The 72,089-nt window shown below is 44.3% G+C and overlaps 2 protein-coding genes across 5 annotated transcripts in view; both read right to left on the bottom strand.

Annotated features, from left to right (window-relative positions):
• Positions 1–1,537: 1,537 nt before the first annotated feature.
• LOC139534141 (cadherin-related family member 5-like) lies at positions 1,538–30,629 on the bottom strand. 2 transcript variants are annotated; one of them, XM_071332962.1, is made up of 15 exons: positions 30,270–30,629; positions 23,291–23,397; positions 22,804–23,015; positions 22,602–22,658; positions 22,367–22,459; positions 22,185–22,271; positions 17,961–18,071; positions 16,109–16,282; positions 15,788–15,878; positions 15,534–15,640; positions 15,161–15,361; positions 14,898–15,029; positions 10,649–10,727; positions 8,795–8,985; positions 1,538–3,456 (listed from the first exon to the last, which is right to left on the bottom strand). In XM_071332962.1, exons 2-15 carry the CDS (start codon positions 23,355–23,357, stop codon positions 2,572–2,574), a joined length of 2,487 nt encoding a protein of 828 aa, XP_071189063.1. In that variant the 5' UTR covers positions 23,358–23,397; positions 30,270–30,629; the 3' UTR covers positions 1,538–2,571. The 2 variants fall into 2 exon arrangements, with proteins under 2 accessions (XP_071189063.1, XP_071189062.1); XM_071332961.1 differs by having other exon boundaries at positions 30,237–30,629.
• A 20,872-nt stretch (positions 30,630–51,501) lies between these two features.
• The window catches only part of LOC139534142 (D(4) dopamine receptor-like), a 28,108-nt gene continuing 7,520 nt past the window's right edge, over positions 51,502–72,089 (bottom strand). Inside the window, exons 2-6 of one of the 3 annotated variants that reach the window (XM_071332963.1) lie at positions 71,341–71,529; positions 66,771–67,102; positions 66,267–66,379; positions 61,041–61,751; positions 51,502–52,608 (exon numbers count right to left, since the gene is read on the bottom strand). In XM_071332963.1, the coding sequence (XP_071189064.1) occupies positions 52,392–52,608; positions 61,041–61,751; positions 66,267–66,379; positions 66,771–67,055 (1,326 nt within the window). In that variant the 5' untranslated portion in view covers positions 67,056–67,102; positions 71,341–71,529 and the 3' untranslated portion in view covers positions 51,502–52,391. The remainder of the gene's footprint in view (positions 52,609–61,040; positions 61,752–66,266; positions 66,380–66,770; positions 67,103–71,340; positions 71,530–72,089) is intronic. The other 2 variants (XM_071332965.1, XM_071332964.1) reach the window with 2 other exon arrangements.

Genomic DNA, 72,089 nt, shown 5'->3' on the forward strand with positions numbered 1-72,089 from the left:
TTTTCTCTGACAGATCTCTCTCTGAAAAAGGACAAACTCCAGCATCTTCTCCTGAAACTGGACACTATGAAGGGCCCCCCGGGGCAAGACACTAGATGGCAATACAGCAGCGAGCGAGACGAACCAATGGGTGTACTTACAGTACTAATGTCTAATGTCTTGCAGTACTAATGTATGTTCCACCCCTTAACCTCTATAAAAGGGACACATCTCTAAAGGCAACAGTGCCTCTAAAGAGATAGTACTACAGTATATACAGTACATGTCATACAGACATAATAACTGAAAATGAATCACAATTAAAAGCAGTCCAGTCTGTGGATGTGTGATTGATGTCCAGAGTGGTGTGAGTGATGTGTGTTCTCCCTCTCTAAGGAGCCTGGAGAGGAGGACAGGGCTCATGCAAATCCTGGGGACAGACAGAGAGAGGCAGAAGGTGAGAGGACAGCCAACAACCACATGGCGGATAGGTAAGCAAGCACACAGCAACTCACAGCCCCTTGCAAAGGATGTAGACTCAGGCATTGTTTGGCTGTTCTGCGTTGTTTGGTTGTGCACATTGAGTATTCAATTTATTGATTGATTATTAATAAAGTATTTGAGATTTTTGTTTCCTTTTCACAGACCTGTGCATATGTCACCCCATCACAGAGAGAGCATGAGCCTAGAGGATGACGATGCCTGTGACCATTCCCTGCACAGGTAGTGGCAACCTTTCTTGCCACACTTTGTTCATTATCCATGTTTAAATTGACCATCTTGCTGAGGTTTATTTTGTCTCCGCAGGGGGAATAAGATGATCCACAGCTGTTGGCGCAGAATCTTCCAGTCCATCAGCTTCCCCTTCAGCCTGGCTACTGCCTTCATCATAGAGCTGCTCAGCTTCATCACACAGTATGTCATCAAGGTAAAGTTGCTCTCCGAGGGATAATGATGTGCATGGGTATATTCAGATTAATAACTAGAATTCACTTATTTCAAAGGATATTATATTAGGTTGCTTTTAGTTCACCTGTCTTTACCTGTGTGCACACAGGTGTTGGTGGTGGGACTAGTCGTAGTGCTAGGGGAACAGGTGATCACACCTCTGTTCGGGGCACTGTTTAGCCACACCCTCCAGCCCATGGCCAGGTGTTTCGTCAACGTCTCATGGGCTGTCAGGGCCATTCTCCACTCCCTATTGGCCATTGTTAGGGAAGTCTTTATGAACGTAGCGCTACTCGTTCAATCGTTCAGGCTCGTGGAAGTCAACATGGCTGCTGCTGAGCCTCGTGGCAGACAGGACGAGTGATTCAGGAAGCCCAAGGGCAATTAAAAGCCTATGAACCTAATATAACCTAACTTTTCTCAGTGATTGAAAGTGTGCCTTTATGTTTAGGACAAGTGTTGTAGTTCTTAGCTAGTTATTACTAGCTACAATTATACATTAACACAAATATCATAATTACATATGCACCCAATATCATTCTGTCATAGCTGCACATGGAATACATCCGTTCCTTCCAGTTATTCCTAAGAAAACACAATTTAGAAACAGTTACTGAAATCACAAAATGTGTTTATTTGCAATGTGCTGAACACATCATTCGAGCGGGGTTGAACCATTGTTTTTGAAACAACACTAATGTCTTCGTGTGTGGACATCTACAGTATGAAACATCGGTTTACACTCTATAGCAAACACTAGTGACGCCACATAATCACTGTACACTATAGTTACACAGTGTTCGGGAGTAGTGAACTACGTGTAGTACAACAAGTAATATAATTACATTTTGCAGTAGCAAAATTGTAATCTTGGTAGTGTTTTCAGTAGTTAATAACTTTTTTTTTGCCAGGTAGCAGTGTAGCTAACTACTGGAACTACACGCTACTTTGTTGCAACGAGAAAATAAAATATAGGTGAAGTAGGTGAGAATTTTCTTTCTTTTTTGGCATCAGACCTGCCTAATTCTCAGTTGAAACACATTTTGTGTGCCTAATTCTCACTACACACTCTGTTAACATCTGATTCCAGAGTGATTTGTTCTTGCAATATGTAGTCTATGGCATTTCAGATTTAGATATGATCATTTTTAACTAAGTATAGTAGTTTGGATGTAGTGAACTACTTTTTCAAAGTAACTTTACTTCACTTTATTTTTCTTAAGAGTAGCTTTAGTGTAGCTTAATTTCTTCCAGTGTGAAGTAATTGGTAGCTTGGTAAACTATATTTTCAGAGTAGCTTCCCTAGCACTGTAGTTACATTGCATTGCGCTTACATTATGACTTTAATTTCTGAAATACTAGTTCTTCAACACTGCAAATGAAAGTAATACAGAATGACTTCATTCACATTAAGTCTCGTTCCACACTGTTTTACAGAAAACACACGTTTCTGTTTTCAGATTTACATTCGTCCATTTACTCAATCAAGACCTGAAAAGTGGTTGAGCTCTTTTAGGCCCAAAATAATCATTTGGAATTGGAGAGAGAAAAAACACTAAGAAAACAAAACAATTAATAATTTTTTTTGTCTGTGTACAGTGTTCGTTTGGCTCCATAATGTCAGTTTTATTTTTGAATAAATGGTTAGAGTTCTTTTGCATCTTCCTCAATGTGAGTCTGAAGCCCAGAGTGTGAGTCTGAATGGTGCATCTGTGGGTTACTTGGTCGTCTGTTTGCTTGGTCGCTGGTTTGTTTCGTTGAGCCCTTGCGCTGCGATCCCCCCGCCGACGTCCTGATGCTGGAGCAACGGGACCTGGCGCCAGCTTCATCCTCCATGGCTATGTCATAATCGTCTGAAAGACAGATCACAGAGTGCATATTCTTATGTTGGTTTTCTGTCTCAGACTCCTCTTCAGAAGTGCTTTTGTGTCCGTCTTTGGGATCTCTGATTTGGTGTGTTTTCATCCTGTGGCTCTGAGGCTTTTCTGTGTTTGTTTGGTCCTCAGAGGCCTCGCTTACATCTGCGGTCTCACTAGAAGTACCACTAGAAGCACCCAAAACATCTCTCGACTTATCCGTCCTTTCCCCCTCGGAATATCTCTTCTCTTTTGTGTCAACGGCTTGTTCCCACTCCTTCTCCCATTCCCCCTCCTCCTCCTCCTCCTTCTTCTCCATATCCCTCTGCTTATTCCTCTCCTTCTCCTTCTCGTCTTTCGTCACAGCCCCCATGCTGATGGTGTTGTCAGCTTTCCTGCCATTGGAGATGAGGGTGGGAGTGAGGTCTTTAACCAAGGGCTCTGGCATCACCAGTATAGGCAGCATGTCGCCTGTTACGGTCCTGGAGCCGCAGTCTGGGTGGCTGCTGTGGGACCGTGGTTGTGGTGGGATCAGTGACTGTTTCCTGGTGTAGACCCCATGTCTCCCATGGAGGCTTTCAGAACCTCCCGAGGCCTCGTAGTCTATGCTGAACCCTTTGTTCTGGTAGCAGACCTCCTCGATCAGGGGGATCATGGGCCGGCCCGAGTTCACCTGTCGATCATGGAAAGAAGGGGCATTTAGAGGGTTGCTTTGAGTTGAAATGGTTGCTTTGTGACTTGTTATGTTCCAACTGATGCAGCGTTGTCCTGGTCCGCGCAAAAGTCTCATTGGTCTCGATCAGAATTTCAAAAGTACATTGGACAATTATGGACAAGCAATTTCAGCACGTTTGAAAAGCTGAGGCTGTACGACCAGATCAAACCGCCCCTCCACGCCCATACCCCGCCTCCCAGGATGCCTCTTCCACAGAGCTGAACAACCGTATCACATTCTGTTCATGTGTTACTTTAAGCAACACATTTTTTTAACAGCTGAAATAAAAACCCTGTAGCACTTTGAACGAGCGTTCCCCCCAAAATATCTATTTTGTAGGCTAATTTAAGACGACATGATTGACATGTAGCTACAACCTTCTCTGTCTGTTGTAACTAAGGATATTGCAGTAGCACAAACATAAGCAGTACGCAAACCTTTTTTGCAATATCCTTATCCTAAATGTGGTGTGAAACTAAATGCATTTAGGCTACATGACAACATAACATGTAGCCTAACACCAAACGATATGATAGACAGTACATCATTGAAATTTGCCAGAGTAGCCTGTTTCAGCTCTGGCCAGCCGAACTAGCACATACGCAGAAGTTACGGTTGTTTAGCTATCGGGAAGAAGCTTCCAGAGAATCTGGTCACGCAGCCACTCCGTTTTCGAAATATTAAAACACCACACATTAGCTTACTGAATCCATATAGATAGATACTAGATCTATTCTATGACTGAATCTATGATATTCCACTTACACATGGGATTGGGTACTGACCATAAATCGGCTACAGTCTACGATGCAAAACATAAGCAAGTCAGTATTTCACCTCATCACCAAACTCACAATAATTACATATGCAATACTATTACATACAGTGAGCTCCAAAAGTATTGGGACAGTGACACATTTTTTTTTATTGTTTTGGCTCTGTGCTACCATGCTACCATGATTACGGATAATCCTGAATGAATCATGAGTAAGGATGAGTGAGTGTCACGCTCTGATCTGTTTCACCTGTTCTTGTGATGTCTCCACCCCCCTCCAGGTGTCGCCCATCTTCCCCATTATCCCCTGGGTACTTATACCTGTGTTTTCTGTCTGTCTGTGCCAGTTCGTCTTGTTTGTTCAAGTCAACCAGCGTTTTCTCTCAGCTCCTGATTTTCCCCAGTCTCTCTTTTTCTCGCCCTCCTGGTTTTGAGCCTGCCTGCCGTCCTGTACCTTGGCCACACTACTCTGGATTATCGACCCCTGCCTGCCTTGACCTGTCGTTTGCCTGCCCCTGTTGCTGCAGTACACATTGTTACTTCAACACAGTCTGCACCTTACCTGAAACCTGATAGTATGAACTGGCCATGACTGACCCAGCAGACTTGGACCAGCTCCGCAACGCCATCTCCTCCCTAGGAGCCCTCATTGGTAGACATGAGGAGTTGCTTCGTGGTCTGATGGAAGCGTTCCAGGATGTGGCCGACTGTCACGTCCTAGCATTGGACACTTTGCGGGAGCAATTCCGTGGTTTGCCTACTAGGCAGCCTACCACAACGGTAACCTCCATGCCACTCAGTAACCCGGCTGGTAGCAGCCGCGTCACCCCGGATTCCCAGGAACCCAGGTTACCTCTCCCGGAGCACTACGATGGGGATTCCAGAACCTGCCGGGCCTTTCTCTCCCAGTGCTCCCTCATTTGTTAGCTGCCGCCTTCTTCGTTCCCCTCGGATCGCTCGAAGATAGAGTACATTATTATGCTGATGTCAGGGGGGCACTCGCCTGGGCCATGGTGGTGTGGGAGCAACAATCCGCCGTCTGCCTCAGTCTGGAGGTATTCGTGGCGGAGGTGAGAGATGTTTTCGAGGCTCCGGTGTCCAGGAGAGAGGCTCCCCGGAAGTTACTCCAGCTTCGGCAGGACTCCGTCCGTGTGGTAGACTATGCGGTGGATTTCCGCACGCTACCAGCGGAGGGTGCCTGGAACCCGGAAGCGCAGTTCGACAAGTTCCTGCACGGATTATCGGAGGAAGTAAAGGACGAGCTTGCAGCCTGGGAACTTCCGACGGATCTCGACTCACTCATCGCTTTAACCATTTAGATCGATGGTCGGCTACGTAGGAGGGAGAAGAGGTCTGATTGCGGTCCCAAATGCTCACTCAAGGATCCCACCTTGCATCTGATGAACTCTGGAAGTCCCCGGCATCTTCGTCTCCGAGAGGATCCGAGCTTACCTGAGTTCCTCCAAGAGCCTCCGAAGACTGCTGATTTGCCCCTTCCCAAGCCGATGCAGCTCGGCAGGGCAAGGCTGTCTCCAGCCGAATGCGTACACAGACTTAACACCCAGCGTTGTCTGTATTGCGATACTGCCAGTCATTATGTGTCTACCTGTCCCTTCAAGAGACCAAGCTCATTGGTAGGAATGAGTACTCTGATGGGTCTTAAGGATAATGTTGCTTCTCCCCCTACTCACCCCCCTCTCCATGCCACCCTGCTGTGGGGCGACCAGTCCAAGTTTCTCCAGATACTCATCGACTCGCGGGCCGATATGAGTCTTATGGATGTTACCCTGGCGTCCGAGCTGGGCATCCCCACTCAACCCCTCTCCATTTCCATGGGTGTTAGAGCGCTGGACAGGCACTCTATAGGCCGGGTCACCCACCAAACCACCCCTATCAATCTTTGAGTGTCGGGGAACCACAGCGAGATGATACAATTCCTGCTAATTGAGTCTCTGCAGGTTCCTGTGGTATTTGGATTCTCTTGGCTTCAGCGACACAATCCCTCAATTGACTGGCCTACTGGTGCCATCGTGGGCTGGAGCCCGTTCTGCCACACTCATTGCCTGAAGTCAGCTCTGCCTTCCCCGGGACATCTTCCTAGGGGCTTGGAAATTGCTCTGGACCTCTTCGCCAACCCTATGGAGTACCAGGACCTCCGGGAGGGGTTCAGTAAGGACCGGTCCACTTCGCTTCCGCAGCACCAACCGGTATCCAAGAAGGTCAAGCCGGATGTGCTGGCACGCCGCTATAGCCCCGCGGCTACACCCCCGGAAACTGAGACCTTTCCCCCCTGCTCCAAAATCATTAGCCCCTCTGCTGTTCGTCCTCTGTTGTCCCGTACCCTCCGTATACTTCCTACTTTTCATGTGTCTAGATGTAAAACCATGTATCACAGCCCTTTGTCTCCTGTCACCTGATAGTGAGAAAGGTACAGAGGCATAAGTATCATACCCACCAAAAATGCTAGCCTCCCCTGTTATTGTATTAGCATATCTTGGGGGTATGATATTTGTGCGTCTAACTTTCTCACTCATCATTATTCACGATTCACTCAGAATGATCCATAATCATGGTAGCATCCACATTAATGTAGAAATGTTTAGAAACATAAAAGTGACTCCAAAATGACACAATACATTATTTACCATTAATTTCTATTGGGTACAAAATCATCTGAACTACAACCAAAATAAACAGCAAATGCATCCAACAAATTTGTGGAGTCACAAGCTTTCTGTAATCATTGTGTGCTATGAATATGGGACCACTTAACTTTTTACTACTTTAATACACGTAAGGGAATTTGTCCCAATACTTTTGGTCCCCTAAAATGGTGCAAAATTAAAGCTGACAGTCTGCACTTTAACCTCCGTCGATGTATCATTTGAAATCCAAAGTGCTGGAGTACAGAGACAAAACCACAACAAAATTCACTGTCCCAATACTTTTGGAGCTGTACTGTACATGTAACAATTATGGTTCATGTGTTACTGTTACACATCACTGACATTTACAGAGTTCACCACAATACATTTTCTCAAGCTGCACTACATTTTCTTGTTCCTGCATCTTGGGAAAACAAAACACAATGCAGAACCACGACGTCACAGTACAACCACAGGTGCCATACTTTAATTTGCATAACTATGCAATGGAAGTGCATCACATGTAAACATTTAACACACATGACACCATCTCACTGTCACAACCACAACATCACTCTAGTGCATATGTCAAAGCAATGCATTCATGAAAACTCACCATCTGGAACCCCCTTAAGCTCTACATAAACAGCATTAGTGAAAAAAAGACATCAGGGGCATAGAGGGAGAGAGTGAGGACGGGAGGAAAGAAAGACTGTCTGACATGCTGAGTTTTAACTTGTACCGCCAACCACTGTTTTAGGAGTCAGAGCTCAAAGATTGTAGTTGATATGGCGTTACAGACATGTTTAAAAATATATATATTAGTCCCAATGTTTTTTTTGCCTTGGATTACGCTGTAGTTTAGATAAGTGGTCGATTAGTTTCGATTTGACAGTAGCTAGGTTTCCATCCAATTGGAGACAGATTGTCATACCAGTATTCTAAAACCTGCATATAGAAAATATGTGCATTTTCCCACCAGTGTGGTTTCCACCAAATGGACTTGTTGCGGATAAAAATCAGATGTAGTTTTTTTCACAAAAACTGTTGTGTTAAATAGCAAATGTGCCTACTATGGTATTGGCACGTGCGTTCTAGCCAACAGCTCTCAGATACAGTGCGGGTAGGCTAGTCTACGTGATGAGATTATTATAGATAAAAAGTGAGGATATTTTTATTTGTCAAATGGCAGTCAAGCATCGATCATCATGTCACCAGAATCAGCCCCTTTGATATTTATTGGAAAGGAGCATCAAGATCCCCGTGCACTTTCACCACCCTGTGAAGTTCATCGTCATTTATTTCATCAGTAGCCTAATAAACGGCATAGCTTCCCGAGTCGTAGTGGGAGGACCACACAGCATATCAACGCGTGACTCCCAAGTTTACTTCAACATGATGGTTATTGTATCAATATTTGCGCATAAAGGTGTTTCCTCCAGCATGTCTCGCAAAATTAATTTGACGACACAAAAAGATCCCACTTCATGTAGCGTATTTGGTTTTGCCGACATTTGGAAAGTCCACCAACAACGTTTTTTTTTTTTACTTGCATAAATAGGTTGGATGAAAACCTGGTTAATGACACATTTAGCTCAGATTAGGGTTGTATAAGCGAACTACTTAGTTGCTTCATTGTGTTTGACTGTAATACTCAGTGGGTTTAAATGTTGTTCCAAACTTATACTTTGTTTCTTTGCCATTCCTGGGCATTCATTCAGTCTCAACATGCCAGCAAATGGTCATTCAATATTTCAACACCTGGATCAATATCTTTCTTTCACTTGTGTGCGTGCTTTAGTTGCCCCTGTGTGGGTGTGAGAGTCATGCGTGTGGATACAGTGTGTGTGTTATGTGTACATGGAGCAGCCCTTACCACATTGGGGTGCTTCCCCAGGGCGACAGCCCCTCGTCTGGCCGGGTCCCGTCTCCGTCTCCTCTTGGCCCATCGGATCAGCAGGAACAGGGTGGTCACTAACAGCAGCAGCATCCCACCCATGATACCTCCAGCCATCCTCACATCCATGTCTCTGAACAACCGCTCTTCTCCGAAAGGTGTCCGTGGAACTATGGAGGAAAGGATGGAAGGATAGGAGAGACAGTTTAGCGTATGAAGTCCAACTGCCCGCACAACTGGTCCATTATCTTCACTTTGCACCGGCTCGTGCTCATAGCCCTGCGGAGTCCTACTCATTCATCCCAACGTTGTGCCTGACGCCCAGACGAAGAGAAAGTTTGTGTCTGTTTTGTAAGCAGTCGCTCGGTCTACACTTCTTTGAATGGGGAGAAAATACATTCTGGGGAATTCGAGCAGCTTGACGTCCAGCCAGTTGACTGGCTTAACTCATCGTATTGTATTCATGTTGTCTGGAGTGGCGTGATTGGCCGTGCATTGAAGGGGAGAGAGGGGGGAGGGGGGGACTGGGTCATTATAAGTGGGATCTTCCAGCAAAACAATAACTTCAACCTCACACTTAAATATGACAAGTGTAGCTAAAGAATAAATGCATTATGTCATTCGGGTTTGTTCTAAGTAGTCCAGCCTGGATAAATTCTTATGCTTCTTTTCACCTCTTATGGAAATAAGGTCACAAATATTTAATGAATAGATCAACCACACATTAAAAGCCACAAAGAAATAGTTAATTGCCCACAAAATCAACATCTTAGTCTCCAGACTTAAAACACATTGAAAACCTGTGGTTTGAATTGAAGAGGGCAGTCCATAAGCGCATAGGAAGGATATAAAGGACATTTTAGAAAGCCTCTGTGCCGTTATCCTCGCAAGGTAAGGTATTGAAAACAGGGTATCAATCATTTTGACCCCTAGCTTAAAATATATATATTATATTACTTGTTAAACAAAATCTCTTTCTCTGAGCAATTGTATTAGTATAAAATAATATAATTTCCCTTTTTTTGGAACATACAATATACTCTAGCTCCGTTTTTCAATTATATATTTTATACAGTCATTTTTGTTCATCTTTATCAAGGGTGTCAATAATTTGGAATGCAGACCGTGGGGGAAAGAACAAGGACGCCGTCATTTTGCGCACATCCCAGAAACTGATTTTAGTGGATGTTTGTCAAATCCGTCATGATTTTTGTGTTCTAACAGGCCCACAATGTGGTTACTAAACAGTTTGCCTGTTTTTGCTGCATAATATTTAGATATAGTCAATTTTGGGGTTAGAAAAGATTTCTGTTAACTGCCATTCGTGTAAGCTGGTAGCATAGCTAGGCATATTGAAATCTTAAGTGTAATGGGGTTGGTTGGTGATAATGACATGAACATGTATTGGGGTTGACATCCATACAAGCACTATATTCAGATTTTTATCCCAAAATAGTGTGAAATACCATAGTCTAACTGTAGACTACTTTTGATGGGGGGCAATGAGGAGATTCTGGATCTTTCCCCCATGGGGGACGCGTGAGTAAAGTTGCCTGGCATGTCATGGCATTTCCATTGTTTTGGTCGAGTTCAATTGATGTCTTTCCTGCATCTACAGGCTACACTGTAAGAAAATAGTATTGTTCTTTGTTGACATTCAGAGAGCCCTAGTGGATTAACCAGTGTTGATCAGATCCATATATTGTGTGTGCACAGTACTGTCATTGTGACTTTCCCTACCTGTCAAAGAGCTGATTGTGTGTGTGTGTGTGTGGTTCCTGTATCCTCACCCGTCCCTTCCCCCTTGACGTGTCAGTAATGCTCAGTACTTACCTGGCTGGCCTCTTTGTAGCAGCTCTATGTCGACTGAGGCTTTAGCAACCTCACCTGATTCCTCGTCCATAGCGACCACCTATAGGATAAATAATGATATTACATAGAACTGTAGATTCGAGCCACAAAAGGCTTCTATGTGTATTTCTAACCCTAATCTTAATTTAAGCTAATTTCAATGTGTGTGTTACCTACAGTTGTATTACTACTGGACCACTTATTGGCTTAACCTAGCCATACAGTTAGCCAGGGATGACTAGTAAAACCAACTGTCCCGATTTAACAAATCCAGGTATTTACACTGAAAAAATATATAAATGTAAAGTGTTGGTCCCATGTTTCATGTGCTGAAATAAAATATCCCAGAAATCTTCAAAATGCACAAAAAGCTTATTTCTCTCAAATGTTGTGCACAAATGTGTTAACATCCCTGTTAGTGAGCATTTTTCCTTTGCCAAGATAATCCATCCATCTGACAGGTCTGGCATATCAAGAAGATGATTAAACAGCATGATCATTACACAGGTGCACTTTGTGCTAGGGACAATAAAAGGCCACTCTAAAATGTGCAGTTTTGTCACGCAACACAATGCCACAGATGTCTCAAGTTTTGAGGGAGTGTGCAATTGGCATGCTGACTGCAGGAATGTTCGCCAGAGCTGTTGCCAGAGAATTGAATGTTCATTTCTCAACTATAAACTGCCTCCAACGTCGTTTTAGAGAATTTAGCAGTACATCCAACCGGCCTCACAACCGCAGACCACGTGTATGGCGTCGTGGAGGTGAGCGGTTTGCTGATGTCAACGTTGTAAACAGAGTGCCCCATGGTGGCAGTGGGGTTATGCAATGGGCAGGCATATGCTATGGACAACGAACACGATTGCATTTTATTGATGGCAATTTGAATGCAAAGAGATATTGTGACGAGATCTTGAAGCCCATAGTCGTGCCATTCATCCGCCGCCATCACCTTATGTTTCAGCATGGTAATGCAAGGCCCCATGTCGCAAGAATCTGTACACAATTCCAGGAAGCTGAAAATGTCCCAGTTCTTCCGTGGCCTGTATACGCACCTGTCACGTTCCTGACCTGTTTTCTGTTGTTTTGTATGTGTGTGATGGTCAGGGCGTGAGTTTTGGGTGGGCAGTCTATGTTTGCTGTTTCTATGTTGGTTTTGGGTTGCCTGGTATGGCTCTTAATTAGAGGCAGGTGTTTTGCGTTTTCCTCTAATTGAGAGTCATATTAAGGTAGGTTGTTCTCACTGTTTGTTTGTGTCTCCTGTGTCTTTCGTGTCTGTGTATGTGCACCACACGGGACTGTCTTGGCTGTTCGTTCGTTTGATGTAGTCTGTTCCTGTTCGTGAGTTCTGCGTGTAGTTATGTAAGTTCCATGTTCAGGTCTGTCTACGTCGTGTTTGTTATTTTGTAATTTCCAAGTGTTTTCGTATTTCGTCTTTGTGTTTCAATAAATATCATTTATGTCTAATTACCTCGCTGCGTATTGGTCCACCGATCCTTCTCTCCTCTCCTCGTCCGAGGAGGAAGACGACAGCCGTTACAGAATCACCCACCAAACCCAGATCAAGCAGCGGGTTAACGCACAGCCACGACAGCAGCAGTGGGAAAAGGAGGATTGGACATGGGAAGAGATCCTGGACGGTAAAGGACCCTGGGCAGAGCCAGTGGAGTGTCGCCGCCCCAAAGCGGAGCTGGAGGCAGCGAAAGCGGAGAGGCGACGTTATGAGGAGGCAGCACGGAAGCAAGGCTGGAGGCCCGTGAGTAACACCCAAAAATTTCTTGGGGGGGAGGCTAAAGGGGAGTGTGGCGAAGCCGGGTTGGATACCTGAGCCAACTCCCCGGGCTTGCCGTGGAGTAAGAGGGCGTCGTACTGGTCAGACACCGTGTTATGCGGTAAAGCGCACGGTGTCCCCAGTACGCGTGCTTAGCCCAGTGCGGGCTATTCCACCTTGCCGCACTGGGAGGGCTAGGTTGGGCATCGAGCCGAGTGCCATGAAGCCGGCCCAACGTATCTGGTCTCCAGTACGTCTCCTCGGGCCGGCGTACATGGCACCAGCCTTACAGGTGGTGTCCCCGGTTCGCCTGCATAGCCCAGTGCGGGCTATTCCACCTCGCCGCACTGGCAGGGCTACGGGGACCATTCAACCTGGTAAGGTTGGGGAGGCTCGGTGCTCAAGAGCACGTGTCCTCCTTCACGGTCCGGTATATCCGGCGCCACCTTCCCGCCCCAGCCTAGTACCACCAGTGCCGACACCACGCACCAGGCTTCCAGTGCATCTCCAGAGCCCTGTTCCTCCTCCACGCACTCTCCCTATGGTGCGTGTCTCCAGCCCAGTGCCTCCAGTTCCGGTACCGCGCACCAGGCTGTCTCTCCGTCTCCTCCCTACAGAACTGCCCGTCTGCCCAGCGGCGCCTGAACTGCCCGTCTGCCCAGCGGCGCCTGAACTGCCCGTCTGCCCAGCGGCACCTGAACTGCCCGTCTGCCCAGCGGCGCCTGAACTGCCCGTCTGCCCAACGGCGCCTGAACTGCCCGTCTGCCATGAGCCTGCAAAGCTGCCCGTCTGCCATGAGCCTGCAAAGCCGCCCGTCTGCCAAGAGCCTACAGAGCCTTCCGCCAGACCGGATCAGCCAGAGCCTTCCGCCAGACCGGATCAGCCAGAGCCTTCCGCCAGACCGGATCAGCCAGAGCCTTCCGCCAGACCGGATCAGCCAGAGCCTTCCGCCAGACCGGATCAGCCAGAGCCTTCCGCCAGACCGGATCAGCCAGAGCCTTCCGCCAGACCGGATCAGCCAGAGCCTTCCGCCAGACCGGATCAGCCAGAGCCGTCCAGCCAGGACCTGCCAGAGCCGTCCAGCCAGGACCTGCCAGAGCCGTCCAGCCAGGACCTGCCAGAGCCGTCCAGCCAGGACCTGCCAGAGCCGTCCAGCCCGGACCTGCCGGAGTCCCTCAGCCCGGACCTGCCGGAGTCCCTCAGCCCGGACCTGCCGGAGTCCCTCAGCCCGGACCTGCCGGAGTCCCTCAGCCCGGACCTGCCGGAGTCCCTCAGCCCGGACCTGCCGGAGTCCCTCAGCCCGGACCTGCCGGAGTCCCTCAGCCCGGACCTGCCGGAGTCCCTCAGCCCGGAGCTGCTGCCCCTTATCCCGGAGCTGCTGCCCCTTATCCCGATGCTGCCCCTTCATCTAGGTGGGTTTAGTTGGAGGGTGGTCATTGGGAGGGGGATACAGAAGCGGGGAGTGACTATGGTGGTGTGGGGACAGCGTCCGGAGCCTGAGCCACCACCGTGGTCAGATGCCCACCCAGACCCTCCCCTGGACTTTGTGCTGGTGCGCCCGGCGTTCGCACCTTGAGGGGGGGGTTCTGTCACGTTCCTGACCTGTTTTCTGTTGTTTTGTATGTGTGTGATGGTCAGGGCGTGAGTTTTGGGTGGGCAGTCTGTTTGCTGTTTCTATGTTGGTTTTGGGTTGCCTGGTATGGCTCTTAATTAGAGGCAGGTGTTTTGCGTTTTCCTCTAATTGAGAGTCATATTAAGGTAGGTTGTTCTCACTGTTTGTTTGTGGGTGATTGTCGCTGTGTCTGTGTATTTTGCACCACACGGTACTGTCTCGTCTCGTTCGTTCGGTCGTTCCTGTTTATGTGTTCCTCGTTTCATGTAAGTTCATAGTTTAGGTCTGTCTAGTTCGTTTTGTTATTTTGTTAATCATTCAAGTGTATTTCGTTTCGTGTTTTTCCGTCTTGTCAAATAAACATTATGTATTCATCACCCTTGGTCTACTCACTCACCGAGGGACGGCCGTTACAGCACCAGACATGTCACCCATTGAGCAAGTTTGGAATGCTCTGAATTGACATGTACGACAGCGAGTTCCAGTTCCTGCCAATATCCAGCAACTTCGCAGAGCCATTGAAGAGGAGTGGGACAACAATCCACAGGCCCCAATCAACAGCCTGATCAACTGTATGTGAAGGAGTTGTGTCGCACTGCATGAGGCAGATGGTGGTCACACCAGATACTGACTGGTTTTCTGATCCACGCCCCTACCGTTTTTTAAGGTTTCTGTGACCAACAGATGCATAGCTGTATTCCCAGTCATGTGAAATAAATAGATTAGGGCCAAATTAATTTATTTCAATTGACTGATTTCATCATATCAACTGTAACTTATTGCATGTTGCGTTTTATATTTGATTTTTGATTTTTGTTCAGTATGTATTTGTCTGACTATGATCGTACCTCTAGGATGTGCCTCTCGAAGGGTCGTAGGCGGTCGGTCTTAGCGATGATAACCCCTTCCTGGGTGATGTGGTACAGTGCAGTTGTGGCTGATGTGGGCGGGAGAGAGTAATGCATTTTTGGATTCACCCCCTGTAAATGGAGGGAAGGTGAACCGAGAGAGGATGTACCAGGAACCAAGATGGGATGAAAATACTTTTGTTTTTTTATCCCTTTTAAACTAACTAAATGTAGTCAGACACACACATTGTCCCACTGCTTACATCTACGAAGTCCTGGTCTATGGCTTGGATGAGAAGCACCTCGTTCCCATAGGTGGAGACTAGCGTGGCAGGACTGGAGCTCTCGACGATGAAGCCCTTGTACGTGGTTCTGTTAAAGAGGGGAGGGAACCGGTTCTCTGCTAGCACCCGGACCAGCGCTGTCGCCACACTGTACTTCTTTGGGTCATTCAGCTGAGATGCCTGTAGATGATTGATGGTGTTTTCAATGTCAAACAGTCCAGGAAGATCCCATTTCAGGTCTATTTGGTTACCAAATTAGATTTTAAAAGGCTCTTAGTACGGCGCTTATTGTCTTATTTGTGGCTTTTTGATACTAGTGCTTTTATCGTTGTTTCATTCAAGATTTTCTTACCATGATGCGTAGTCGGAATGTAGGTGTCAGGTGTCTGTTTTCCACCCGTCTAGTCAATGTGATCTCTGCTGTTTGGTTGTCAATCTGAAACCTGTTTTTGTCAGCACCTGAGGCACATGTGTAAAGGTAAATACACTTCTGTCACGTGTAAGGCTGCAATGCAATCCTTTCAAAAAGAAACATGGTCTACTGGCCTCTCAATAGGCCTTGAAAATGCCTATTGGCGACTATGGATTAGTTAGGTAGGCCCACACCTGAGAGAATGGAGTAGAGCAAAGGCGTATCAAGGCTTCTGTCTCCATCTTCGGCATGAATTGGACCAGGAGAGAAACTCAGCAATATGTCCTGAAACCAGAGAATTACTGCATCTTAGAATCCACATCCACACACAATCAATTGTTAGATCTTGACTCCGGCCAGGTTGCCCTCGCAAAAGAGATTTCTAACTTCAAGTGTCTTTCCTGGTTAATATATTATGGGTTAATAAAAAAAAGAATCTATAGTGTATGCAGTATGCACATCCCATATAATTCAAATTCTACAATGAAAGACAAGACCTATGCAGTAGTCATGACCTGGTCCTTTTCTGTGATGTTGACTGCGTAGATGGGATTGGTGCAGACAATCGCGTGGTTGTTGTCCTGGGAGATAGGTGTGCACGGTAGGAACTGAGGGTACTGGTCGTCCCCGTCCTTCACGTTCACAGTCAGAGAGGCGGAAGTGTTGTACCACTCCTTGGTGTTGGTTTCCTGGAGTAGATATTTTTATTATTTTATCTAAGCTTCAGTAATGATGCCCAATATAATGGAAAACTATTCCACCTAGCAAGACTGAGAGCAAACCCTTACAGAAAAACCACGTTGATTTCACATGTGGAAAATCACAATTTCACATTTGACATTTTTACATGTTTTGCACATGTGAAACCATGTGTTTTTGGAACACTTCACATGAGATGATATTTCACATGAAGTTTCTCATGTGGATGTTCACATGATCACATGAGATTTCACAGGTGATGCCCTGCGAACAATAATGAGTCGTTATGATACACACACTGTCACCCTGATCTGTTCACCTGTCTTGTGCTTATCTCCACCCCCCCACCAGGTGTCTCCTATTATTCCCCATTATCCCCTGTGTATTTATACCTGCGTTATCTGTTTGTCTGTTCCCAGTTCGTCTTGTCAGGTCTTACCAGCATGTTTCCCGTTTCTCCTGTTCTCAAGTTTTTGTTTTCTATTCTACCCGGTGCTGACCTTTCTGTCTGTCCTGACCCTGAGCCTGCCTGCCGTTCTGTCCCTGATTGACTCTGACTTGGATTACGATCCTCTGCCTGTCCTCGACCCGCCCTTTGCCTGCCCCTTTGTTATAATAAATATTCGGAGAATCTAACTATCCGCCTCCTGTGTCTGCATCTGGGCCACATCCAGAGTCGTGATACACACAACACTTTTAACTTACATATTTGACGTACTTTAACAAACAATACTACATTGTGTATGTTTATTTATACAGTAATTATTATTCAACATGTCTTACCTGGGATTTGAACTCACAACCTCTTGGTTTACAGCATTCCGATCTTCCTGCTATGCCACAGTGTCTGTGTCAGTAACCGATTTCGACTGTATTGCTACACTTTGGACTTAAAATTAAATCCCAACCTTGTTAAAAATACAGTCAAGAAAATACAGTCACTACATGTGTAGTGTCATGGTATTGCATGTCGGAATGTTTCGTTTCACATGAGATAATATTCTTCCATGTGCTCACATGTTATCACATGTAGTTTTATGTTGTCACATGTTATTACATTAACTTCACATGAAATTACATTTGATCACATGAGATCACACAAAATCACATGAAATTCATGTGTTTTTTCTGTAAGGGAAGACAAAGACATGGTCGGGAGACCAGTATTCAGCCCAGCCATGTCCTTCCACAGCATTTGAGATTTAAGGTTAGAGAATGATGCTGCCTGTAAGATGCAATGTGCTTTGCATTGTAACTATTTATGATCGGTTGCTCTCCACGGAGTATTTGAGGATGGCTTTACTCATAAATAGTTGAGTAGTAATAGATTACATATTTTCAGATTATAATTATATTATATGACTAGGCAGGGAGTACACAGTAATAGCCTCTGGCTTTCAGAATTATTGGCCTCTGGCCTCAATGTGTTCTTGTTAATTAATGAAAAAGGGGATTAGTAGCAGAAATGGGTTCAAATGGTATTTGTTTTCTTTCAAATTCTTCAGCTGTGCTTGATTGAGCATGTCTGACTCAATGAGCTCACTTAAATAGTCCAAGAAGTGCAACCCCGTCCGTCTGGTACCTCAGACAGGCTCAATCAGACGGTCAAAGTATTTGAAAGAAAACACATACTATTTGAACCCAGTTCTGATAAGTAGCAGGTCTTACCACAGCGTAGATGACTAGCTGCAGCTGGGTTTTGGTCTCATAGTCCAATGGCTTGTCCAGGATCACTTTACCACTGTTGGGTAGGTCTATCCTGAAGTAACTGGCATCAGGCTGGGATGAGAGGAAACATGGAAATGAATGCTCATTAATTTAGTGCACAGATGGTCTACCGAGCGATTGACACAGATGTGTAATCAGCAAGGTTAGGAGGTACAGGAGCATTTAAAATAGATTTCATTTGAATAGATGTTGGGTTGTCACTATAAGTGTATATATTGGGTCATTGTTTGAAATAAACAGGAACATGACAACAGGATTCAACACTGTGGTGAAGTGCCTACTAGAGAGCGAGGAGTTTTATTGGTAAAAATACAGTTTGACTGCTGTCAATTAACTCTTCATACTCTCTCAATTCTATCACACACGGTCCCATAATGATTCTCTGTAAGTTCAAACTCATGGTACTGTCAAATAAAATAAAATTTTACTTGTCCCATACACGTGTTTAGCAGATGTTATTGTTGGTGTAGCGAATTGTGTCACGTTCCTGACCTGTTTTCCTTTGTTTTGTATTTGTTTTAGTTGGTCAGGGCGTGAGTTGGGTGGGTTGGTCTAGGTTTGATTTTCTATGTTGGGATTTTGTGTTCGGCCTGGTATGATTCTCAATCAGAGACAGCTGTCAATCGTTGTCCCTGATTGAGAATCATACTTAGGCAGCCTGGGTTTCACCTGTGTTTTGTGGGTGTTTGTCTCCTGTGTCTGTGTTGTTTGCACCATACGGGACTGTTTCGTTCGTTCGTCATTTTGTGTAGTCATTTTCCTGTTCGTGAGTTCTTCGTGTTTCATGTAAGTTCGTCGTCCAGGTCTGTCTACTCCGTTTGTTGTTTTGTTAGTTTCAAGTGAAGTTCGTGTTTTCTTTAATAAATCATGTCATATCAAGACGCTGCATTTTGGTTCAATCCCTGCTCCTCCTCTTCGGATGAAGAGGAGGAGGAACGCCGTTACAAATTGCTTGTGTTTCTAGCTCCAACAGTGCAGTAATATCTAACAATTTCACAACAATACACACAATACACACAAATCTAAAGTAAAGGAATGGAATTAAGAATATATAAATACTTGGGCGAGCAATGTCAGAGCGGCAAAGACTAAGATACAGTAGAATAGGATAGAATACAGTATATACATATGAGATGAGTAATGAAAAATATGTAACATTATTAAAGTGACTAGTGTTCCATTATTAAAGTGGCCAGTGATTTCAAGTCTATGTATATAGGGCAGCAGCCTCTAATGTGCTAGTGATGGCTATTTAACAGTCTGATGGCCTTGAGATAGAAGCTGTTTTTCAGTCTCTCGATCCCAGCTTTGATGCACCTGTACTGACCTCGCCTTCTGGATTATAGCGGGGTGAACAGGCAATGGCTCAGGTAGTTGTTGTCCTTGATGATCTTTTTGGCCTTCCTGTGACATCGGGTGCTGTAGGTGTCCTGGAGGGCAGGTAGTTTGCCCCCGGTGATGCGTTGGGCAGACCGCCCACCTTTTGGAGAGCCCTGCGGTTGCGGTCGGTGCAGTTGCCGTACCAAGTGGTGATACAGCCCGACAGGATGCTCTCAATTGTGCATCTGTAAAAGTTTGTGAGGGTTTTGGGTGCCAAGCCAAATTTCTTTAGCATCTTGAGGTTGAAGAAGCACTGTTCCGCCTTCTTCACCACACTGTCTGTGTGGGTGGACCATTTCAGTTTGTCAGTGATGTGTACGCAGAGGAACTTGAAGCTTTCCACCTTCTCTACTGTGGTCCTGTCGATGTGGATAGGGGGGTGCTCCCTCTGCTGTTTCCTGAAGTTCACGATAAGCTCCTTTGTTTTGATGATGTTGGGTGAGAGGTTATTTTCCGGGCACCACACTCCCAGGGCCCTCACCTCCTCCCTGTAGGCTGTCTCGTTATTGTTGGTAACCAGGCCTACTTCTGTTGTGTCGTCTGCAAACTTGATGATTGAGTTGGAGGCGTGCGTGGCCACACAGTTATGGGTGAACAGGAAGTACAGGAGTGGGCTGAGAATGCATCCCCAGTGTTCAGGATCAGCGAAGTGGAGGTGTTGTTTCCTACCTTCATCACCTGGGGCCGGCCCGTCAGGAAGTCTAGGACCCAGTTTCACAGGGCGGGGTTGAGACCCAGGGCCTCGAGCTTAATGATGAGCTTGGAGGGTACTATGGTGTTGAATGCTGAGCTATAGTCAATGAACAGCATTCTTACATCTTGTCCAGATGGGATAGGGCAGTGTGCAGTGCGATGGCGATTGCATCGTCTGTGGATCTATTGGGGCGGTATGCAAATTGAAGTGGGTCTAGGGTGTCAGGTAAGGTAGAGGTGATATGATCCTTGACTAGTCTCGCAAAGCACTTCATGATGACAGAAGTGAGTACTACGGGGCGATAGTCATTTAGTTCAGTTACCTTCGCTTTCTTGGGTACAGGAACAATGGTTGACATTTTGAAGCATGTGGGAACAGCAGACTGGGATAGGGAGAGATTGAATATATCCGTAAACATTCCAGCCAGCTGGTCTGCGCATGCTCTGAGGACGTGGCTAGGGATGCCGTCTGGGCCCGGCAGCCTTGCGAGGGTTAACACGCTGTAATGTCTTACACACATCGGCCATCGAGAAGGAGAGCCCACAGTCCTTGGTAGCGGGCCGCGTCGGTGGAACTGTGTTATCCTCAAAGCGGGTGAAGAAGGTGTTTAGCTTGTCCGGAAGCAAGGCGTCGGTGTCCGCAACGTGGCTGGTTTGCCCTTTGTAGTCTTTGATTGTCTGTAGACCCTGCCACATACGTCTCGTGTCTGAGCCATTGAATTGTGACTCTACTTTGTCCCTATGCTGACGTTTTGCCTGTTTGATTGCCTTATGGAGGAGATAACTACACTGTTTGTATTCAGCCATATTCCCAGTTACCTTGCCATGGTTAAATGCGATGGTTCACACTTTCAGTTTTGCGCGACTGCTGCCATCTATCCACAGTTTCTGGTTAATGTAGGTTTTAATAGTCTCCTATACACTCCTATACACTTCCTGATAAACTCAGTCACCGTATCAGTGTATTCGTCGATGTTATTCTCGGAGGCTACCCGGAACATATCCCAGTCCGCATGATCAATCTTGAAGTGTGGATTCTGATTGGTTAGACCAGCGTTGAATAGTCCTTAGCACAGGTACTTCCTGTTTGAGTTTCTGCATATAGGAAGGGAGGAGCAAAATGGAGTCATGATCAGATTTGCCGAAGGGAGTGCGGGGGGGCCTTGTAGGCATCCCGGAAGTTGTAGTAGCAGTGGTTGAGTGTTTTAGCAGCGCGAGTACTACATTCAATGTGTTGATAGAACTTCGGTAGCATTTTTCTCAAATTTACTTTGTTACAATCCCCAGCTACAATAAATTTGGCCTCAGGATATGTGGTTTCCAGTTTGCATAAAGTCCAGTGAAGTTATTTGAGGGCCGTCGTGGTGTCGGCTTGAGGGGGAATATACACGGCTGTAACTATAACCGAAGAGAATTCTCTTGCGAGGTAATACGGTCGGCATTTGATTGTGAGGTATTCTAAGTCGGGTGAACAAAAGGACTTGAGGTCCTGTATGTTATCTAAATTACACCATGTGTAGTTAGTCATGAAACATACAACTCCGACCTTCTTCTTCCCGGAAAGAATATTTATTCCTGTCTACGCGATGAACTGAGAACCCAACTGGCTGTATGGACTCAGACAGTATATCCCAATGTTTCCGTGAAACAGAGTATGTTACAGTCCTTGATGTCTCTCTGGAAGGAAATCCTCGCCCTGAGCTCGTCAACTTTATTATCCAGAGACTGAACATTAGCAAGTAATATACTCGGAAGCGGTGGGTGGTGTGCAGGCCTCCTGAGTCGGACTAGAAGTCCACTCCGAGTAGCTCTCCTCCACCGGCGGTGTTTTGGATCAGCCTCTGGAATCAGTTCAATTGTCCTGGGGGGTACGAACAAGGATCTGAGTTGGGAAAGTCGTATTCCTAGTCGTGATGCTGGTGAGTTACTGCCGCTCTGATATCCAAAAGTTATTCCCAGCTGTATGTAATAAGATTTTTTTTTGGGGGGGCTAATAATGTACGAAATAACACATAAAAAAAACTAAATACTGCAAAGTTTCTTAAGTGATAGAAGCACGGCAGCCCTATCTGTTGGTGCCATTTTTCATACCAAGGCTCTGTCGATGATGTAGGTGATGGTGTCTCCATCAGCATCGATGGCCTTGACGGTGAAGACTACAGAGTTGACTGCAGTGAGCTGAGGATTGATGAAATACAGAAGACCTGTCATTATGCATCTGAAACACAAGATTATCTATATTATCAAAGTGTGATCTAGAGATGTATCTTTACCTCACTTATGTAACGTGGTTGTATAGTCTTCTCAAAGAACCTTGGTTTGTTGTCGTTTTCATTCAGGATCTCAACTATGACCCTGTATTCACTCTAGAGAAAGAAAACAGTATTTTCAGAAACTCAGTGTACGTATTTCCTCTCCTTCATTTTGAGTCGGTTCACATTCTAAATGTAAAGGTTGGGAATAACATGCTGTAGGCCTAGTTGAGATGGAGTAATTGAGATGCCTTACCTGTATTATGTCATCTTCATAACATGTTAATGCTGCCATCAAAACAGATCCATGGCGCTTGGAGAGAAAAAAGCTATTAATTATACTTGTTAAGTATGAACTGTCAAAGATAGTAATGTGTCCTATTCAATCAAAACTGATAACTGGTTTTCTGGTATAAGAATTAAAACAGAAGGACAGCAACAGCGTGATGTCTTATTACCTCTCGATCCAGGACTCTTAAAATGGATGAGTTTAGCCTGATGGTTCTCCCTTCAAGGTAGAACCAATTGGCGTTCTCTCCGGTGAGGCACAAGCGGATGCTATTGACTCCTGTAGGGTCCCCGATGATGCTGAGGTTCGCTATGAACTCTCCTACGGGGCTGTTCTCGCTCACCGTTGCAAAGATGTCCGACCCACCCAGACAGAGGCTGGCTGTCAATCAACAGACACAGATTTGGGGTCAATGGCTCTCAATTAAATTACTTAAATTAAATGTCAATGACTTATGTTCATTAGCGGTTCAACCATAAGTAGCGTTGTTCTCTTTATTAGGCCAGGTGGCATTGTAATTTTGGTTTAAGTGGTTAATTACTAAAACCATAACATGATACCAGTGGTCACACAGTATTTGCAGTTTCATGTTGAGGCAACTGAAGAAGCAAGACCGCTATTCCCCACAGTGAGAGTTTGATTGAACTCTGGCCTACCTTTGATGACATGGTAGGATGTGTTTATTGCCAGCTGGCAGAGGAACAACCCCCATGGAGTCAACATCTTCCTCTAGCCTCCTGAGCCTCCAGTCTCTCAGCCACAACTGCAACCCACAGAGACCAGCAGCAAAATAGCGGTGTTACATTTTCATAACTTAATCCAGCAGAGACCGGATGTTAAGTTCTGTATTATATGCAAATCATTATTGACAGCATTTAGGTAACCAGGATCCAAAAACACTTTAGTGATTAAGATAGTTTGTTTTCCAATATGAAGTACAGTCGGTCCAGCATTAGTTGACAACCGTTTCCCCTTTGTTTACATCCTGGCATTCACCGCTAGTCCTCCTAATACTATAAACCAGTGGTTCCCAACCTTTTTTGGTTACTTTACTACCTACTGAATTTTGCTCTGCCCAGAGTACCCCTGAAGTAGCCCCTCGTGCATTTTATCAGTAGGACTAGGTTCTTATGAGTCTTCTCAAGTACCCCCTGTGGATAGGCCTAGTACCCCTGATTGGGAACCACTGCTACAAACTATTTAGTCCATCTTTGGTCACTCCTAACAGCCTTCTGCCAAGGCAGTTACGGTAATCAGCCCGGGTAACATGACTTTCACTGCGGCCTCTCTTGTTAAACCCCACCTCAGTGTCCATTAAGTGTTCTCAGTGCCTGAAAGCTTTTTTTGGCTCCTTGTATAATCAACTTTTAAATCCTCAATATTTTCCTTTCTCTGATGTTTTTTTAGGCCTATGTCTTACACCAAAACAAGGCAACTTGTGTTATTTATCGTAATTCATTATGACTAATGTTGACTAATGAACCACTCCCTTCGGTAATCCTTTCATGTTTGTTTTTTTTTATGTTGTTGATCACATTAAATGACTGCAGTTTGATTAGCCTGGGGCCAGTGCTAGTCAATTGTTAGCCTGTGTACCAGTCTAGTTTACTATTCCTCTCCTTGTCATGCTAAACATGTTTTGCATGACATTGCCATAGGGAGTTGACATGAGAGCAGAAACAGACTGGCACCCAGGCTAGTCATTTGTTGCTTGGTCCATTTATCAGATTGTTCTGCCTACGAGTGTCCACTGAGTGTCAGGCACCCTCCTTCCTACTCTCAGGAGTCAACCTGGATTGGTCACACACCTTTACTGCTCTCAAAACTTTACTGTCAAAGAATCAATTTTTTTTTTCTTCTCCCCAATTTCGATCTTGTCTCATCGCTGCAACTCCACTAAGGGCTCAGGAGGTGACGGTCGAGTCATGCGTCCTCCGAAACATGACCGACACCAATGTGTCGGAGGAAACACTGTTCACCTGACGACGAGGTCAACCTGCAGGCGCCCGGCTGGCCACAGGTAGTCGCTAGAGCACGATCAGTCAAGTAAAGCCCCCCCAGCCAAACTCTCGCCTAACCCGGGCGATGCTGGGCCAATTGTGCTCCGCCCTATGGGACTCATACCCGGATCATACCCGGGTCTGTAGTGACGCCTTTAGCACTGCGAAGCAGTGCCTTAGACCGCTGCGCCACTCGGGAGGCCAACTGTCATAGAATCTTACTTTAATATATTTTACTGTTTGCTATTTATTGTTTAAATGACAGTGTGTTTAGATGCCACCTGTGGCTTGAGTGTAAACATGCACACGCTGCTCAGTGTAGCTGTCACGCCCTGGCCTTAGTATTCTTTGTTTTCTTTATTATTTTAGTTAGGTCAGGGTGTGACATGGGTATTTATGTGGGTTTTGTAGTGTCCAGGGTGATTGTAAGGTTTAGGGGGTTTATTTAGAGTAGTTGGCTTTATGTTTAGTATAGTTGTCTAGCTGTGTCTATGTCTGAACGTTTGTAGCCTGTGTATGTGCACTACGTTTATTAGCTTCACGGTCGTTTATTGTTTTGGTTAGTTTGTAAGTGTTTTTGTTTCGTTTTGCCTTCTTCATTAATAAAAGGAAGATGGCTTATTTTCCAAGTGCTGCGTTTTGGTCCGTCTCTCCTCCACACGATCGTGACAGAATTCCCCACCACAACAGGATCAAGCAGCATGATCGGAACCAACAACAGCGGCAAAGTAAACAGGACTCATGGACATGGGAGGAGATCCTGGACGGCAAAGGACCCTGGACTCAGCCAGGGGAATATCGCCGTCCCAAAGCGGAGCTGGAGGCAGCGAAAGCGGAGAGGCGGTTTTATGAGGCAAAGGCAAGGCAGAGTGGCTGGAAGCCCGTGAGTAACACCCAAAAATTTCTTGGGGGGGGGCTAAAGGGGAGTGTGGCGAAGCCGGGTTGGATACCTGAGCCAACTCCCCGGGCTTGCCGTGGAGTAAGAGGGCGTCGTACTGGTCAGACACCGTGTTATGCGGTAAAGCGCACGGTGTCCCCAGTACGCGTGCTTAGCCCAGTGCGGGCTATTCCACCTCGCCGCACTGGGAGGGCTAGGTTGGGCATCGAGCCGAGTGCCATGAAGCCGGCCCAACGTATCTGGTCTCCAGTACGTCTCCTCGGGCCGGCGTACATGGCACCAGCCTTACAGGTGGTGTCTCCGGTTCGCCTGCATAGCCCAGTGCGGGCTATTCCACCTCGCCGCACTGGCAGGGCTACGGGGACCATTCAACCTGGTAAGGTTGGGGAGGCTCGGTGCTCAAGAGCACGTGTCCTCCTTCACGGTCCGGTATATCCGGCACCACCTTCCCACCCCAGCTCAGTACCACCAGTGCCTACACCACGCACCAGGCTTCCAGTGCATCTCCAGAGCCCTGTTCCTCCTCCACGCACTCTCCCTATGGTGCGTGTCTCCAGCCCAGTGCCTCCAGTTCCGGCACCACGCACCAAGCCTCCTGTGCGTCTCCAGAGCCCTGTACGCACTGTTCCTTCTCCCCGCACTCGCCCTGAGGTGCGTGCCCTCAGCCCGGTACCTCCAGTTCCGGTACCACGCACCAGGCCTAGAGTGCGCTACGAGAGTCCAGTGTGCCCTGTTGTTGTTCCCCGCACTCGCCCTGAGGTGCGTGTCCTTAGCCCGGTACCTCCAGTTCCGGTACCACGCACCAGGCCTATAGTGCGTCTCAGCCGGCCAGAGTTTGCCGTCTGCCCAGCGGCGCCTGAACTGCCCGTCTGCCCAGCGGCGCCTGAACTGCCCGTTTGCCCAGCGGCGCCTGAACTGCCCGTCTGCCCAGCGGCGCCTGAACTGCCCGTCTGCCCAGCGGCGCCTGAACTGCCCGTCTGCCCAGCGGCGCCTGAACTGCCCGTCTGCCCAGCGGCACCTGAACTGCCCGTCTGCCCAGCGGCGCCTGAACTGCCCGTCTGCCATACGCCGTCTGAACTGTCCGTCTGCCATGAGCCTGCAAAGCCGCCCGTCTGCCATGAGCCTGCAAAGCCGCCCGTCTGCCATGAGCCTACAGAGCCGCCCGTCTGCCAGGAGCCGCTAGAGCCGTCCGCCAGACAGGAGCCGCTAGAGCCTTCCGCCAGACCGGATCAGCCAGAGCCTTCCGCCAGACCGGATCAGCCAGAGCCTTCCGCCAGACCGGATCAGCCAGAGCCTTCCGCCAGACCGGATCAGCCAGAGCCTTCCGCCAGACCGGATCAGCCAGAGCCTTCCGCCAGACCGGATCAGCCAGAGCCTTCAGCCAGCCATGACCGTCCAGAGCCGTCAGCGAGCCATGACCGTCCAGAGCCGTCAGCGAGCCATGACCGTCCAGAGCCGTCAGCAAGCCATGACTGTCCAGAGCCAGCCAGCCAGGATCCGCCAGTCATTCTGGTGTTGCCCCTCATTCTGGTGTTGCCCCTCATTCTGGTGTTGCCCCTCATTCTGGTGTTGCCCCTCATTCTGGTGTTGCCCCTCATTCTGGTGTTGCCCCTCATTCCGGTGTTGCCCCTCATTCCGGTGCTACTCCTTATCCTGGAGATGCCCCTTAATTTAGGTGGGGTTATGTGGAGGGTGGTCATTGTGGGGAGGCTACAGAAGCGGGGATTGATTATGGTGGGGTGGGGACCTCGCCCTGAGCCTGAGCCACCACCGTGGTCAGATGCCCACCCAGGCCCTCCCCTAGACTTTGTGCTGGTGCGCCCGGAGTTCGCACCTTAAGGGGGGGGCTATGTCACGCCCTGGCCTTAGTATTCTTTGTTTTCTTTATTATTTTAGTTAGGTCAGGGTGTGACATGGGTATTTATGTGGGTTTTGTAGTGTCCAGGGTGATTGTAAGGTTTAGGGGGTTTATTTAGAGTAGTTGGCTTTATGTTTAGTATAGTTGTCTAGCTGTGTCTATGTCTGAACGTTTGTAGCCTGTGTATGTGCACTACGTTTATTAGCTTCACGGTCGTTTATTGTTTTGGTTAGTTTGTAAGTGTTTTTGTTTCGTTTTGCCTTCTTCATTAATAAAAGGAAGATGGCTTATTTTCCAAGTGCTGCGTTTTGGTCCGTCTCTCCTCCACACGATCGTGACAGTAGCTATGAGGTTCAGTGTGAGAATCAGGCTGTGTGTCTGAGTTGTGTGTTTGGAAGGTCTTGTCTGACCTCTCTGACCTAACAGCGCAAGAGAATCATGAGGTGAATTACAGGTACATCACGATGGATGCCCAAAGATTCCTTTACTTGAGATCATGCATGCTCAGTGATACTATGCTTGCTTAGTAACAGAAATACAGAATGTACAGGTTTTTTTCTCTCACTTTTTCAGTTGAAATTTCATGGAAGTCACCATGGTTACTTGGTGTTCAATACAATAGTATGGTTCAGTACAAGTAGTACCTTATGATGAATGTGATTACTTTTACAGGCGTAGCAATTAAGATTATAACTGCTGATTTGATGCGGATAAAATATAATTGTCTCAATGTGCCAAATCGGAATAACGATGGCAACATGGATATGTTGGACAACACATTAAGAACACCTTCCTAATATTGAGTTGCTTCCCAGAGTTGTTAAATTGGCTGGATGTCTAATGGGTGGTGGACCATTCTTGATACACACAGGAAACTGTTGAGCGCGAAAAACCCAGCAGTGTTGCAGTTCTTGACACAAACCGGTGCGCCTGGCACCTACTACTATACCCTGTTCAAAGGCACTTAAATCTTTTGTCTTTCCCATTCAACCTCTGAAAGGCACACGTACACAATCCATGTCTCAAGGCATAAAAATCCTTCTTTAACCTGTCTCCTCCCCTTCATCTACATTGATTGAAGTGGATTTAGCAAGTGACATCAATAAGGGATAATAGCTTTCACCTGGATTCACCTGGTAAGTCTATGTCATGGAAAGAGCAGGTGTTAATGTTTTATACACTTCATATATAATATTGATTGGGTTCATGGCCCTCACCCCAAAAAACAAATCAGTTCACTAATTTAGTGTGGCATGTATATGAAAATGAAATGATACATTTCTTGGAACAGTTCTTTTTTTGTATTGCACAATATAACATCTATTAAAAAGAGTAGAGACTGATAAAGCAGCTGGTAAGGCTGTGGATAATGCTGTGTGTGTCTACTGGTTATTAGGAGTGGAGTCAGTCTGTCTCTGGATTAATACCGTCTTTAATCTGATTGAAATACCTTCGCAACAGGAAGCAGGTCTCTGTCACACGGGCAGATAACAGGGGATTACATATTGAATATTATTCTATATCCTATCCAGCCCGACTTGACACACCTGCCCCTGGCAGATGTAGGCATAAGTGTGTGTTTGTGTTTCCCCCTTTTGTGTTTGTGTCACCCAGTTGTGTCTGGGTCAATCTGGTTCACTATAATAATACAATTAATAGGTCGTTTTAACAGAGGGATGCAGAAGTTGTAGAGGAGCTTTCATCAAACTTGCATTTACATACAGTTGCGCACTTATATATTGGTTCCCTTGCACTTTACAATGAAGTGCAATGGAGCAGAATATTCTCTTTTCTCTTTTCAAAACTATTTGAATGGCTGTTTTCACAATGTAGGCAACCTACCGCAGTTGAGAAATGACCAGGAAAACGAGAATCACCTGCCTCCAACCAAATTAATTTGAATTCTGATTGATTAAGTCCTGGCCATTTTCTGACTTTGGTGTGAAAAATCTTATTTTCAATTTAGATTTTTTCTTCTAAATTTCAACATATTTTAAAAGAAATAGTGAATCGTGCAAGGGTGGCAATATATTAAAACACACGGGTAGTTATTTTAAGTACCTCTGTGCACTGTTTTGACAGCGGCCTCACCCAGCCTGCCTTTGTCTGTTGCTGGAAATTGAGGCTCTAGCTGAATAGGCCTGCGTTGCCCAGTTTGTTTCTCTCTGAAAAGCTATCTGAACTTCTCTCATGCCCTGCATCCATCACAATTAACTAAACTCATCAAAGTGCTTTTGATAACTGAACACAGCAATTACTGAGCCATTAGGGCCCGCTTCGAACATTCCCTGAACTTAACCATTTAACCTAACTCCTAAACCTATCCTTAACTCTATCCTTAACTCTATCCTTAACCCTATCCCTAACCCTATCCTTAACCCCTAACCCTAAGCCCTAGCCTAGCTAACGTTAACCTCCTAGCTAACGTTAGCGTTAGCCACCTAGCTAACGTTAGCCACAGCAAATTGGAATTGGTAACGTTGCATATTCATAACATATTGTACAAATTGAAATTCGTAATACATTGATAGACATCCACAAATGAATACCCAGGTTGAGTCATAGCATAACAGAAGGTTAATCCATTATGATATTTTTGGTCACACACACCAGATATGAATTCAGTTGTAATATTATGTTCCCTAGACTAAAGGTTATTGTTTGCAATTATCACCACTTAGTTAGAAGGCAATGGAGGTCGGAGACCTTTAATGCACATGTAACTCAAGGTGATGTGATGTCGCAATGATGTGACAATTTGTTCAGAGGCTTAGCACTTCACCCACATTCTTACATACACTCATACACACACACACACATATTTTCTTCTACACATACTAACTTACACTAATTTACATGTAGGCTCACACCATACTCACTGGCGTCCGGTAGCTGAATGGTCAAAGCCTGAGCCGAGGCTCTCACGCTCGTGGTATCCCTCTCCTATTCTGTCTGTTCCAGCCCCTTGGTTTCAGACACATATTTCCCCCTGTGGCAGAACTTTCTCCCAGGGTCAAACAATCAAGAGCAGTGACGACAGCCCCGCTTCTCCCACCACCACCGGTTGAGCCTTGTTCCCCAAGCGTGGGAGCGTGGCAGAAAGAGCGAGAGAGGGAGAGAAAGAGGGAGGTGTGTGTGTTGGGAGAGAGCATTAAGAGCTCCTGCATTGAGCACAGACTGGGGGCTTAGCTGGTATTTCCAGGACAGGTTAGCCATCCAGTACAGCAGTTAAGAGAGAGGGAGGTTAAACCGAGAACAATGCTGGCTGTGCTGCTAATGCTAATGACACTAAACCAGCCTAGGGGTGTCAGTAGAGCTCTCCCACCGAGCCCCCATATCACTCTCACTAGTCACTATGAGCCCCCTGCTGTGTAGTGTCTGACGGATCACTCGGTGTGCTGAAGAATCATCATGACACCCCATTAGTGTTGTGAATCCATGCAGGAAGAGAGGCCTTGGTTTCCCTTCCAACTTCAGAGGCACTGTTAATGGCAACACATTGCAACACCACCGATTAGGATTAAACCGACAAACGTGCTGCCATACTGTAGGAGTATGGATTTTGGTGTCGGAATGAAAATGATTAGTCAGATGAGGAAAACAATTATAAATAAATACAGTAAAGCGATTATTGCAGCATGTTTTCTATCAACCCCAAACAGTACTGTATAGCTTACCTTGGTAGTGTTAACCTTGGTAGTGTTAACCTTGGTATCTATTCTGCTGTTGATTAAATCATAGTACAGTTACAATCACTTCTCATCAGTTTACAGTACAGCAGCCCTTTTCTAAAGCCAGATGCCTCCCTCTTTGTCTCCCTCTTTTTATAGAGGCCTTTGGGTAACTCGCACCATGCAATTCCTTAATTACTTTTGACAAGGTTTTAAACCGCTTGGCACACACACACTCTCTTGCTCTCGCTCTCTCTCTCTCTCTCTCCCTCTTTCTCTCCCTCCCTCTCTTGCTTCCTCCCTCTCTTGTCTTCACAAATCTGCTTTCCCCATCTCTATAAGAAAACCTATAGGCAATGGCAGCAGTTGCCTGTGTAGTGCTGCACATTTGCTCCTGCGTTAACATTTAATTCTACTTTACTGGTATATCAGCAGGGCTCCTGCCTTGTTGCAGCAGGTTAATTGGCTTAGGGTCTCTTACTGTTGTGCTGATTAACAGTTAGTGTGGATTAGACACGTATCCATCAGAGCAGTGCGTGGGTAAAATCAGAGGGAAAGCCAATCCAGACCAAAATGTGTTGTAATAATTGCGTTGTGTGCTTTAAAACCTGTTAGTTCATATACCTTGACACCGTGATGTATAGTCCTAAGGCCGAGACAATAAGAAGACAAAGTGGCAGAATGAATTCAACCACACATTTGTTTCATTACAAAACCGGAGAACAACATCTGTCTGGTGAAGCCCACAAAACATATTGCTTGTAACAAACAGCATTTGAGCTACAGCATGGTCATGCAAGGTAATGTTTCCAACATTTTCGTACTACTAAACAACTATTGATTTACAACTATTGATTTAGAACCATTGATTTACCGCAAGTCGCAAAGAAAACAGGAGCTGCCTCCACTATTCCAGCACCATTTCAACTTCAACATTCCAACATAATCTAATCACCTACAGTGCATTTGGAAAGTATTCAGACCCCTTGACTTTTTCCACATTTTGTTTCGTTATAGCCTTATTCTAAAATGTATTAAATTGTTATTTTTCCTCAACGAGGAATACCCCATAATGACAAAGCAAAAACAAGATTTTGACATTTTTGCACATTTATTGAAAAACAAACAACTGAAATATCACATTTACATAAGTATTCATACCCTTTACTCAGTACTTTGTTGAAGCACCTTTGGCAGTGATTACAGCCTCGAGTCTACTTGGGTATGACGCTACAAGCTTGGCACACCTGTATTTGGGGAGTTTCTTCCATTCTTCTCTGCAGATCCTCTCAAGCTCTGTCAGGTTGGATGGGGAGCGTCGCTGCACAGCTATTTTCAGATCTCTCCAGAGATGTTCGATCGGGTTCAAGTCCGGGCTCTGGCTGGGCCTCTGTCATGAGAATTATGTTCTCGATGTTTATAAACCAATTCAATTAAACTACTCAGTCTGCTAATCAGGATTTGTAAGATACTGATTGAAATGAAACAGACGGAGGCCCAGCTAAAATAGTCAATAAGGTTTATTCACGGGAGCGCTGGTTAGTTGGACAAAACCATTCATTTTATACTGGCTTCTTACCCGCATACTTTCACACACAAACAGAATTCATACGCATATACTGTCCTGCTACCCAGCCGACAAAGATTAGGGGAGTCCGTGAGAATCACTCCCCGTCCTCCCTCAAGATAGGGAGACCCTGGGAAGTACTCTCAGTGGCCCCCCAGCCAAGGTCGGCACCGAATCTTGCTAAGACAGTCTGTTTTTAAGATACTATAATAGACATTGTTCCAGTTATATTGTTTTACCCTAAATCTGACTAAAACTACACAACTCATTAATTATACTTTTACTGACTTAACCTAAACAAACCCATCAGATAATAAATGTATGATTCTAATCAATTTAATACAGTTATTGTCACGTTTCCTGACCTGTTTTCTGTTGTGTTTGTATTATTTAGTTGGTCAGGGCGTGAGTTGGGGTGGGTTGTCTGTGTCATTTTCTATGTGGGGATGTTTGTGTTCGGCCGGGTATGATTCTCAATCAGAGGCAGCTGTAGATCGTTGTCCCTGATTGAGAATCATACTTAGGCAGCCGGGGTTCACGTGTGTGTTTGTGGGTGTTTGTATCTTGTGTATCTCGTGTCAGTGTTCGTGCCTCACGGGACTGTTTGACGGTAGTTTCATTTTGTATTTTGTATCGTATATGGTTTATTTTGTGTTATTAAATTACCATGGAAACCAACCACTCCGCATTTTGGTCTGATCCGTCTCGCCTCTCCTCGTCCGAGGAGGAGGATTGCGACTACCGTAACAATCAATCAGAGGCAGCTGTAGATCGTTGTCCCTGATTGAGAATCATACTTAGGCAGCCGGGGTTCACGTGTGTGTTTGTGGGTGTTTGTATCTTGTGTATCTCGTGTCAGTGTTCGTGCCTCACGGGACTGTTTGACGGTAGTTTCATTTTGTATTTTGTATCGTATATGGTTTATTTTGTGTTATTAAATTACCATGGAAACCAACCACTCCGCATTTTGGTCTGATCCGTCTCGCCTCTCCTCGTCCGAGGAGGAGGATTGCGACTACCGTAACAGTTATAAGGTTTCAGAGTGGGAATTATTTAATCATTATCTTTCAACATTTAAATTACTTTAACAATCCACCCTTAATGACTAAATAATACACACTAATACATCAAACACTATATGGAAACATAAATGGTATCCAAGAACATTTCAAACCAATACATGTATGTATATTCGATATTCATTAAGGACATTCACTCAAGGACATTCAGAGACTTGTCCCGAAGCCAATCCTGCGTTGTCTTGGCTGTGTGCTTAGGGTCATTGTCCTGTTGGAAGGTGAACCTTCACCCCAGTCTGAGATCCTTAGTGCTCTGGAGCAGGTTTTCATCAAGGATCTCTCTGTACTTTGCTCCGTTCATCTTTCCCTCGATCCTGACTAGTCTCCCAGTCCCTGTTGCTGAAAAACATCCCCACAGCATGATGCTGCCACCACCATGCTTCACCGTAGGGATAGCGCCAGGTTTCCTCCAGGCGTGAAGCTTGGCATTCAGGCCAAAGAGTTCGATCTTGTTTCATCAGACCAGAGAATCTTGTTTCTCATGGTCTGCGAGTCCTTTTGGCAAACTCCAAGCAGACTGTCATGTGCCTTTTACTGAGGAGTGGCTTCCGTCTGGCCACTCTTCCATAAAGGCTTGATTGGTGGAGTGCTGCAGAGGTGGTTGTCCTTCTGGAAGGTTCTCCCATCTCCACTAAGGAACTCTGGAGCTCTGTCAGAGTGACTATCGGGTTCTTGGTAACCTCCCTGACCAAGGCCCTTCTCCCCCGATTGCTCAGTTTGGCCGGGCATCCAGCTCTAGGAAGAGTCTTGGTGGCCTCCATCATTTAAGAATGATGGAGGCCACTGTGTTCTTGGGAACCTTTAATGCTGCAGAAATGTTTTGGTACCCTTCCCCAGGTCTGTACCTCAACATAATCCTGTCTCTGAGCTCTACGGACAATTCCTTTGACCTCATGGCTTGATTTTTGCTCTGACATGTACTGTCAACGGTGAGACCTTATATAAACAGGTGTGTGCCTTTCCAAATCATGTCCAATCAATTCAATTTACCACAGGTGGCCTCCAATCAAGTTGTAGAAACATCTCAAAGATGATCAATGGAAACAGGATGCAGCTGAGCTCAATTTCGAGTCTCATAGCAAAAGGTTTGAATACTTTAGTAAATAAGTTATTTCTGTTTTTTATTTTGAATACATTTGCAAAAAAATCTAAAAACCTGTTTTTGCTTTGTCATTATGGGGTGTTGTGTGTACATTTTAAAATAAGGCTGTAATGTAGCAAAATGTGGAAAAAGTCAAGGGGTCTGAATAGTTTCTGAATGCACTGTATGATTAGTCTAATACAGTGTCAACTAAAACCTTCCAAAAACGATTTAGTCCTGTCAACGTACGCTAAATATGATAGTGGTATTTATTTCTGTGTGTGTGTGTGCGTGCATGTGTGCAAGTAGAAAAAACATGTTGACAATGCCATCCTCCTCTTTCATGTTGCCTATACGGTCTATGACTCTGTCATGCAGTACACACTTTTAGTTGTTGTTGTCGTAGACTACCTGGTTAAAATACTTGCTCACTAGCCTAGCTTCTTTTCATGGGCAACGATGCGCCAAGCGAGTTAGTTAACATTAGTATACTGCTGTACATCTAGCTACATGTTGAACTTCTATCCTCTCAGACCAGGGGCACAATGTATGAATTTATTGTTGGATCAGAATCGCCGTTTTAGTCACCAGTATGGAGAATTAAGAAAACTCACAAGTCCAAGTCCCTATCACCATCATGGCTAATTTAGGAAAGGAACGATTTTAGCTAGCTAGCCACCGGAGGACAACAACACAGCACGCAAACACACACACACACACACCCTCACATTGACAATGTATTGTGAAGTAATTTGTGAACCTATTGTGAGGTGGACCATAGCTGTAAAATACATTGGATTTGAAAGAAGTCATCAAATAACTGTTGTTTTGAAGGTAACATTTCAACCACAGAATTATGTCATCATGGTAAACAAATTTCAACATAGACAAGCCTTGTATAAAATATGTTGAATTTGTACCTTTGAAACAACGTCAGATCTTTAAAAAAATAATAAAAATAAAAACGTCTGGGCAGTACCTCCTACTGGATAATTGATCTATCTACAGCTACCCTTTGGTCTCCCATCCAGGGTTTTAACTCTGCAGCAGAGGTAACTCTGGGTCTTCCTTTCCTGTGCCGGTCCTCATGAGAGACAGTTTCATCATAGCGCTTGATGGTTTTTGCGACTGCACTTGAAGAAACTTTCAAAGTTCTTGAAATGTCTTAAAGTAATGATGGACTGTCATTTCTCTTTGCTTATTTGAGCCGTTCTTGCCATAATATGGACTTGGTATTTTATGTATTCCAGGTGACTATCTCATGAAGCTGATTGAGAGAATGCCAAGAGTGTAGAAAAGCTGTCATCAATTTCTGAAGAATATAAAATATAAATATATTTTAACTGTAACTCAGTAAAATCGTTGAAATTGTTGTATGTTGCGTTTATATTTTTGTTTAGCGTAAAATCATTTGGGACATATCAATAAGCCCCATTGGACTCTTTAAAAGGTGCAGTGTTCCTATTTTTCACCTGAGGGTGACAGTGTTGTGGAGGCAGTGAATGTATCCTCTCTCTGTGTGGGAGCTGACAATGTCAACTTTGTCAGAGGCATTGTGTAGAAGGCTCTGCAAATTGTTTTTGTTATCAGCATCTTTAACAGTTGTCTGAAGCAAGTGGCAGGCTATAGCCTCTGCATGCCCCACTACACAAACAACATAAAAGGAAGAGAAAGGTGATGCTTGGCTGTGGTGCTTGGCTGTTGCTGTAGTATACTCCAGTGCCAACCTCCTCATCTTCCCACATACAGTAAAGCTCCAAATATTCACAACACCAACCACCACCCGCCCATGCCAGACCAACTGACAGCCCATGATGCACTGCCTTAGGCAGGCACTTCCGTTCTTCTCGCAGACTCTCATTTAGTTGCTTCAGTTCGTAGGCTAAAACCAAACCTCTCTCAACCCCAAACAAAAGGCCTTGTGACTCTGGTTGTGTGGCAATGTTTAACCCCCCTGCAGTGGAGTCCTGGTGATGTTGCTCTGAGACCTTGCTAATTGAGAAGCAGCAGACTGGCAAGCCGCAAGGCTGGATGCGCTCAGATTAAACAGAACCTTGTCTCGTTCCCTGTAGCCAAGGCATGGTCATACTGGGATAAGGGCAAGAGCAAGGCCTGCCTTTTGCCTCTGCTCCAGTACATGTGCATGGAATTAAAGGAAAGCCTCGAGGGGTATCCATGTACTGTAGAAATAGGGAATTTCAAAAAATGAATGACGCTTTGATGTTGTGGTGTATGTTTTTGATTGATTGCTGTGTGAATACAGAATAAACATTGTGTGACATGTAATGACAATGACATCCACATGTTTGTGTACTGATCATGTCGTTTCAAGCCTAATATATCGGAGCTCCCACAGACTCCACAGTTTATTGTAACTTATGCAATTTGAATAGTGATCCTGCTTTATTTTCACCCCTGAAGCATGGAAGAATCTAGTTGAAAGACCTCGAAACACAAGTTGAAACTGTATATTTTGTTTGGAAGGATAGTATAATCGGCTAGACGTTCTTTACCATTCGGCCATCAGATTTGCCACCAATGTTCCTTATAGGACACATCACTGCACTCTATACTCCTCTGTAAACTGGTCATCTCTGTATACCTGTCGCAAGACCCACTGGTTGATGCTTTTTTATAAAACTCTCTTAGGCCTCACTCCTCCCTATCTGAGATATCTACTGCAGCCCTCATCCTCCACATACAACACCCATTCTGCTAGTCACATTCTGTTAAAGGTCCCCAAAGCACACACATCCCTGGGTCGCTCCTCTTTTCAGTTTACAGCAGCTAGCGACTGGAACGAGCTGCAACAAACACTCAAACTGGACAGTTTTATCTCAATCTCTTCATTCGAAGACTCAATCATGGACACTCTTACTGACAGTTGTGGCTGCTTTTTGTGATGTATTGTTGTCTCTACCTTCTTGCACTTTGTGCTGTTATCTGTGCCCAATAATGTTTGTACCATGTTTTGTGCTACTACCATGTTGTGATGCTACCATGTTGTTGTTATGTTGTGTTTCTACCGTGCTGTGTTGTCATGTGTTTCTACCTTGCTATGTTCTTGTCTTAGGTCTCTCTTTATGTAGTGTTGTGTTGTCTCTCTTGTTTGATGTGTGTTTTGTCCTATATTTATATTGTATTATAATTTATTTTTTTTAATCCCAGGGCCCCGTCCCCGCAGGAGGCCTTTTGCCTTTTGGTAGGGCATCATTGTAAATATTAATTTGTTCTTAACTGACTTGCCTAGTTAAATAAAGGTTAAATAAAAATCATCCTTTTGTCTGTCAATTTCAATTTAGCCTTTATTTAACTAGGCAAGTCAGTTAAGAACAAATTCTTCTTATTTACAATGACGGCCTAGGAACAGTGGGTTAACTGCCTTGTTCAGGGGCAGAACGACATATTTTGACCTTGTTAGCTCGGCGATTCAATCTAGCAACCTTTCGGTTACTTGCCCAATGCTTCAACCACTAGTCTACCTGCCGACCCTAACCACTAGGCTACCTGCCGCCCCTAAATTAGTCATATGTACGGGATACACATGGTATACAACTGTCCAACGAAGTGCTTACTTGCAGGTTCCTTCTCGACAATGCAACAAGAATAAGAAATAATAAAAGTTAAGAATACGAACAGAAAGTAAATGGCAGTAGAATATAATAAACATTTTAGCATAAGTATAATACAGGAAGGCACAATTTATAGTTCAATATTTACATGTGTTTTGGGGAAGGGGAATTGGGGAGCAAGTGTTTAAATTGTGCAGTATTTAGCAATCGTAATACAAGTCTGGTAGCAGCAGTTATGATGTGTGTGTCACATGAATGTATATACACTGACTATACAAAACATTAAGAACACCTGCTCTTTCCAATTGAGACATGAACTGTGTATGTGTGCCATTCAGAGCGTGAATGTGCAATACAAAATATTTGTGCTTTTGAACGGGGTATGGTAGTAGGTGCTAGGCACACTGATTTGTGTCAAGAACGGCAATGCTGCAGGGGTTTTCACGCTCAACAGTTTCCTGTGTGTATCAGGAATGGTCCACCACCCAAAGGACATCCAGCCAACTTGACACAACTGTGGGAAGCATTGAAGTCAACATAGGCCAGTTCCCTGTGGAACGCTTTCGACACCTGTAGAGTCCATGCCCCGAAGAATTGAGGCTGTTCTGAGGGCAAAAGGGGGAGGATGCAACTCAATACTAGGAAGGTGTTCCTAACGTTTGGTGTGTGTGTGTGTGTGTCTGTAGATGTGTGTGTGTGTGTGTGTGTGTGTGTGTGTGTGTGTGTGTGTGTGTGTGTGTGTGTGTGTGTGTGTGTGTGTGTGTGTGTGTGTGTGTGTGTGTGTGTGTGTGTGTGTGTGTGTGTGTGTGTCTGTAGATGAGTGTATATCTGTGTGGGGTATGTGCGTGAGTGTGTGTGTGTGTGCTAAGGTGCAGAGAGTCAGTGCAGGTGATCAGTCCAGTTCAAGGTTTCAGCAGACTGATGGTTTGTACATAGAAACTGTATCTGAGCCTGTTGGTATCAGACCTCATGCTCTGACACCATCTGCCTGACGGTAAGGGAGTGAGCAGCTCGTGGCTAGGGTGTGTGGGGTCCTTGATGATGCTACGGGCCTTCCCCAGGCACGGTTTTGGTTTGATGTTCTGGATGGGTGGGAGCACAGTCCCAGGGATGTACTTGGCCAACTACACCACCCGCTGGAGGGCCTTGCGGTCATTGACAGAGCAATTCCCGTACCAGGCCGTGATGCAACCGTTCAGGACGCTCTCGATGGTGCAGTATTTGGAGAGGACCTGGGATGGCATGCCGAATTTCTTCAGCTGCCTTAGGAAGTAGAGACGCTGTTACTCCCTCTTGACAAGAGTGGTGGTGGTGTTGGTGTTGGTCCATGTCAAGTCCTCTGTGATGTGGACACAGACGAACTTAAAACTAATGGTTATCAGACCTACAACTGTGGTGTCGACAGAAAACTCTGCCACTCCTTTCGTTTGTCTCTGTCTTCGTTTCTGTCTGTCGGTCTGTCTAAAATGTGTTTCCCAAACTCCTCATGGTGGTCATAGGAGGCAGCCAGCCACTCTGGTGGAACAAACCAGCGACACGGTGGTAATCTCTCTCTCTCTCTCTCTCTCTCTCTCGCTCTCTCTCTCTCTCTCTCTCTCTCGAAAATGATCTATATCCCACCTCTGCACTCTTTACTTACTTGTTCTCTCTCTCGTTCTCCCTCCTCCTGTTTAAGGGCCAATTTCTCCCCTTTACCTGATTCTACACCTGGTGACGGTTCTGCTATTGTTCTCATCCATTTACATTTCTCAGGCTCAGGGCTAGATGTCACGACAATTAAACAGAGCTTCTGGGCCAGCAGTAGTCTGCAATATGTTATTGAATCTCTAGTCTCCTTTAGCTTCCCTACATTTATCACAAGAGCCTGACATAAAAACCCATGAAGTTATTGTCCAAGGTGCGCTAAAGCTGCATTTATTGGGGTCTGATTCCGTGTTCCCTCCCGCTGAGTTGGCCACTAGTGTGGAGGTGTAAATGACCTCATGTTATTATGCATTAACACCTTCTGTTGGGAATGAATGGGAGTTATATTGTGAATAGAACAGGAGAGGTGTTGAAGAACATGCGATTGATGTCATGTACATTCTGAGAGCGTCTATTTTAGATGCTAATGAAACACATCTATTTCACACAGAATAGATAATTAGTGGTGTGTTTGTGGTATGTGTGTGTGAGAGAGAGCGAGAGAGGGACAGACAGACTGAGAGAGAGAGGGGGGTAGAGAGAGAGAAGGACAGACAGACAGAGAGAGAGAGAGAGAGAGGGTAATGTGATGTGTGTGTCCTTAGCTAGTGAGCTCCTTTCCTGTTTTGAAAAATTTGCCTCTTACTCATCTCTCTCTCACTCCCCCTCTCTCCCTTTATTTCCCTCCCTCTCTCTGTCTTTTCTCCCCTGTTTTATCTATCCTCTGACACTTTGTGTCTGTCGGATTAGCACCTTTAGTTTCTCAGCAGACAGGTGGGGAACATCATTAGAGCTCCACAAATAGTCTTGGCAAGCTCATCAGTGGGAGAGAGGTGTCACTTTAAAAAACACAATGTTATACATTGGAGTCATGCGATGGTTACGTCATACACTGCTACCCCGAGGCCCAGGTGGAAAAATTTTCTCAGCTAGAGAGAGTTAGAGAGAGAGAGAAATTAGTGTGGAAACTAGGCTCATATCTACATTGGGATCCTTTTTCAATCATAATTAATGGGTTGTTTTTGTTTTCAAACCAGTCATTTTACGTTCTCTCAAGAGTAGTGATTGCTGAATGATATATTGTTGTGTAGCACTCATAGGGTGATATTTTTTGTACAATCAATCATCGGAATGAAAGCTGCCGTCAAGGCTCCACTTGATAAAACGCGGCGCAACAGTCTGACGGGAGATCAGTCTTCATACATGGCAATTTGAAATCCAAGCGGAGGCAGCATTTTTTACAGCGCTCCTCAGATCAGACTCTCATTTTACAAATAGTCTTGATTCAAACCAAGGGTGCAACTTTGGTTTTAGAAGTGGGGGTGACATTATTATAATAATTTTTTTTAATCCAGTGAGATAAACCCTCCAAGCAGCCTACCCGACCGCTCAGAGACAACCACATGGTCCCAAAGCACACCGTTGGTTCGTTTTGTATCTCCCCCGTCCCCTGTCCCCAGTGAAAGTTGCGCCCCTGATTCAGACACATCAGCCATGTGCATGTTTCAAGATGATGCTCGGTGTGAAATCTCATCACGCATGCTTTTATTCACTGTCAGCTCAGTCGACTGTTGCACCAGGGTGGATCAATCTTTCATTATTTTTTACCTCAGGGGTCGAATAATAACTTGAGATATTATGCACTTGTAACTCAAACTTTCCCGTTGATCATGTATTGATATCAGTGTAGGATTAGCAGGAATATTGGTGTTGCACACGCTGTTCAGAAGTTATAATTTACCTTTTAAGAACTTCAATCTAAAACTTTTAACCCTCGGGCCCGTTGATCTATTCAAGAAGCCTTTTGCCCTCAGAACAGCCTCAATTGTTCGGGGCATGGACTCTACAGGTGTCGAAAGCGTTCCACAGGGAACTGGCCTATGTTTCTCTGCCTGTTTTGTGTTCAACTTTGACGTTGACACATTATTTCAAAGACTATTGAATACTTTTGTTTGAGTGTGGACAGCATCCCTTAGTAGAGTAACATTTTTAAAAAGCTCTTCAATTCCTCACAGCTTCTGATCTGCTCGCTCGATGTTTGACTCACACGTAAGTGTGTGTCTGTTTTTTCAGGTAGTATACAGACATTCAGTGTATCACTAGAAGTGTCACTTTGTATAAGGGTGTTTTGTGTGTTTTCTCTATCTAGCTACCAAATATTATGCCCATACGCCTCTACTGTTTTATGAATGCATTCTGTTTACCTGGCCATATTCTTAAGTGAATTTAAGAAGGCTTTGAGAACAATGTTCTTTACTTTCAGGGAAAAATGCACTCTAATGGGGTCCGTTGAAGTCAGAAGAATAGAAGTTGTTTTCTGCAGTATACTTTGCAAGTTCAATACTTTTTTCATGAATATGTGTCACTGCTACTACACTCCCCTACGTATTTATTTGGACAGTGAAGCTAAAATGTTTACATTTGGCTCTATACTTCAGCATTTGGGATTTGAGATCAAATGTTTCATATGAGGCAACAGTACAGAATGTCACCTTTTATTTGAGGGTATTTTCATACATATTTGTTTAACCATTTAGAAATTAAAGCAATTTATGTATCTACTCCTCCCATTGGAAGAAGTAATAAGTCTTTTGACTAATTCAGTAATATAATAGTGCATTAAAACGTTTAGTATTTGGTCCCATATTCACTGCACACATGATTACGTCAAGCTTGTGACCCTAGTGAGAGTTGAGAGTAAAACGTTTCATTACAAATTTTTATCAAAACTTTCAGAACTACCTTTTAACAAAATCTGTGTGCTTAGGCAGAAAAAGAGAGACACGAGGGATTAACACGATTTCTCGCTGAGAGGAAAATACAGTCAGTCTTGCATTAATTATAACGCTGCAGGGATGAGAGGAGCTATGGCCAAACAAAAGGTCACATCAGTGTCTCTGCATGATAATTTTCTCTCCTAGATCTGAGGTGGACCTGTAATATCTATTTTACTCTCTAACAGAAAGGGTATGGTCAAGAATCTCGTCGATAACCCTGTTCATCCTCCTCTACATACATTGGTTTTTGGTGGTTGTTGCTGTTGTTCGTTTTGATGGTAATGAATCTGAGTGATGTATGTAGCGTATGCTTAAGGTTTTGCTAACCTCTCGACCCTCTTTAACAGTAACCACATTGTGCTGAAGGAAGGCCCATGAGGCTCAAGGCATTGATGATTCTGCAAACCGATATTTCCACAACACAGCTACCTTTGTCTGGATAATTTCCTACCAGTTATTTGCAGTTGATGATGGGCACTGTAAGTTCAAAGCGGTTCATAAGGTTCTTGTCATCTTACAAGGCAACTGTTGAGAGGGTTCAGTTGTCTCTCAACATATTTGACGTAATATTGTATTATTCAATCTTTTTTCACAGCACCTCTTTTCCATAGAGGATTGCAGTATCTGACAAATACAGTGGGGAGAACTATTTGATACACTGCCGATTTTGCAGGTTTTCCTACTTACAAAGCATGTAGAGGTCTGTAATTTTTATCATAGGTACACTTCAACTGTGAGAGACGGAATCTAAAACAAAAATCCAGAAAATCACATGGTATGATTTTTAAGTAATTAATTTGCATTTTATTGCATGACATAAGTATTTGATCACCTACCAACCAGTAAGAATTCCGGCTCTCACAGACCTGTTAGTTTTTCTTTAAGAAGCCCTCCTGTTCTCCACTTATTACCTGTATTAACTGCACCTGTTTGAACTCGTTACCTGTATAAAAGACACCTGTCCACACACTCAATCAAACAGACTCCAACCTCCCCACAATGGCCAAGACCAGAGAGCTGTGTAAGGACATAAGGGATAAAATTGTAGACCTGCACAAGGCTGGGATGGGCTACAGGACAGTAAGCAAGCAGCTTGGTGAGAAGGCAACAACTGTTGGCGCAATTATTAGAAAATGGAAGAAGTTCAAGATGACGGTCAATCACCCTCAGTCTGGGGCTCCATGCAAGATCTCACCTCGTGGGGCATCAATGATCATGAGGAAGGTGAGGGATCAGCCCAGAACTACACGGCAGGACCTGGTCAATGACCTGAAGAGAGCTGGGACCACAGTCTCAAAGAAAACCATTAGTAACACACTACGCCGTCATGGATTAAAATCCTGCAGCGCACGCAAGGTCCCCCTGCTCAAGCCAGCGCATGTCCAGGCCCGTCTGAAGTTTGCCAATGACCATCTGGATGATCCAGAGGAGGAATGGGAGAAGGTCATGTGGTCTGATGAGACAAAAATAGAGCTTTTTGGTGGAAACATCATTCTTTGGGGATGCTTTTCTGCAAAGGGGACAGGACGACTGCACCGTATTGAGGGGAGGATGGATGGGGCCATGTATCGCGAGATCTTGGCCAACAACTTCCTTCCCTCAGTAAGAGCATTGAAGATGGGTCGTGGCTGGGTCTTCCAGCATGACAACGACCCGAAACACACACCCAGGGCAACTAAGGAGTGGCTCCGTAAGAAGCATCTCAAGGTCCTGGAGTGGCCTAGCCAGTCTCCAGACCTGAACCCAATAGAAAATCTTTAGAGGGAGCTGAAAGTCCGTATTGCCCAGCGACAGCCCCGAAACCTGAAGGATCTGGAGAAGGTCTGTATGGAGGAGTGGGCCAAAATCCCTGCTGCAGTGTGTGCAAACCTGGTCAAGAACTACAGGAAACGTATGATCTCTGTAATTGCAAACAAAGGTTTCTGTACCAAATATTAAGTTCTGCTTTTCTGATGTATCAAATACTTATGTCATGCAATAAAATGCAAATTAATTACTTAAAAATCATACCATGTGATTTTCTGGATTTTTGTTGTAGATTCCGTCTCTCACAGTTGAAGTGTACCTATGATAAAAATTACAGACCTCTACATGCTTTGTAAGTAGGAAAACCTGCAAAATCGGCAGTGTATCAAATACTTGTTCTCCCCACTGTATATACTGTAACCTAGCAACACACTAAAGTTTCCCCCAACTTTAATCATAGTACCTTTGCCAGTGTCTGCCTGCAGTTGTGGCTTCAAATACCAAGCTGATAACAACTCGAGGGCTCCTTCCTCCTCCCATAGTTATAGTGTTCCACATATTTTCAGAGCTTCTTCTTGAAGGCCCCAGGCTCGAAACTCAAGGTCCCTGTCTGATACGTAAAAACTGTGTCCTTACATGATCCTGTCTTTACAATTTTCTGTTTTATGAAATTTTGATGGACAATAAAGCATATGGAATTGAATCGCAAGTAACCATGTTTTGATTGGTGAGAAAAAGGTGCCTGGAAGAGCCTGTGATGATGTTAGGTCTACAGTGGCTTGTAAAAGTATTCACCCCCCTTTTTTTCTATTTTGTTGCCTTACAACCTGGAATTAAAATAGATTTTTGGGGGATTTGTGTCACAAGCCTGGAGTGGTGGGTGTGGAGTCAAATGCAGAGAGCAGAGGATACTGGGGAAACTGGTGTAACGGTTGTTCTCCTCCTCGTCTGAGGAGGAGCATGGATCGGACCAAAACGCAGCGTGTTGTGAAGACATAATGAATTTATTTAAACAAGACGAACACGAAGCACACTTGAGAAATTACAAAACAAAAAACGAAGTAGACCGACCTGAACATGAGAACTTACAGAAACACGAAGAACGCACGAACAGGAACAGACTAGACAAACGAAACAGTCCCGTGTGGTACATACACTGACACGGAAGACAATCACCCACAAACAAACGGTGTGAACAGCCTACCTTAATATGGTTCTCAATCAGAGGAAACGTCAAACACCTGCCCCTGATTGAGAACCATATAAGGCTAATTAACAATGACCTAAAACATAGAAACATAACATAGACTGCCCACCCAGCTCACGTCCTGACCAACTAAACAAAGCTAAACAAAGGAAAATAAGGTCAGGAACGTGACAACTGGACTTTATTTCGGTTTCCAATGAGAACGCCCAAAACAACAGGCGAAATAATCACAAAAATGTCCAACACAACACCAGGGCACAAACGGACAGGAACACTACACGCACAACCTCGACCAACAGAAACAAGCCCGCACAAAAACAGGCGGGCCTAACAGGCTTAAATAGTCCTGAATCAAAAACAAAATAAGAGACAGGTGCAACCAATAAGACAAAACAAACAGCAAAGGAAAAGGGGATCGTGGCAGCTAGTAGACCGGCGACGACGACCGCCGAGCGCCGCCCGAACAGGCAGGTGCGCCACCTTCGGTGGGAGTCGTGACAGTTTGTATCATTTGATTTACACAACATGCCTACCACTTTGAAGATGCAAAATATTTTTTATTGTTAACTTCTCTAGGGTATGTGGGACGGTAGCGTCCCACCTCGTCAACAGCCAGGGAAACTGCAGGGCGCCAAATTCAAAACAACAGAAATCCCATAATTTAAATTCCTTAAACATACAAGTAATTTACACCAATTTAATCTGTACTTTTCCTTGTTTGGAGAGCTCCTTGGTCTTCATGGTGCCGCTTGCTTGGTGGTGCCCCTTGCTTAGTGGTGTTGCAGACTCTGGGGCCTTTCAGAACATGCTGTTTATAGATTGTTCTACTGTATTATTGATTGTATGTTTGTTTATTCCATGTGTAACTCTGTGTTGTTGTATGTGTCGAACTGCTTTGCTTTATCTTGGCCAGGTCGCAGTTGAAAATGAGAACATGTTCTCAACTAGCCTACCTGGTTAAATAAAGGTGAAATAAATAAATAAAATAAATATATACTGAGATCATGTGAAAGATCATGTGACACTTAGATTGCAAACAGGTGGAATTTATTTAACAAATTATGTGACTTCTGAAGGTAATTGGTTGCACCTGATCTTATTTAGGGGCTTCATAGCAAAGGGGGTGAATACATACATATGCACACACCAGTTTTCCCTAGTTCTTTTTTTCATTTCACTTCACCAATTTGGACTATTTTGTGTATGTCCATTACATGTAATCCAAATAAAAATCCATTTAAATTACAGGTTGTTATGCAACAAAAAAACGCCAAAGAGGGATGAATACTTTTGCAAGGCACTGTATGTTTAATAACGAGTTCCTAGGGACACTGATTGATTGGTGGTGAGGTACAGTACAGTAGACTATAATCAGTTGCATAACGAGCCCCCCTGCAGTGGGGTTGTGTTCTGCTCAATATGCCACTCAGTCGTTGTTTGTCCATTCAGTCGATAGGGAGATAGAAAATGCAGATGGAATCACAGACTGACTGTAGTTCTCAGTGGACCAACACCATGGTGCCAACAAGAGTTATGATGCTGTGCGTTCGAACGTGCTGATCAATTTGTATAGTTTGATTAAAAGTACATGTATAACTTGATTTGGGGAAAAATAATTATTCAGTCATGTACAACTTGATCTAGGGAAAATAAAAGATTTTGCAATGAAATAGGTGTGTTTTGTTAAACTGATGGATTGCGTTTGATTGGGAATACAGGAGTAGGGAGGGAGTTAAAACCTCTTGAAGCTAGGGGGCAGTATTTTTATGTTTGGAAAAATAACGTTCCCAAAGTAAACTGCCTATTTCTCAGGCCCAGATTCTAGAATATGCATATAATTGGCAGATTAGGATAGAAAACACTCTAAAGTTTCCAAAACTGTCAAAATATTGTCTGTGAGTATAACATAACTGATTTTGCAGGCGAAAACCTGAGGAAATCCAACCAGGAAGTGCCTCTTATTTTGAAAAATCCCTGTTCCATTGCCTGCCTTTCCTCCATTTAAAGGGATATCAACCAGATTCCTTTTCCTATGGCTCCCACAGGGTGTGAACAGTCTTTAGACATAGTTTCAAGCTTTTATTCTGAAAAAAGAGTGAGATTTATCACATCGCGTCAGTAGACTGCCAGATGTCCTTCGATTAGTTTATACGCGCGACAATGGTAGCTCGACATTTTCTTTCTCTCTTGTATTGAATAGTTTACCATCCGGTTGAAATATTATCGATTATTTATGTTACAAACAACCTGAGGATTGATTATAAAAAACGTTTGACATGTTTCTACGAACTTTACGGATACTATTTGGAATTTTCGTCTGCCCGTCATGTCCTGCACGAGCCTGTGGATTACTCAACAAAACGCGCCAACCAAATGGAGGTTTTTGGATATAAAAATAATCTTTATCGAACAAAACAAACATTTATTGTGTAACTGGTAGTCTCGTGAGTGCAAACATCTGAAGATCATCAAAGGTAAGCGATTCATTTTATTGCTTTTCTGACTTTCATGACCAAGCTACTTTGCTGCTAGCTGTTTGTAATGTTTTGTCTACTGATCAATGTCCTCACACAAACGCTTGGTTTGCTTTCGCTGTAAAGCTTCTTTTCAAAATCTGACACGACAGGTGGATTAACGACAAGCTAAGATGAGTTTTGGTATATTGCACTTGTGATCTCATGAAATTAAATATTTTTAGTAATTGAATTTGAATTTGGCGCTCTGCAAATCAGCGGATGTTGACGAAAATGATCCCACTAAAGGGATCTGTGCGCCAAGAGAGGGGTGCTTGACAGATCATATGACTCACCCCCTTTGCTCCTCACAGACTCTAAGAGAGCTTACGCAATGCTCCACCATCCTCACAAATCTATTTCAGGAGGAGTAGAGTGCGAATGAAAGAGCGAGAAATACGTTGGATTGTCTTTCTAACAAAGCCGGGGATAAGGAGGAGCATGCATCAATGGGAAAACAGCTGCATATCTCTCCCTCTTTAACCCACTCAGCAGTGGGCACAAAGCCTCACTGTGTCAACAGACCCTGTAGTGAGAACATAGCGTCCTGTCCTTTAGCCCTGGCCCCGGTCCAGCCAGGACAGGCACAGAGATAATGGCTATTAAATGCCCTGTTATGAAACCTGAACGTAAAATAATTCCAATGGATTTAGGTTTCACCACCATAGCTGGGACATCTTGTAAATTGCTTCTACTGCTGTGGATTGCTTCAAAAGTCCTTCAAGTATACTTTTTTTGATAACACTCAAAGTTGTTGAGCTGGTTGCAATATCTGTTTCTGCTTCACAGTGACAAACTGGCAAGCCGCTTTGTTATGAGTTTGAAACGAGTTAGCAGACACTCGAGTCCAATGTTAATGTACCCAGGTCTTAAATCAGCCTTCCTTGAGTTAACTTTGGAAATCATTCATCCACACGTTTAAGAACAACATGTGCAATTACTTCTCAATTAAAGTAAAAAGTCACACCATCTTGGTTGATTTCCAGGAAAGGATTTAATTTTGCTTCGCATTTTAACTAATGACAATAACCAGTTGTGGGCTCATTTAAACGGTCTATTTCACCTTCCATTCATGCATTCCTGTTGATTTAAGTGTGGACGAATGCTAATGTTTTAGGCACCAGCTGTGAGTTGAGAGAATACTTAATTAAAGAAGGGAATTGCTAAATATTCTGATTGTTTTCAAGTTTTAAAAAGAAAGGAACTTTTTAACTTAGAGATGGGAGACAGGAAGACAGACACAAAGAATGACAGACAGATGTACGGACATACAGAAACCAGACAGACAGACAGGACATTGAGCTTTTGAGAAAATCCATACATACTGTATGTTATTACTTTTCCTTCCTTTTCACATTTCTCCAAAACAGAACACAGGGGATGGCATCAATATATCGACCCCCCCCCTTCTCCTCCTTCTCCATTTATCACATATCAGCCCAGTTTGTTTGACATATAAATCGATACAGTTGGAAATTCTTGTATCCTTGTATCCTTGATCATATTTTGATTCCATTTTTACTTTTGGCTTTGTACGTTGAACATCCAGTCCATGAAATTACTAATGTATACTGTAGGCTCAATTATTTCTATCATTAGATGCCGAGGGCCGGGGTTTTGATTTATAACAGCTGTGAGGCATTCAGACTCCCGTTATATCTTCTCTGTATGTGTGCAACCATTCTGGACTTCAATCTGCTGAACTTCAATCCCTCTGACTGCCTAACTGTACATGCTTTGCCCTGTTAACTTTGCTTTTATTCACTTCTCCTGGTTTGCTCTGACAGCATCATATATCATTTCACTCTGTTACTGATGGTCGATTTGGGCTCGGAATAGGGAGTGAAATTAGACTCCTTTTAAGAGAATATTGAAGAACCTCTTTGGAAAGAAATTGCCTTTCAAAATGTTCCTCACAGGACATAACTTTTTATGTGAATGAAATGGATGGATCTAAGTAAGGTGAAAATGGACATCACCAAAGCCTTGGCGATGTACTCAAGTTTTTGTCTATCTGAAGAGGGCCACGGGTCTTGAAAGGAAAGGAGGTAAAGCTCTCCAAAACGCAGTATTAATGGGCATAAAGAGGGATTGGAGAGAAGGAGATTAAACAGTTCGGAATAGATTTTCTCACCTATTTTCTCCGTTCAATACTCTGTCTTATTTAGTCAGTGACAAAGACAGCAGATGGAAGAGATTCTCTCTGTAATGCACAATGAATCAACAATGAAAACAATAGAAGAAATAGGATTCCTTCCTTGATTTGATTCAGTATTTATCAATGCCGTCTTCAAAGGATAAATACTGTATTTTAAAGCTCCTCCGTTCGTTTTTAAAAAGGCCATAAGCCGAAACATATTGGTTCTACTTTTAACAATTAAAGAAGCCTTTTTATTTAATTCCATTGTTTTCTAAAAGTTGCTGAATATCCTCTGTACCTCAGTTTGCTCCTCTATTCATGCAGCTTGGTTGGAAAGGCTGGTAGCGGCAGTGATCCCTTCCGTTTATGGGTGTTTTTGTGCGATAACGCTCTAGCAAACCCCTGGTGTCCGACAACAGAGTTGTGGGCCATTTTCCCTCAGACTGCCTTTATGGTTTAAGAAGAGTCACATTTCCTTGTGTCAGGTCATCATAGCATGGCCAGAGATTAAAACGTCAAACTGTGATTTTATCACTCTTGGTGCTCTGCCTTGGCTTTCAGGCCTGCTGTGGGGAAGATTGCTAGTGTGGTCGGTGGCTGGCTGTGGATCAGATCTACATAGATTGTTTTCATACATGGCGGCTGGTCACTAAGTATGGCTCACTGGTCCACATCTCAGCTCTCTATCTCTGGGTGTATGTGTTCCTCTAGCTGGGTGAGAGCTGCGTCCGCCATCCACAGCAGACGGCTCATTAAGCTCAGGGCTCAGGCCTTTACGCTTGAGGTGAAATTGCATGATTGCGTTTTTCTCTCCCCCTTGTAGATAACACGATAAGCCTCGCTGGCAACATATGTCTTGCAGACAAGGATCATTTCACGTGTAATGATAATTTCCCGTGGGTGTAATATAGCAGTGTCTTCGGTGGCTTTTGTTGACATGAGGGGATCGACCAACATTCCGTATCGCTCTCAGCGACATGGATAAATAGATTTTATCTATGTCATTTCAAATGATTTAATTCTGATTATGACTAGCGTTCTCAGTTTCTTACATAGGGGAAATATGGCATACATATTATATGGAACATGTTTTATTACTTTTCGATCAACGACAAAGAGAATTGTTTACATTTGTCACATTCACCTCATTTAATTCACATCACTTTTGTAGCACTTGATCAAAATAGGTCATAGTATAACTTTACGAATGATATCATCTTAAATAGTTCTTTCCACAATGTTGGCCCTGAAGTCTGTAATTTGTCACTTCTTGTGGCGTAAATGTTCATGATATTATCTACAGGCAATGTCCGTAATCCACAAGATAGAAAATGTCATGTTTGATGTATAATGTAAGTTCCTCTTGAGCCACATTATGTCCCTAAAGTCTCCCAAGTCCTCAGGATAAAAGGAGACAAAGTCAATTCTAAAGAAATTACCATGAACTTTCACAGAAAACCTGCACATTATTAAATCAAAACAGAGAACCATACATAGCATCAACATTTCATTCTGAGAGAAATCAAAACTCACATATCAAATAGTTACATGTTCTTAAATGTGCACATTGTTGACATATTTTATGCCTTTGGGCTATGATATTAACAGTATTCACCATCTTCTTTATCCAAGCAATATTTTACAGGACGAAAAACCGTCACACAGTATCAACTTCAATGTAGAAACATCAGATACAGTGAGCCACTGTCAACTAAGGCATCAGTCAAATTCTGTCAGGTTGTCCCCTGTATTGTTCATCCATTTTGACAACCTCACCTTCTGCCAGCACTTAGATCCAGGAAATCCCCTTTGGGTCACTCTCACATCCAGCAACCGAGGAGTTTTGTGAAAGATCATTTAATTCAGGTCTCATGGTCGACATTCTAGAAATCAGGTCTCAGATTGAACCTTAAAGATAATTGTTCTCCTATCTCAATGAATAGTTTGTCAAAGAGGTTCCAGATCTCAGAACTCAGGTCTCATGCTCGACAGCAGAAAAGTTTGTGAAAGACATTTCGGAACTCTGCGTTGAAGGCAGTGTAGATGATGGGGTTGACAGCACTGTTGACGTAGCCCAGCCACGTTACCACGGAGATCAGAGTGGGGCTGATTTTGCAGGACACGCACAGCACGTTGGTCACATGTACCACAAAGAAAGGCGTCCAACAGGCTAGGAACACACCTGGTATAGGTGAGAGGGGAGGAGGGGGAGGGGAGGAGGAGAAGAAGAGGGAGGGGAAAGGTGACGCAGTCAGTCTCTTCAATAAATCAATACATGGCAAGGGATACATAACTACAGTATATTACTATAACCTGAGATGGTAAACGTCAATGTGATATGACATTGAGGAAAAGCTGTCTTTGACAGGCAGACTGTAGCTCACTGCATATAGAGTTACTGGTTTTGTATTATCTGATTGTGGGTGTGTAGAATAAATGCATGTGTCATGAAAAAGTGTTTGCACAGATCATGTGAACCATGGTAGAAGATGGCAATTGAGTGGCTGTTTCCAAGGAGATAGCATCCTCTATTTGTACTGCAGGCTGCATTATCATGATGTATGATGCCTCACAGACACTTACACCATGTGTTAACTCTATATTTGGTCGCTAGCTAATTAGCCGGTAATACTTTATCACCTTTCCGGCAAACGTGCCATGATAACGTTGTCACACTGAGTAAAGTTAGTCAGCTCTGCCTGTACACATGGCCTGCGCCAGTTATGGCGTGAACGACTCTCAGAGTAGATGTACGTAGATGTACGTAGACAATGGGTGTGCGTACGTCATATTTTCCTTTCGTTCACTCAGCACGCGCCAACACACACCTGTGCACGCACTCACACATATGGTATGATACAGCTTAGATCCACAACACATAGACTACGGACTCTTTTTCTCTCTGCTTTGTCCGTTCAGACACAGCGGGAGTTGGTTTGTCAGTGGATGCGGTCCTGCATTAGTAAGCAAACAGGCCCAGCATTGTGGGAAGAGACTATGCTGTGGAGGATGCCATTATTCATTCCTCTGTTGTCACAACAGCACTAGCATAACGCTCGACACATCATGCTAAATCCGTGGAGCATCAACACCGTCTAACACCACCGTCTCCCCTCGTTGCATTTTGACAGTCTGTGTTTTCACATGTTGAATACATAGCCACGGAGTGTGAGCCTTTTTCTCACATGATCAAAATGTTAGCCCCTTCTCAGCATGCAGCCTCTTTCAAGCATTCAGGGTTTGTTATATTGATGCCGTCCCCTGCGGTCTCAGATTGCAAAAATCCGATCCTTGTTTTGTGTTGCTGTAAAGCTATGTTATTATGTAACGCTGAACAAAAACCATTGATTTCAAACATCCTCTTCTTGACCCTTGTCTGGCAGTAGAGTATTTACTCTTCTCTCAGGAGAGGCAGGCGTAATGCCTTTAGTTTGGGTGGGAACTGCCCGGAAGGTGGCGACAGTTAAGTCGTAGTGTTCCTCATTTCTGCATCTCGACGTCGTAAAACCTAGGTGCGGCGCTTTCACCTGTTACCACTGCAGGTGTTGTCCACTCTTTTAGGTGATCGAGCTTGGTGAGCACTGTTTCTCCTGGCGGTATCAACTGTCATGGTCTAGCCCGATGACGTTGGTTGTAGTAGAAGGCTTGTTTCCTCTTTTCTGCTGTATCCTTTAGCCCGGTGTGGTTTTTGTTGAGCCACTTAGGTTGCAGGTTTCTCACCAAGGTTGGGAGCGTCGTTCAGATTTTTCTACCCATGAGGAACTCTGCTGGGCTCATTCCCGTTGTTGTGCATGGGGTTGACCTGTAGCACATGAGAGCAATCAGTGGGTCTTTCTGCTTCAGAATCCTCTTTGCGGTCTGCACTGCCCTTTCTGTGTGACCTTTACCCTGAGCGTTGTGAGCGCTGGAAGTAATGTGCTTAACGTCAAGCTTCTCTGCCATTTCTTGGAACTCGGAACTAGAGAATTGAGGCCCATTTTCACTAACGACCTCATCTGCAATCCCATACCTTGCAAAGGTTCCTTTCAGCTTAAGGGCAACCTGTGTGCTTGTGGTTGTAGGCATGTGTCACAGCTGTCGTAAGAACGGGACCAAGGCGCAGCGGATGTTGAGTTCCACATATTTAATACAAAGAGAAACTTAAACAAAACAAAAATGATCAAATAAACGAACAACTAAACGTGACTACGTGGTGCACATGCACAAACACAAAACAATATCCCACAAACACAGGTGGGAGAAATATCTACTTAAATATGATCCCCAATTAGAGACAGCGATTACCAGCTGCCTCTAATTGGGAATCATACAAAACACCAACAGTGAAAATATAAACTAGAACACAACATAGAAATTATAAACTAGACTAGCCCCTTGTCACGCCCTGACCTACTACACCATAGAGAAACAAGGGCTCTCTATGGTCAGGGCGTGACAGCATGTGTAGTATTTCTATGAATCTTAAATAGTAGTCAGATATAATCAAATAGTTTTGTTTGTTATGCACGCATAGATCCAGATCAATTCTTTTCCATGGCCTGCCAGGGAGCGGTGTTGAGATTAGTGGCTCCTTTTGCAGGGCCAAGACTGACATTGCCTTTTTCTTCTCTGAGATCCCCGACCACGATACTGAGGCATTGGCCCTCTCTCTGCATTTAGTCAGACCTTGATGTCCGTCGTGTATTCTATCAAGAATGTCTGCCCTCTGTGTCTGTGGTACTAGTATGCGGTTCCCCCTTGTGACCATACCATTGTACTCTGAATGTTCACTCTTCACTGGGAAAAACTCTCTGTGACTGGGGTTTTACTCACATGTTCTGGCCAGCCTGACCTGTACTTGATCACTGTCTGTAGTTTATCATCTGCTGCGGTGGCAACTCTGCTCTCCATTTTTGGCTTTGTAGTAGGTATGTTGTTGATTATGGCTGCAATGTAACACTCCATGTATGTGTGTGTGTGTCTGTTTCCTTTTCTGTGAGTATCAACAGACTCCTTGAAAGAGTGTCCGTCCACGACCATAGTTTTTCCTGGCGCGTACTCCGCTGTGGTTTTGAACCTCATCAGCCGCATGAGTAGTGGCACCGTAAAGGCACATTATCCAAGTCTTTGCTGTTCATTAGTGGGACCACGGGCTTGTGGTCTGTCACTAGCTTGAAGTCCTCCAGGCCATACAGAAATTTCTCAAACTTCTCACAAGCCCAAACACTCGCCAGATGCTCCTTTTCGATCTGCACGTATCAAATAAAATGTTATCGGTCACATACACATGGTTAGAAGATGTTAATGCGAGTGTAGCGAAATGCTTGTGCATAGTTTCCTAAGAATGCGAAGCGACCATCTCTGTCGGCGCCATCTCTGATTATCTGGTTTCTGCCTCCATGATCCACCAGGAGCAGTACACCACAGGCTTCCATTCCTCACCATGGAGCTGTAGTAGTACACCGTCAAGCCCAACGCTGCTTGCGTCTGCTGAGACTGCGATGGCTCTGTTGCTGTCATAGAACGTCAGGACTAGGGAAGTCGTCAGAAGTTCTTTGAGGCGCTGGGACACTGCCTGGTGTGGGTGATCCCATGTCCATGGCGTCTTTGACCTCAGGAGCTCATGTAGTGGTTGACCCACTGTGGAAAGGTTGGGGATATACTTCCCTAGGTAGTTAACCATCCCAATAACTGCCAGATGGCCCCCACTTTCTCTGAATCAGGCCTGATTGGGTCAATGAGGTGTCCCAGGAAGCGTAGCTGTGTTTGCCTGAGGACACGCTTTTATTTGTTCAACTTTAGTCTGGTTGACTCAATCTCTTTTTAGTCACTCGTCGTGCTCCTCCATGGTATTTGCATATACCAAAATGTCATCCATAAAACGGTGACTCCCTCAAGGCCTTGCAATGTCTACATCATTTCTGGAGGGCTCGAGATCCCAAATAGCAAACGGCGGAAACAGTACCTGCCAAAAGGTGTAATAAAGGTTGTCAACTTTCTGCTGTCACAGTGTAGAAGTATTTGCCAAAACCCACTTGCTGCATCCCTTTGTTGAGAATACTTTGGCTCTGCTCAGCTTTGCGAGTATCTCATCCGAGGTGTGTAGGATAAACCGTTCTTTTCACTATCTTTTCAACTCTTCATTATTCTTTTTCAAACCCACACATGTTCGCACTTTTCCATTTTTCTTCAGGACAGGCACCATGGGTGCACACCAATCTGTTGGCTGCGTCACCTTCTCCATGATGTCATTTTACTCCATCCTGCACAGCTCCTCTTTCACCTTCTGCGTGCGTGGTATTGGGATGCTGCGCGCTGTGTGTTCTCTTTCAGTTGTATTTTGTGTGACACATTCTTTCTCAAAGTCCTGGTTTCTGACACTTGTTGCATGTCCACTTGAAAGCTCGTTGATAAAAACAGGCATGTTCGTGAATAACATTCCGTTTGGGAAAACAGTATTCATTATATTTCCTCACGACAATATCAAAGTCTGCTTCCTCATCATCTGATGCAAAGGTGAACGATTTGAAAATGTTCTCTGCCTCGCTGCCCATGGCGTGAGGGAACTGACCTGCACATCACCATCTTCCTGATCCAACTTGGTCACGGTTCTGAATCTCATATAAAGTTGTTTCCAATCCATCCATTCCATCAGAGGAGTACCTTTCTAGGTAAGTTGTTTTAATGCCCGTCTCACCAGAACACCTCAAGAGAACTGACGCACTGCCTTACGTACTGCTTTATGACATCCCGTAACACTGTTGTGTAGACTACGACATCATCTACACACAATAGCCCATAATGACAAAGTGAGAACATGTTTTTCAGACATTTTAGCAAATTTATTGAAAATTAAATACAGAAAAGTTCAGAAGGGTTTGTGTATATATTATGAAAACATTTTGTGGCGTTTTTTTGTTTGTTTTGGACTTTGGTAAGGTTTATTTTTTATTTTTCGGCACACATTTTTTTCTTGAGGCCAGCCGATAGTCTTTGTTGTCTTAATTTCGAGCACTTTTTTAGATGTAAAATTGCACGACTAAGATCTCTTCGGCAAAAACTTTGAAATAAATGACAGATTTCTTGACTTATTTAGAATTTTGAAAAACATGACATTATGGGGTATTGTGTGTAGGCCAGTGACCAAAAACCTACATTTAATCAATTTTAAATTCAGGCTGTAACACAACAAACTGTGGAAAAGGGTGTGAATACTTTCTGAAGGCACTGTATTTGCTCTGAATTAAGATTAAACGATGCCTGTAGAAATAATGGGGTGTCATTTATGACATGATTCTTTTGGTTATTGAACTACAGTAAGTGAATTGATTTACACCGGGTAACAGAATTGTGGTAATGGAATTTCGTCATAGGTCCCTGATTTGTACTAAAATAGATGCATAATTCTGGATATGAATGTCATTCTCTTTATGGTGATGTTTCCTAAATAGGTACACAAAAGTATAAATATGAAATATCCTCCTTTGCATATTTGGGTTTTATTCTACACACTGGCTATTATTTGAATGACCTCTGCCCCCAAACAAGACCAATTTTGGTAGTCCGGACCGGACCAAATCTAAACCAATGTTTCACACGTTTGGACATCAGCACAGTAGAGCTCAGTAGAGTACAATAGAGTACAGAACAGTAGAGTTTAGTACTGTAGAGTTCAGTACAGAGCAGTAGAGTACAGTAGTGTACAGTAGAGTATAGTTCAGTAGAGTATGGTAAAGTGCAGTAGAGTACAGTACAGTACAATACAGTACATTATAGTGTACTAAACTCTAGTGTGCTCTACTGTGTACTGAACTACACTCTACTTTTCTTTACTGTACTGTACTGTCCTGTGCGGTCCAAACTATTATGTGACTACTATGATTTCCCATTGTAGCCAATTCATTTGCAGAAATTCCTGACAGATTTTTCTGAATTTTCCGTTACGGATTTGGTACTCATAGCTTTCATTTTACACCCAATTTGACATTCTCCTATGAACTTCACATGTTGGTACTCATGGCTCCTTTTACATGGAAATGACCGCATTCATCTTAAGATAAATAAGTGAGACAACCACATATCACAGTCGTAGGTAGTACATTTTCCCACGATACAGAAATGATCAGCAAAGTCACTGCTAGCTGGAAAATACTATTTCTTTTTTTATGGGGGGGAGGGGAATAAGACAGAGATATCTTATTTAAGATACTCATTGAAGAGGTAGATTTTCAGGTGTTTTCGGGAAGATAGGCAGGGACTCTTCAGTCCTAGCTTCAGGGGAAAGCTCATTCCACCATTGAGGTGGAAGGACAGAGAAGAGCTTTGACTGGGATGAGCGGGTTGGGATTTAGGGTTTGAGCATAGCCTGAGTGTAGGGAGGGGAAATTCCCATTGCTGCTCCATAGGCAAGCATCATGGTCTTGTAGTGGATGCAAGTGGAGTGTGCGGAGGACTGGGTGACATGGGAGAATTTCAGAAGGTTGAACACCAGGCGTGCTGCGGCGTTCCAGATAAGTTGCAGGGGTTTGATGACACAAGCGGGGAGCTCTGCCAACAGCGAGTTGCATTAGTCCAGACGGGAGGTGACAAGTGCCTGGATTAGGACCTGCACCGCTTCCTGTGTGAGGTAGGGTCGTACTCTACAGATGTTAAAGGGCAAGAACCTGGAGGAGCGAGTCACTGCTTTGATATTTGCAGAGGAAGACATGGTGTTGTCCAGGGTCACGCCAAGGTTCTTTGCACTCTGGGAGGGGGTCACTGTGAAGTTGTCAACTGTGACGGAGAGGTCTTGGAGTGGGCAGGCCTTCCCCGGGATTTAGAATAGTTCAGTCTTGTCGGGGTTGAGCTTGAGGTGGTGGGCCGATATCCAAGCTGAGATATCTGCCAGGCACACAGAGATGCGTGTCACCACCTAGGTGTCAGAAGAAGGGAAGGAGAAAAGTAGTTGAGTGTCATCTGCATAGCAATGATAGGAGAAACCATGTGAGGATATGATGGAGCTGAGTGACTTGGTATATAGAGAGAAGAGGGCCTAGAACCGAGCTCTGGGGGACACCATTAGTGAGAGCATGTGGTGCAGACACAGATCCTCTCCACGTCACCTGGTAGGAGCGGCCTGCCAGATAAGATGCAATCCAAAAGTGTGCAGAGCCTGAGATGCCCAGCACTGAGAGGGTGGAAAGGAAGATCTGATGGTTCACTGTGTCCAAGGCATTGGATAGATCTAGGAGGATGAGGACAGAGTAGAGAGTCAACTTTGCCAGTGCGGAGAGCCTTCGTGACACAGAGGAGAGCGGTCTCTGTTGAGAGACCCGTCTTGAAGTCTGACTGGTTAGGGTCAAGAAGATTGTTCTGAAAGAGATAATGAGAGTGTTGTTCAGAGACTGCACGCTCAAGTGTTTTGGAAAGACAAGTGACTCTGGCCATTTTGGAGTAAGAGGGGACGCAGCCAGTGGTCAGGGATGAGTTGATGAGGGAAGTTAGGAATGAGATGGTCTGGAGAAGGGAGGAGGGGATGGGGTCAGGTGGGCAGGTTATTGAGCGGCCAGACGTCACTAGAATTTCATCTGTAGAGAGAGGGGCGAAAGAGGTCAAGGTGTAGGGTAGTTCTGTGTGAGTCGTACCAGTGGACTCAATAGGCTGACTGAATGAGGAGTGGATATTGTCTACCTTCTTTTCATAGTGGTTGACAATGTCTTCCGCAGAGAGGGGGGGGATTAAGGAGGGAGGAGGTGGCAAAGAGTTTCCTAAGGTTAAAGGCAGAAACCTGAAATCTGGGGTGATAGAAAGTGGTGTTAGCAGTGGCTGCATAGGAAGAGAAGGTAGAGAGGATGGAGTTAAATGATGATAGAAGTTTAATTTTAGTTTAGTTTAACTTTCCTCCATTTTTGCTCACCTGACATACTCAGCCACCGAGCAGAAGGATAGGGCTAGCCGACCGGGAGGAAAGGGGACAGTGAGTGTCATACGATACAGAAAGGGAGGAGAGTACGTAAAGTAGATGGCCCTAGCTAGCAAAAGACAATACTAGACAACAACAAATGAAGACAAAAAGGATTCTTCTCACTCCTGGAGAGAGTAGGAGTCCTCTAGCTATAGATTGAAACACACTGAACTGGATATACTGTATACTCAGAAAAGAGGTGAAACCACTCCCCCTCCAGGCACTGATTACCAAAACAGCAACAATCACAAACTGCCCTGCACTTTAATCCTAGTTGATGTGTCAACAATCAGCTGCAGGTTATGAGGTTATGTATTCTGCTCACAGTGGGGGAACCCCTCATTTCCATGCCCCTCCATGTTTATGTAATTAATACTTTTTAAGGTCACCGCAACCCACTGTTTTCTTACCCCAACGATGCTAAATGTCCTTTGTTGACATGATTTGTGTAAATATTAGACCTTGGAAGACACATGCATGTACACACGCGAAGAAGAAGCACCACCACGCATGCACGTATCCACACACACACACACACACACACACACACACACACACACACACACACACACACACACACACACACACACACACACACACACACACACACACACACACACACACACACACACACACACACACACACACACACACACACACACACACACACAAAAACACACATGTACACATACCTACCAACTACAACAGGAAGGACCTTCATGGCTTTGCGCTCCCTCCCACTCACTCTGCTACTCTTGCTGTTGCGGCGCCCCCTCTTGGTGGCCTTAGCGTGGGCCAGCCCATTCTCCTTCCGGCTCTTCCCCTGCCTAGGCGGCTTCTCCGTGGGTTCTGCGTCCGAAATGCTTTCTATCTGGGTAGTCATGGGGTCGCTCTCTGCCATGCCAGCCCCCACAACATCCTGCTGCTTGTCCTCCACCCCCGGGGTCGCTGTGGGCGACGCCATCGATACGGTCGACGGTGACATTGGGCTGAGCCCTGAGGGCATGAGGTACACCACCTTCTCCTTGGCCCCCGCCCTGACCCCTGCGTTCTCCCTCTGCAGGGCGGAGCTGAGGCGCAGGGACAGTCCCCGTTTTCCTCCCCTCGTCAGCTGGGAGCGCCTCCTGCCTGAGCTCCAGCGTCTCAACCCCCGGAACATCCAGTAGTACAGGAAGAGCATGACTGGGCAAGGCACAAAGAAGGAGCACACTGAGGAGTAGACCACGAAGCTGTCGTTCTCCAGCTTGCACACGGTGGGGTCGCGGCCTGGCACCTGGTTGAGGCCGAAGATGACAGGACTGGCGACGCCCAGGGAGAGAACCCAGGTGGCCGTAATGAGGACCAGCTGCCGCAGGCTGAACTGGTTCCTGTTGTACTTCAGGGGCACCACCACCGCTATGTACCTACAGGGACACACACATCACAGGGGATAAAATACATTTAAAATACATGGAGCACACCTGTTGTACTTCAGGGGCACTGCTGCCACCATGGCTATGTACAGTTAAAGTCGGAAGTTTACATACACTTAGGTTGGAGTCATTAAAACTCAATTTTCAAATATTCTTGTTGACAAACTATAGTTTTGGCAAGTCGGTTAGGACATCTACTTTGTGCATGACACAAGTAATTTTTCCAACAATTGTTTACAGACAGATTATTTCACTTATAATTCACTGTATCACAATTCCAGTGGGCCAGAAGTTTACATACACTAAGTTGACTGTGCCTTTAAACAGCTTGGAAATTCCAGAAAATCATGTCATGGCTTTAGAAGCTTCTGATAGGCCAATTGACATCATTTCAGTCAATTGGAGGTGTACCTGTGGATGTATTTCAAGGCCTACCTTCAAACTCAGTGCCTCTTTGCTTGACATCATGGGAAAATCAACAGAAATCAGCCAAGACCTTAGAAAAAAATGTGTAGACCTCCACAAGTCTGGTTCATCATTGGGAGCAATTTCCAAACGCCTGAAGGTACCACGTTAATCTGTACAAACAATAGTATGCAAGTATAAACACCATGGGACCACGCAGCCGTCATACCGCTCAGGATGGAGATGCGTTCTGTCTCCTAGAGATGAACGTACTTTGGTGCGAAAAGTGCAAATCAATCCCAGAACAACAGCAAAGGACCTTGTGAAGATGCTTGAGGAAACAGGTACAAAAGTATCTATATCCACAGTAAAACGAGTCCTATATCGACATAACCTGAAAGGCCGCTCAGCAAGGAAGAAGCCACGGCTCCAAAACCGCCATAAAAAAGCCAGACTACGGTTTGCAACTGCACATGGGGACAAAGATCGTACTTTTTGGAGAAATGTCCTCTGGTATGATGAAACATAAATAGAACTGTTTGGCCATAATGACCATCGTTATGTGTGGAGGAAAAAGGGGGAGGCTTGCAAGCCGAAGAACACCATCCCAACCGTGAAGCACGGGGGTGGCAGCATCATGTTGTGGGGGTGCTTTTCTGCAGGGGGGACTGGTGCACTTCACAAAATAGATGGCATCAATAGGAAGGAAAATTATGTGGATATATTGAAGCAACATCTCAAGACCTCAGTCAGGAAGTTAAAGCTTGGTCGCAAATGTGTCTTCCAAATGGACAATGACCCCAAGCATACTTCCAAAGTTGTGGCAAAATGGCTAAAGGACAACAAAGTCAAGGTATTGGAGTGGCCATCACAAAGCCCTGATCTCAATCCCATAGAAGATTTGTGGGCAGAACTGAAAAAGCGTGTTTGAGCAAGGAGGCCTACAAACCTGACTCAATTACACCAGCTCTGTCTGGAGGAATGGGCCAAAATTCACCCAACTTATTGTGGGAAGCTTGTGGAAGGCTACCTGAAACGTTTGACCCAAGTTAAACTATTTAAAGGCAATGCTACCAAATACTAATTGAGTGTATGTAAACTTCTGACCCACTGGGAATGTGATGAAAGAAATAAAAGCTGAAATAAATAATTATATCTACTATTCTACTATTATTTTGACATTTCACATTCTTAAAATAAAGTGGTGATCCTAACTGACCTTAAACAGAGAAGGTTAACAGAGATTAAATGTCAGAATTGTGAAAAACTGAGTTTAAATGTATTTGGCTAAGGTTTATGTAAACTTCTGACTCAACTGTACCTGCATAGACGCGGTTCAAAGCGAATGACATAGTCTACATTTAAAATACATACATTTAACATGGAGGGGCTTCAAACAGGCCAACACAGCAGGGAAGTACTCAGAGGACATAGTGGCTGTTCTGGAAACATTTGAAAAACCTCAGTTGTTCAAAGCTGTTCTGTGGTCCTACAGGTTCAAAGTAAACTTAGATATGGAAGCACTGGAATGCCACAGATGAAGTTACAATAATATTCACCTTCATTTGTAACTCCACTCTATTCCACCCCCACAACCTGGCTCTACCCTGCTTCTCCTGTCTTATAAATACAATTATTAATCTCAATCTATTGATTAGATACCATGTCGTATTATTACAGTGAGAAATGTAATAACACCACAATGCTATAGAACCTGTCAGACACATGAGCCGCACACCACTAGAGATATAACATTTAACTAACAGGAAGTGTGTGCTGTGTGGAACCTATTTAATGCCCATCTTATATTTTACAGTCGGCTTGTTTTTCCTTTGCCTTAGAAACTCTCGGTCACACTAAGCCCTTAGTGTGACCGAGAGTGTGGTTTGGGGTAGAGTCCCCTGGGTCCCCTGGGTCCCCTGGGTGGTTGGCGTGAGTTTTCTTCTCTCTGTTTTGAGTAATTACTGGGCATTGATGATTTAGTCGATGAGGGGTTCCAGAGCTACGGTTCCATTAGCCTCCTATAGACCACAGCCATCAGTTAGCATTCACTGTGTGATGTCTGCTAATGGTCTCGCTACACTCTTCTCACAGTCTGGCAGAATGATTTGAGGGATTACTATGAGTGACAGGGCTCGCTACAGAGCTCGCTACAGATATTAGAAAGACATATTGAACTTGCACGTTGGAGATATTGTTCTTGGTGTTTTTAATGTCTCTCTTTGTTCCTTTCAAAAGTGGGAATAAAGAGTATACACAGGGTATTTCTTGAAGAAACTTTTCGAAGAAACTTTTCCTTGTTCAAACTAATAATTCAGAGATATTGCGGTAGTTCTTTGCAATTCTTTGTTAACTCAAATCATACTGGAGACTGCCCAATGGGCACAGCATGTCATTCCAACGTGGATAATTGGGTAATATTTGGTTGACACGTCGATCAAAGACATTACCACATATATTCACCCACTCAAAAAGACAGCCGAAAGTTAGTTGAATATCCGTTGTGTTATCACGATGCTTTCAACCATCTAAAGGCACAAACAAATTCCAATGCCAAACAATGTCTGATTTGTGATTTATTTATAGAAAAGATGATTGTGTTATCACTGTGCATCGTAACCAAATGACCTGGATTGCAGTTGAGATTGCATTAAAAGTACATGGTGCAAGTGATCAATGTCGTTCGAGATTCTGCACAGATTATTACAGAAATTGTGATCATCTCCACAGACCTGCGACGACCTATCCAGGCTATTTTGAATATGCACGCCTTATATGATTACATAAGAATACATTCATAGTTACAGTAACCTCAATGTGGTCATGGATGTGTTACTCATTTTAAAGTTACATTCGTTTCTAAGATAGCCTTCACTTTAGGCTATTTACTGTATTACAAATGTAATATTGAATTGTGTTTGGTTGTCAACGCAATCAAATATCAACATTATCTTCTGCTTGGATAGTTCCATTTGTGCCACTAACTTAGTCTGGCTTTAATTCCAGTTTGTCTAAGTCAATGAATAGAACAAAATATAATCAATCTTTTAAAGCACTTTAAATACAGTTTGTTTTTGATTTCATCTTATTCTTTAAATTTGATTTTGGTTGAGATGGAGACGTGAATCCAACATATCAATGATTAATTTGTAGACAAACTGGAATTAAAGGCAGACTAATTCAGTGGCACAAATGGCATTAGCCAAGCAGAATATGCATCTCCTTCAAATGTTGATATTTGGTTGCGTTGACAACCAAGCACACAATTCAATACCACTAAATATCATTCAATTAGAAATCAACCAGAGCTTGAAACCCTAGGCCTGTTGTATTGTCTAATTTTTGTTGAATTCTGGGTTGAAATAAAGCGATAGCTTTTGATGTCTTTGCAAATCCTATAGCTTGTAGGCCTAAATAGCATCATTTATGAAATAGGAGTGATAAGACTATGGTCACATTTTATTTACTCTGCTAAACCTACCCTTTTGTAATGACTTCGATAGCAACAGTGAATCTATTTTGTTTTTTTAAGTGGACATCTCTAAGAAATCATTCTCACGATAGCACATTGGTAATAGTCAGTGACAAATATCATAGCTGGGCTTGGTTAAAACCCTGGATGGGAGACCAAAGGGTAGCTGTAGATAGATTAATTCTCTAGTAGGAGCCAGGAGGTGCTGCCCAGCCTATAGTTTTTCTTCTTCTGATAGTGTGTATAACGTTGAAGATCTGACATTGTTTTAAAAGTACAAATGCAAGGTTTATATACAAGGTTTCCATATGTTGAAATGTGGTTACCATAAGGACATAATCCTGTTGTAGAAATGTCTCCCTCAAAACAACAGTTAATGACTTTTTTCAAATCCAATGTATTTTCCACGTATATTCCACGTCACAATATGTTGACAAATTACATTGAAACAACGTTGATTCCACCAGTTTGTGCCCTGTGGATGGACATGTGGTGTTGCTATGTTTCAGAGTCCAGTGTACCGTAACTCGACAGGTTAGAGAGGGACAGGTGTGGTATTGAAAACTAGTGTGACCTGACAGCAATGTGTTACCATAGTGTCCAGGCGAAGTTGAGACAGAAGGACTCACCTGTCCACACTGATGGCACATAGGTTGAGGATGGAGGCCGTGCACAGCATGACGTCCATGGTCATCAGAGCATCACAGATGTATGTGCTCAGGGTCCAGATACCACCCAGGAACTGGGACACACAGCAACAACAACAACAACAACACATGGTTAACAAGTTGTCAGTCCTGTCAGCGGTGGACTTTAAACTACGAAGAGACAGACAGGGCAGGTAATTGAGCAAAACGACATGTATTTGGGTATGTGTATGTGTTTCTTAAATTTAAGAGGTCATGAAGGGAAAGTCAACTTACACACACGCACACACATACACACATAAATACACACATAAATACACACACACACACACACACACACACACACACACACACACACACACACACACACACACACACACACACACACACACACACACACACACACACACACACACACACACACACACACACACACACACACACACACATACACACATACACACACACTCTCCGCTCCTCCCTCACCTCAGAGTAGACGTAGAGGGGCAGCACCAGTACAGCCAGCAGTAGGTCGGCCACAGACAGGCTGATGATGAAGTAGTTGGTGGCAGTCTTCAGGGAGCGCTCAGTGAGCACGCTCAGACACACAAGTACGTTGCCCAGGATGATGATCAGGATGAGGGGCACGCCCAGCACCAGGGCAAAGTAATTGTAATCATACTCTTCCCTCTGGCCCAGGACCACCAGCCCTCCCTCAGTCAGACCCTCTGGGGTGGCATTGCTGCTGGGTGACGTCGTCACGTTGACCATGTCGATTATGGAGGCCCCGGGCTGCACTGTCGCTCTGAAGTTAACATCTAGGGAGGAGGCGAGAGGAGAGTGTTTACTGTGGAGTGTGTGTGTGCCTTCAGTAAGTATTCACACCCCTTGACTTTTTTCACATTTTGTTGTGTTACAAAGTGGGATTAAAATTGATTTAATTGTATTTTTTTATCATCAATCTATACAAAATACTCTGTAATGTCAAAGTAGAAAGAAAAATGTGAACATTTATTAAACATTTAGGAAAAATAAAACACAAATATATCTCAATTATATAAGTATTCAACACCCTGAGTCAACACTGTACATGTTAGAAACACCTTTTGGCAGCGATTACAGTTGTGAATCTTTGGGTCTCATTTGGGTCTCATCAAGTCTCTAAGAGCTTTTCACACCTGAATTGTACAATATTTGGCAATTATATATATATTTTTTATTCTTCAAGCTCTGTCAAGTTAGTTGTTGATCATCATTTGGGGCGGCATGTAACCTAGTGGTTAGCATATTGGGACAGTAACTTAAAGGTTTCTGGATCGAATCACCGAGATGACAAGGTAAAAATCTGCTGTTCGGCCCCTGAACAAGGTAGTTAACCCACTGTTCCCCGGTAGGCTGTCATTGTAAAATAAGAATTTGTTCTTAACTGACTTGCCTAGTTCAATAAATAAATAAAATAAAATTGCTAGACAGCCGTTTCCAAGTCTTGCTATAGATTTTCAAGTTGATTTAAGTCAAAACTGTAACTAGCAGTTAGCAAACTCCATTGTAGATTTGGCCTTATTGTCTTGCTGAAAGGTGAATTCCTCTTCCAGTGTCTGTTGGAAAGCAGACTGAGCCAGGTTTTCCTCTAGGATTTTGGCTGTTCCTTGCTGTGTTACATTTATTTTTATCCCAAAAAACTCTATAGTCCTTGCCAATGACAAGCATACCCATAACATGATGCAGCCACCACCATGCTTGAAAATACAAAGACTTCTAATCGGTGATGTGTTGTGTTGGATTTGCCCCCAAAATAATACTTTATATTCAGGACAAAAAGTCAATATCTTTGCCACATTTTTTTGCAGTATTACTAAAGTGCCTTTTTCCACACGTTAATATTTTAGAATATTTGTTATTCTGTACAGCCTTCTTTCTTTTCACTCTGCCATTTAGGTTAGTGTTGTGGAGTAACTAATCCATCCTCAGTTTTCTCATATCACAACCATTGAACTCTGAAACTGTTTTAAAATCACCATTGGCCTCATGGTGAAATCCCAGAGTGGTTTCCTTCCTCTCCAGCAACTGAGTTAGGAAGGACGCTTGTATCTTTGTAGTGACAGGGTGTATTGATACACCATCTAAAGCATAATTAATAACTTCACCATGCTCAAAGGGATATTCAATGTCTGTTTATTTTTTTAATTTTTAACCATCAACCAATAGGTGCCCTTCTTTGCGAGGCATTGGGAAACCTCCCTGGTCTTTGTGGTTGAATATGTGTTTGAAATTCACTGCTCGACTGAGGGACGTTACAGATACTTGTATGTGTGGGGTACAGAGATGAGGTAGTCATTCAAAATCACGTTAAACACTATTATTACACACAGAGTGTGGCCATGTAACTTATCACGTGACTTGTTAAGCACATTTGTACTCCTGAACTTATTTAGGCTTGCCATAGCAAATGGGTTAAATACTTATTGACTCAACGCATTTCAGCTTATCGTTTTTTATTAATTTGTAAACATTTCTTACAACATAATTCCACTTTGACATTATGGGGTATTGTGTGTAGGCCAGTGACACAAAATCTCAATGTAAAACATTTTACATTCAGGCTGTAACACGACAAAATGTGGAAAAAGTCAAGGGGTGTGAATACTTTCAGAAGGCAAATGACTAGGCAACAGGACAGATAATAGACTGTAGCAGCAGCGTATGTGGTGAGTGTAAAAGTGTGTGTGTGTGGTGTCAGTATGGATGTGTGCGAGTGTTATGTGTGTGTGGGCGTATTTAGTGTGTGTGGGGTGGGGTGTCAGTGTAAGTATGTGTGAATGTGTGGGTAGAGTCTAGTGTGGGTGCGTAGAGTCAGTGCAAGAGAACTAGTGCAAAAAAGGGTCTTTGCAGGTAGTCCGGGTAGCCATTTGATTAGCTATTTAGCAATCTTGTTTAGTAGTCTTGTGGGTAGAAGCTGTTCATGGTCCTGTTGGTTCCAGACTTGCTGCACTGGTACTGCTTGCCGTGAGGTAGCAGAGAGAACAGTCTATGGCTTGGGTGGCTGGAGTCTTTGACAATTATTTGGGCCTTTCTCTGACACCCCCTGGTATAGAAGTCCTGGATGGCAGAGAGCTCGGCCCCAGTGATGTACTGGGCAGCTTGTGGTCGGGTGCCTTGCAGTTGCCGTACCAAGCGGTGATGCAGCCAGTCTACAGGGAGGAGGTGAGGGCCCTCGGAGTGTGGTGTCAGGAAAATAACCTCACACTCAACGTCAACAAAACAAAGGAGATGATTGTGGACTTCAGGAAACAGCAGAGGGAGCACCCCCCTATCCACATCGACGGGACAGTAGTGGAGAGGGTAGTAAGTTTTAAGTTCCTCGGCGTACACATCACGGACAAACTGAATTGGTCCACCCACACAGACAGCGTTGTGAAGAAGGCGCAGCAGCGCCTCTTCAACCTCAGGAGGCTGAAGAAATTCGGCTTGTCACCAAAAGCACTCACAAACTTCTACAGATGCACAATCGAGAGCATCCTGTCAGGCTGTATCACCGCCTGGTACGGCAACTGCTCCGCCCACAACCAGAAGGCTCTCCAGAGGGTAGTGAGGTCTGCACAACGCATCACTGGGGGCAAACTACCTGCCCTCCAGGACACTTACACCACCCAATGTCACAGGAAGGCCATAAAGATCATCAAGGACAACAACCACCCGAGCCACTGCCTGTTCACCCCGCTATCATCCAGAAGGCGAGGTCAGTACAGGTGCATCAAAGCAGGGACCGAGAGACTGAAAAACAGCTTCTATCTCAAGGCCATCAGACTGTAAAACAGCCACCACTAACATTGAGTGGCTGCTGCCAACATACTGACTCAACTCCAGCTCACTTTAATAATGGAAATTGATGGGAATTGATCAAAAATGTATCACTAGCCACTTTAAACAATGCCACTTAATATAATGTATATGTATATACTGTACTCTATATCATCTACTGCATCTTGCCATCTTCATGTAATACATGTATCACTAGCCACTTTAAACTATGCCACTTTTATGTTTACATACCCTACATTACTCATCTCATATGTATATACTGTACTCGATACCATCTACTGCATCTTGCCTATGCCGTTCTGTACCATCACTTATTCATTTATCCCTTTACACTTGTGTGTATAAGGTAGTAGTTGTGGAGTTGTTAGGTTAGATTACTCGTTGGTTATTACTGCATTGTCAGAACTAGAAGCACAAGCATTTCGCTACACTCGCATTAACATCTGCTAACCATGTGTATGTGACAAATAAAATTTGATTTGATTTGAAGATGCTCTCAATGGTGCAGCTGTGGAGCTTTTGAGGATCTGAGGGTCTATGCCAAATCTGTTTGGCCTACTGAGGGGGAAGAGGTCCTGTTGTGCCCTCTTCACAACTGTGTGGGTGTGTGTGACCATGTTCATTCTTTAGTGCTCGCCCCTTTATTTCCTGTATTCCACGGTCAGCTCCTTTGTCTTGCTGATGTTAAGGGAGAGGTTGTTGTCCTGGCACCACACTGCCAGGTCTCTGACCTCCTCTTTTTTGGCTGCCTCATTGTCATCAGTCCTTCCACCATTGTGTCAACAGCAAACTTGATGATGAGGTGGGAGTCTTGCACGGCCAAGCAGTCGTGGGTGAACAGGGACTACAGGAGGGGACTAAGCACACACCCCTGAGGGGCCATCGTGTTGCTGGTCAGAGTGGCGGATGTGTTGTAACATTTCAGTGAAGACACTTGCCAGCTGATCAGCGCATGCTCTGAGTACGCATCCGGGTATTACGTCTGGCCCCGTGGCCTTGCTAATGTTAACCTGTTTATTGGTCTTACCCACATGTAATCTGTGATAGTGTGCAAGTCCTGCCACATCTGTCGAGCGTCAGAGCTGCCGTAGTACGATTCGATCTTAGTCCTGTATTGACGTTTTGCCTGTTTGATGGCTCGTGAGAGAGGGAGCGTGCATGTGTGTGTGTGCTTCAATACAGAGGGAAGTGTGTAATCACATCACTCCCTCACAACCCTGACAGATGTTCATACCTTGATGAAGTGAGGCCGGGAGAGGCGCAGAGTGTGATGTGTGTCCTGACCACTGATTCTAGACACAGTGTGTTTAGCGTGTGTGTGTCAGCCAACTGCTTCCCCTCGCTGAGACCCGTGACAGCCATGTTTTTATAGAGATGACTCTTCAGTCGTGCTCATCTCCCTGAGTGACATCACAGATCACACCTGCCAGGGAAGAGGAAGAGGTGGGATGTAAAAAAGAAAAACACATTTTCTTTAACCCGCTTCTGCTGCAACTAAGTAGCCCAAAGTGACCTCTGCTATTTTTCATCCAAAGTGGTGGTACAGTAGGCATCTGTGTTTTTACATCAGTGCGGATTAAAGGAAAACTCCACCCAGAAACTGTTGGTGTTTGTTTCATTAGTCTATTGTTGATATATTCCCAAAATGTTTTGCATGTCAGCAATCAAGTTTTCAAGATATGTAGCTTTCAAAATACAGAAATCTGGCCCGTTTGATGAGGAAAGCTTATTACTATTCCCTCTTTCGTGTCATATTTTTAACTCTAGCTATAATTCAGGTGTCATCATATGCAGCCTCCCTCCCTGTCTTATTGTTGTTTTGCATGTGTTTCTGAAACACACATCTTGTTTTACCACAGTCTCCCCACTGAGCGTGCGCCAGATCAGCGCAGTTTTTCCTGTGATATGGAACTGTCTTTTTCTCCGCGGCAACAGGTGAGGGTTGCCATGACACCCATGAGAGCTCGCACAAGCTACAAAAAG

Source organism: Salvelinus alpinus, chromosome 11, assembly GCF_045679555.1.
Source record: "Salvelinus alpinus chromosome 11, SLU_Salpinus.1, whole genome shotgun sequence".
Classification (NCBI taxonomy): domain Eukaryota; kingdom Metazoa; phylum Chordata; class Actinopteri; order Salmoniformes; family Salmonidae; genus Salvelinus; species Salvelinus alpinus.

Bases quoted from the DNA above. Each gene is read 5' to 3' on its own strand.
- LOC139534141 (XM_071332962.1), bottom strand. From the start codon at position 23,357: ATGTTGACTCCATGGGGGTTGTTCCTCTGCCAGCTGGCAATAAACACA. The intron at 15,641-15,787 runs GTGTGGGCCTAC...CATGTGCCTCAG, and splicing joins GCTCTACTCCATTCTCTCAG to GTGCTGACAAAAACAGGTTT. The intron at 8,986-10,648 runs GTAAGTACTGAG...TTTCCTCCATAG, and splicing joins GCTACAAAGAGGCCAGCCAG to TTCCACGGACACCTTTCGGA.